The 72089-nt window shown below is 40.6% G+C and overlaps 3 protein-coding genes and 1 long non-coding RNA gene across 7 annotated transcripts in view; 1 reads left to right on the top strand and 3 right to left on the bottom strand.

Annotated features, from left to right (window-relative positions):
- On the bottom strand, positions 4149–23506 carry LOC102167109. Its single transcript, XR_002341932.1, has 4 exons — positions 21345–23506; positions 10245–10372; positions 5612–5704; positions 4149–4976 (listed from the first exon to the last, which is right to left on the bottom strand). It is a non-coding gene; the product is annotated as an uncharacterized LOC102167109 (long non-coding RNA).
- Positions 4998–15358, top strand: WNT8A (Wnt family member 8A). The gene is made up of 6 exons (XM_003480918.4): positions 4998–5535; positions 5630–5663; positions 5845–5983; positions 7398–7523; positions 8220–8362; positions 9989–15358. Exons 1-6 carry the CDS (start codon positions 5468–5470, stop codon positions 10535–10537), a joined length of 1059 nt encoding a protein of 352 aa, XP_003480966.1. The 5' UTR covers positions 4998–5467; the 3' UTR covers positions 10538–15358.
- Positions 34547–70331, bottom strand: NME5 (NME/NM23 family member 5). Of its 4 annotated transcripts, XM_003354289.4 has the most exons (6): positions 69588–70331; positions 69016–69190; positions 60767–60972; positions 60016–60116; positions 48941–49059; positions 34547–34751 (listed from the first exon to the last, which is right to left on the bottom strand). In XM_003354289.4, the coding sequence occupies exons 2-6, from the start codon at positions 69142–69144 to the stop codon at positions 34668–34670; spliced, it is 639 nt and encodes a 212-aa protein (XP_003354337.1). In that variant the 5' UTR covers positions 69145–69190; positions 69588–70331; the 3' UTR covers positions 34547–34667. The 4 variants fall into 4 exon arrangements, with proteins under 4 accessions (XP_003354337.1, XP_020940495.1, XP_013850612.1 ...); XM_021084836.1 differs by lacking the exon at positions 69016–69190 and having other exon boundaries at positions 49008–49059; XM_013995158.2 differs by lacking the exon at positions 69016–69190.
- Positions 71230–72089, bottom strand: part of LOC110255186 (bromodomain-containing protein 8-like) — a 12486-nt gene continuing 11626 nt past the window's right edge. The window contains exon 6 of the mRNA XM_021085160.1: positions 71230–71416. Coding sequence (XP_020940819.1) covers positions 71230–71416 — 187 coding nt within the window. The remainder of the gene's footprint in view (positions 71417–72089) is intronic.

The raw sequence follows: 72089 nt of genomic DNA on the forward strand, positions 1-72089 counted from the left end.
ATAGCTGCCAGCCTACCACAGCCACAGCAACCCAGATCTGAGCCGCATCTTCGACCTAATACCACAGCTCACGGAAACACCGGATCCTTAACCTAGTGAGCAAGACTAGGGATGGAACCCGCAACCTCATGGTTCCTAGTCAGATTCGTTAATCCATGACAGAAACTCCCCCCAGGCTAGGATTGAATCGGAACTGCAGCAGCAGGCCACAGCCACAGCAACCCTGTATTCAAGCTGCGTCTGAGACCTACACCACAGCTTATAGCAATGGTGGATCCTTAATCCATTGAGCAAGGTCCGAGATCAAACCCACATCCTCACGGAGACTATGTTGGGTTCTTAACCCACTAAGCCTCAACAAGAACTCCCTCCACTATTATCTTCTACTTGGTCTTCAGTTCCAGATTTCTATTCCTGGAAGAGAGAAACCAAGAGTTGGATCAATCACCTAAAAACTGAGATAACTAATGGAACATGATGGAGGATAATGTGAAAAAAAGAATATATATATATGACTGGATTAATTTGCTATACAGTAGAAATTGACAGAACACTGTAAATCAACTATAACGGAAAAAATAAAAATCATTAACAACAACAACAAAAAACTAAGGCGATAATAGAGCTGAGGTTAAGTAAATGGATGCACAATTTTCCTGTAAATGATTTATAGACTTCAGTGTGGTCTGCCTGTCTCTGGCTCTTCTCCCCTTCCAAGAGACCCTCTGCCCATAGTGAATGACTATCAGGAGTCTTATGTAGACAGAGTCCCAAAGCACTCTGAAGAAGGCTTTGGTTGTCCTCCAGGTACCCATCTTACAGGTTTATGCAGATGGCCACCTGAAGAATTTAAAGATACGTAGAATGACAGCTAGGGAAGAAAAGACTTCCATCTCTGGCCTACAATCACCCCCAGGATTAATACAGTTTACAGATCTTAAAATTAGGCTCATAGCTGGAAGAGAGCTGATAAAATCCTTTTAAGTCATTCAACATTCAGTATCTTCCAAACTTTCTCATTTTACAGATGAAAAACTGAATCTACATGATAGTTAATAGAGTGCCTAAGGTCATATAAACTAATAGACAATGTCCATGTCTCCTAATACCTGGAGCAGAGGCCTGACTTTAACATCCTAAATTCCTTTTATCTTTTTTTAAATTTTTTATTTTTTAGGGTCAACGAAACATATGGAGGTTCCCAGGCTAGGGCCTGAATCAGAGCTACAGCTGCAGACCTACACCACAGCTGCAGCAACGCAGGATCTGAGCTGCATCTGCGACCTACAGCACAGCTCATGGCAATGACAGATCCATAACCCACCAAGTGAGGCCAGGGATTGAACCTGTAACCTCATGGTCACCAGTCGGATTCATTTCTGCTGAATCACAAGGGGAACTCCCCCTTTTATCTTTTTAATTAATTTATTTATTCAATTCAATTTAATTTATTTAATTTATTTGGTTTATTTAATTTATTTTTAAATTTATTATTTATTTAATTTATTTTTATTTTTATTTTAATTAATTTAATTAAATTATTTAATTTGATTTGATTATTTGATTTAATTAATTTGATTTAATTATTAAATTTATTTAATTTATTTTTTTAAGGCTGCACTTGCAGTACATGAAAGCTCCCAGGTTAGGAGTCAATTCAGAGCTGTAGCTGCAGCCTACACCACAGCCACAGAAACACCAGATGTGAGCTGTGTTTGTGACCTAAACCACAGCTCATGGCAATGCGGGATCCTTCACCCACTGAGTGAGGCCAGGGATCGAACCCACATTCTCATGGATACTAGTCAGGTTCTTAATCTGCTGAGCCACAACAAGAACTCCCCTAACCTCCTTTGAGAGAAATTATATGATGTTTAGAGAATGTGAATAGAAGCAAACACAAAGTGTGCACAGAAAAAGCTAACTATCCTCCCCCCTCCTTTCCAGAAAAGAGAAAGGGATATGTGTGTGTGTGTGTGTGTGTGTGTTTTGGCCACACCTGCGACATATGGAATTTCCTGGGCCAGAGATTAAATCCAAGTCATGGCTTTGACCTAATACTGAAACTGCAGCAATCCTTAACCCACTCACTACACCACAGCAGCTCCAAAGGATTTTTTTTTGGTCTTTCAAGGCCGCACCCGCAGCATATGGAGGTTCCCAGGCTAGGGGGTGAGTCGGAGCTGTAGGTGCCGGCTACAGCCACAGCCACAGCAATGCTAGATCTGAGCCACGTCTGTGACCTACATCACAGCTCACGGCAACGCAGGATCCTTAACCCACTGAGCAAGGCCAGGGATGGAACCCACAACCTCATGGTTCCCAGTCGATTCGTTTCCGCTGCGTCACAATGGGAACTCCCAAAGGATATTTTTAAAGAGTACCAACTAAATGCCAAGTGCTATGGCACAGAAGAATAAGGCACATCATCATTTGCAGGAAGTGAATGTGCAATTGCTTCTAAAACTCTTTCAAGGGGCTGGGGGGTGGCCAGAATTCCTGGGTTCTAATTCGACCCCTTTCTGACCACACAGTGAGTGGCATGTCAATCAACCCTGCTGCCTTAAGAAGTGAAAGCTAACCATTAGATTGTTTTTTAAAAAGTATCTTTTTTAGACAACTTACAGAATGGGAGAAAATAGTTTAAAATGATGCAACCGACAAGGGCTTAATCTCTAGAATATATAAACAATTTATACAACCCAACAGCAAAAAAGCCAATCAATCAATGGAAAAATGGGCCAAAGACCTGAATAGACATTTCTCCAAAGAAGATATACAGATGGCCAGCAAACACATGAAAAAATGCTCAACATCGCTGATTATAAGAGAAATGCAAATTGAAACTACCATGAGATACCACCTCACACCAGTCAGAATGGCCATCAATAAATCCACAAATAACAAGTGCAGGAGGGGCTGTGGAGAAAAGGGAACCCTCCTGCACTGTTGGTGGCAATGTAAACTGGTACAGCCACTATGGAGAACAGTTTGGAGATACCTTAGAAATCTATACATAGAACTTCCATATGACGCCACAATCCCACTCTTGGGCATCTATCCGGACAAAACTCTACTTAAAAGAGACACGTGCACCCGCATGTTCATTGCAGCACTATTCACAATAGCTAGGACATGGAAACAACCCAAATGTCCATTGACAGAGGATTGGATTCGGAAGAGGTGGTATATATACACAATGGAATACTACTCAGCCATAAAAAAGAATGACATAATGCCATTTGCAGCAACATGGATGGAACTAGAGACTCTCATACTGAGTGAAACGAGTCAGAAAGACAAAGACAAATACCATATGATATCACTTATAATTGGAATCTAATATCCAGCACAAATGAACATCTCCTCAGAAAAGAAAATCATGGACTTGGAGAAGAGACTTGTGGCTGCCTGATGGGAAGGGGAAGGAGTAGGAGGGATCGGGAGCTTGGGCTTATCAGACACAACTTAGAATAGATTTACAAGGAGATCCTGCTGAATAGCATTGAGAACTTTGTCTAGATACTCATGTTGCAACAGAACAAAGGGTGGGGAAAAAAATGTAATTGCAATGTATACATGTAAGGATAACCTGATCCCCTTGCTGTACAGTGGGAAAATAAAAAAAATTTTTTTTAAAGTATCTTTTTTTTTGGTCCTTTGGTTTATATTATTACAGCACTTTCATGTGTAAACATTAGATTATTGATTGGGAAGGTAGAAAACAGAGAAAAGGCCACTGAGGCAAATTCAGTGGGCTTTTAGCAAGTGACTAAGTCTGGGACACTTCTGTTTCCCAAGGAGAAATCTCACAAGCAAGAAGAGGAAGAGAACTTGCTGGGCTGAGAGTCAGAGCTTTAGTCTATTAAGGACATTTTGCATTTGAGACAGTCACACCCATTCTTCTAGAAAAATGAAACAGGAAAAAAAAAAAAAAAAAAAAAAGACACAGAATAGGAGCCCAGATTACTTATTATTAGATTTCAGTATATCTAAAAATCATTCTGTTAAACTGCTATAAAAATTTCTAAACATTTTTGGGGTTCTTTTATGGCCCAGTGGATTAAAGATCTGGTATTGTCACTGCAGCTGCTTGGGTCGCTGCTGTGGCCCAGGTTCACTCCCCCTGGCCTGGGAGCTTCCACATGCCATGTGTGTGGCAAAAAAAAAAAAAAGAATAAAAACATTTCTAAACATTTTCATTTCTGTACTTATCTTCTCACATAAAGACAACAGTTGGCAGGCACCAATTCCAGTCCATATTTTGAGTGCACTGCTCTTAAAAGGCCTGGGGACTCTTTGGCCCCTAGAACTCCTTTAGTGGAGGGACATAGGAGCTCCCTTCTTCATCCGAATCAGGTACAGGGTGGCGTGAGGTGATCTGGACAGTGACGGTCACCAGGGTAATGAGTTAGGATTGTAACAGCCTATCTGTACTTTCTTGTTCATCTCTTCAATCTGCTTTCCCCAGTCCTAGAAAAGTTTCGCCAACCCGAGGAAGATCTCCAACCCTTCCCTGTAGTCCCCAGTCTACCAAATGGTCCTTGGGTTCCTTCTAGGGGCCACAAGTTCCTTCATTCATTCATTTATTCACCATTGTTCATTCATTGAGGCATCTTCTTTGGCACTAATACAGAGTGAATCTAAAAGACAGAGTCCTGCTGAAGCAGCTAAGTCCCAGCAACAAAGTGGTGTCAGAAAGGCATCAGTCTTTTCAAATACAGCCCTGGGTGGCGGTGAGCAAACTAAAGCTCTAACAAATATAAAATGTAGACCTACTAGGAATGAAAGACATTTACCAGAACTTACTCAGGTAGAGTGTGGTGGAAGGGACTGTTGCAGGGGTGTCCTCTGAAGTGTTTCTGCTCCAGGGTCCCTCATGACTTTACAGAGACCAAGGAAGGAGGGAGGAGGGGTGCCCTTGCTTACTGGTATAGGAGAAGGCCCAGATAGAGTTCCTTTATAATCATGAACACCTTGGGAAGGAAGACAGGACAAGGAGGGAGGTGTTATTAACAGATGAGGACACTGCAGCTTGGAGGGGTGGGTGACCTGTCCTCAGAATGAGCAGTTAGGAAGGTTGCCTGCTCCAGGCGGCAAGATTCTGAGAAATAAGCCCTCGAACAGGAAGAGACAAAAGTCTGACTTATAGAGGACAGAGACCTCCTGGTTAAGAAAAGGCTGCAGGCCCTCTGGCAGCCTGGGAGGGAAGAAGGGCTGCAGGGCGGGGCAGGGCGGGGCTTTCCTTAGAGGCCTTGGGCTGAGTCCCTCCTCCCTGGTCCCCCATTGGGTCAGTAGCTCCTGCAGCCCTGCCAGTGAGGGACAAATGAGAAGAGCTGTTGATTTTTCCCCCCCTTGGCCACTCAGCCTTTCCCCACATAAATACTGAGGAAGACCCTGCCCTCTCCTCACTTCTCTGGACTTGGCCCTGGGCTAGAACTGATCCCCTGGGGGTGGGGATCAGGCCATGGGGGACCTGCTTATGCTCAGGGTAGCTGTGGGCATATGCTATGCCACTTTCAGTGCCTCTGCCTGGTAAGTCTTTTCCCCCACCCCTCACTCCTCACCAAGGAAGCTCCCATTATCTCATCCCCATTCACCAGTGCCTCACTTTTTCTCTTTTTGGTAGGTCAGTGAATAATTTCCTGATAACAGGTCCCAAGGTAGGATAGTCTCCTGCATCCGGGTTCCTAAGGGAACTCCTCTGGGGAAGGAAAAGAGGGGAGGGGAGACAGGGCCATAAGTTACCCACTCAGAGGAACCCATTGAGTCCTGCCTGCACCCTCTACCCCAAACACCCTGCCCTGAGTCAGGGCTGAAGCTTATACCCTTTCCCTTTGCCAGGCCTATCTGACCTACACTGCCAGTGTGGCCCTAGGTGCCCAGAGTGGCATCGAGGAGTGTAAATTCCAGTTTGCTTGGGAACGCTGGAACTGTCCTGAAAATGCTCTCCAGCTCTCCACCCACAACAGGCTGAGAAGTGGTAAGTTTGTGCACCTGTACAAGAGGATGTATGTCCACGGAGGTGGGCTTGCGGTATGTGTGTGTGTGTAACATATATGTGTACAGTGAAATGAAGAAGCTCTCAGTGATCTACCACTTCCTTGTTGTGTGACTTTTAACTGAGTTACTTCCCCTCTCTCCACTTCAGTGTTGTCATTGGAGCCAATAAGGTCAGCTGTTTAGCTCCCCGGGAGTATTGTAAGGTTGAATGAGGTGAATACAAAGGTATCTCTATACAAATGTAATTACTCTGTTTTTTAAATACAAGCCTGTATTTGTGTATGTACACACTTGCACTGATTTGCATGAAATAAAAATGGGGGAAAATGTAGCCCTTGAGGAAGTTTCAGCTGGCATAAAATCCCAACAATAGAGAAACTGAGAGTTTACCTTGAGCTAGCCTCAGATGGAAAGAGAGAGTGTGTGTGTGTGCGCGCGCGCATTTGTGTGCGTGTGCATCTGTACACCTGCGCATCTGCTTGTCGTTTTGTATAGCTATTTGCACGAAAATCATTTATGTAGAAACTGCTAATAAAGAGTTGCCTAAGAAGAGCTGGGGGAAGGGAAAAAAGATGGGGACAAAAAGAAGTGTCTTCCTGTGGCTTATACAAATAGGATGGACAGTGTGTGGAAATGAAATGGGACAATGTTTGTAAAGAGGTGGTGAGTTTCGAGCTGAGTAAATGGTGGGGACGATCATCATGGTTATTACATGGCTCCAGCTCCATGTCCGGAAGAAAAAACATCCCTCTCTCTTTCCTAAGCAAGTCTCGTGGCCCTGAGTCCTCACTGCCTGAGTGCCAGATATAGTGGCTAATGGACAGAGGCCTAGGCTGGATACCAGGGGGACAGGGTCCTGGTCCCAGCACCGTAACTGGTAAGGAGAGTGGCCTTGGTCTCATCACTTTACCTCTGGGTTTTCTTTCCCCGTCTGTAGCATGGGGTGTTCACTCCTACCTGGATGAAGTACGAATGCTGCAAAGGCATGCACTGTTCTCTCAAGTAGAAGAGCATCCTCTTTTTTTTTTTTTTTTTTTTTTTTTTGTCTTTTGTCTCTTTAGGGCCGAACCTGCAGCATATGGAGGTTGCCAGGCTAGGAGTCTTATCAGAGCTGCAGCTGTGACCTATACCATAGCTCACGGCAACACCGGATCCTTAACCCACTAAGCGAGGCCAGGGGTTGAACCTGCAACCTCATGGTTCCTAGTCGGATTCGTTTCTGCTGCACCACGATGGGAACTCCTTTTTTTTTTTTTTTTTTTTTTTTAAAGAGCACCCTCTTAATAAACCCGAAGAGAGAGGGGGACTGGGAAGAGAAATGAAATGGCATGGCTTTTCCAAAGCCTCTGCTTTAGGTCATCTGGGTTCTAGTTTCCGGTCCTCTCTTTCCAAAGCCACCAGGGAGACTTCTTTCATTCATGCTATCAGCTCTGCTGGAGTCATGTACACCATCACCAAGAACTGTAGCATGGGCGACTTTGAAAACTGTGGCTGTGATGAGTCAAAAAATGGAAAAACAGGTAATTTATGCTCCCTGACGGGGGTGGGGAGAGGTGAGGGGTACAGGCTAAAATCTTCCAGGGGAAAGGCTGGGGGACAGAGCTTCCTCAAAGCCCTAGACTCCAGCAGCTACTTCATTGGTGGGTGCTCCTAGGTCTAGACCCTCATAAGAGTTGAGCTGAGTCCATTATTTCAGGATCAGCACGTAGCGCCAAGCTCTAACACCAACAAAGTAGCTAGGAAGGAAGAGGCCAAAGAGTTTAAAGCTAGGCTTCATATTTTAGACTTAGAATGACTTATCCATAATCTAGAGCTCCTCAATTATTTGTGTAAACCTAAGAGAATTACTCAGATTTGTCAACTAATGAGGGAAGATGTGTCTCTAATAAGGCTATTGTAGGATAATGGGGCAGAATTCTAGAATGTCTGAGCTGCAATGAACCTTTGAAATCATCTAGGCCAGCCCAAGTGTACCTACTTTTACTTGAATTGCCTGGAGCTGGGGAGAGCCTGAAGGAGGGGCAGTTGGCTTTGAGAACAGCACTTCCCCCTGCCCACTCCGAACACCTCCATTTCCCTGTTTCACCTTTAACTATAGCTCTACTTGCTTCTAGGACTCTTGGGAGTGGTTTGACTATGTCAGCTAAAATGACCATGACTTCTCCGGGGGCTGAGCAGGAAGCTATATGCAGAACTTATACTTTCCTTATGTGTAGGAGGCCATGGCTGGATCTGGGGAGGCTGCAGTGACAATGTAGAATTTGGGGAAAGAATCTCCAAACTCTTTGTGGACAGCCTGGAGAAGGGGAAGGATGCCAGAGCTCTGATGAATCTTCACAACAACAGGGCAGGCAGGCTGGTATGTATGAGCATTGACAAGTGAGCCATCAGGTTCAGTGTTTACAACAGTCTCACGTCAGTACAGACCTTTACAGCTTACCAAGAGCTGCCTCATACGTGTTTTCTTCTCACACCACCCAGCAGGACTGGGATAGCTACTACCCCTATTCTCTGGATGACAAAGCCAGTTAAGGCAGAGCCAAGTGGCAATATAACTTATAAGCATTAGAACCAGGCAATGAATGTAAATCTTCTAGTCTAGTCCTTTTATCACTAAATCGTATGTGCTAGCTCCTTTTGCATGCAGGTTTCTGAGAACACAGAACAATACAGAACCAAGGTCTTGATTCCAAGACAATTTTTTTTTTCTTTTTTCGGTTTTTAGGGCCACATTTGTAGCATATGGAAGTTCCCAGGCTAGAGGCTGGCCACAGCCATAGCCACAGCCACAGCAATGTCAGATCTGAGCCTCTGCAACCTACGCTGCAGCTTGCAGCAACGCCAGACCCATGACCCACTGAGAGAGGTCAGGGATTGAACCCATATTCTCATGGGTACTAGCTGGTACTTAACCTGCTGAGCCACAATGGGAACTCCAATGACTTAAAATTTTAAGTTAAAATTTCAACTGCATGTTCTAGGAAATAACATGGGTTTATTATCCAAACTTAGAGGGGTTGGGAGTGACCTAGGTTTCTCTGGAAGGTCTATTCTCCCTAAGACTTGGTGGGCTAGCAGTCCTTGGAGTGTTCTGAACACAAATCTGGAAACTAATTATATTTAGAGATAAGAGCATAGAAATTTCCCATTTGAATCTATACCTAGATGTCTTGTTGCCCAGGGCAAAGGAAAAAGGTTTTCAAGGCAATTACACCCACAGGTAATTGCCTTTGGGGCAGGGGTTCAGACTCCAGAGCTTCCTTCCCTCTGGGAGAGGGCCCGAAAGACAAATCCAAACACCCACAAATACTCTAGCCCCCAGCTGCGAGACAGTAACTGTGTCAATGATTATATTTTTTCCTTTTTAATTTACAAACTACTTCCTTGATCATTCTTATTCTAATTGGGCAGAAAGAGAAACAAGCTCACAAGTGCAGTTGGGTCTTGAGTCTAGGTTTCCTGATTCCAGTAACCCTTTTTTTTTTTCCTTCTAGGGCCACACCTGTGGCACATGGAAATTCCCAGGCTAGGGGTCGAATTGGAGCTGCAATTGCCAGCCTACACCACAGCCACAGCAACAGGGGATCCAAGCTTTGTCTGTGACCTCATGGCAACACCAGATCCTTAACCCACTGAGCAAGGCCAGGGATCGAACCTGCATCCTCATGGATACTAGTCGGGTTTAACTGCTGGGCCACGAAGGTTACTCTTTCAGTAACCTTCTTAACACTTGCCTAGCTTTCCATAAGAATCACCCAAGGGAGCTTTAAAATCATTTAACACCAAGGCTTTTAAACCCTTGAAATTCCTAATTGAGAAGCTGGGAGGTAGGGCCCAGGAATAAATATTTTTTCACAGACCGCTCCTGTAATTCTGATGTACTCTAAAGTTAAGAAGCACACCTCTAAAATATTCCATGAATTGCTAGCCTTTGGTCTTCCCTACCCTGAGCCATTTTCCTTTTGTCCTTTCTTTCTCTCTGAAGGCAGTGAGAGCCACCATGAAAAGGACCTGCAAATGTCATGGCATCTCTGGGAGCTGTAGCATCCAGACATGCTGGCTGCAGCTAGCTAACTTCCGGGAGATGGGCAACTACCTTAAGGCCAAGTATGACCAGGCACTAAAAATTGAGATGGATAAGCGGCGGCTAAGGGCTGGGAACAGTGCCGAGGGCCACTGGGTACCTGCTGAGGCCTTCCTTCCTAGTGCAGAAGCCGAGTTGATCTTTTTAGAGGAATCACCTGATTACTGTATCCACAATTCCAGCCTGGGTGTCTATGGCACAGAGGGTCGGGAGTGTCTGCAGAACAGCCACAACACATCCAGGTGGGAGCAACGTAGCTGCGGGCGCTTGTGCACCGAATGTGGCCTGCAGGTGGAAAAAAGGAGAACTGAGACTATCAGCAGCTGTAACTGCAAATTCCAGTGGTGCTGTACAGTCAAGTGTGACCAGTGTAGGCATGTGGTGAACAAGTACTATTGCACACGCACCCCAGGCAATGCTTGGTCTCAGGGCCAAGGCAGCATGCCATAGCACCCCGTAGCAACTTACTTGCTCAGTTGCATGACAATGGAGGGGAATACAGCTTCTTTCTTGGAGAAAAAGAGAAGAAAACAATTGGAAAGTCACAGGGTTGATTTGTAGTCTTCTTGATATCTGCTGTGCACTGGGAAATGGAGGCCCAAGATTATACAGCATATTCTTGACAGAGCTGTAATAAGAATCTGGGTCTCCTAACTTGAGTAGACCCTATTTCATCTTTCCTGCAAATTAGTTCCTAGTCTTTGTGCATGTAGTTTTACAGCTTGCTAAAGGGGGAGTTTGGTTTGGGGTCCATATCCAAAAGGACCTTCAAAGTTTCAGACCATGTCCAATCCAGCTGTATGGCTGAGAATCAGAGGGAATGGAAGCAAAAAAAAAAAAAAAAGAAAAGAAAAGAAAGAGAGAAGGAAAGAGTTCTGTTTAGACTCCTAAAGGAGCAACTTTGCTAACTCCAGAAAGATAAGTGGGGCAGAGACTACATACCGGCCTAGAGGGAGGTATTTAAGATGGAGTTTCCCCTTCAGATGCACTTTTAAAATACTCTCCCCACCAACCCTGGGGAAACCAGGACCCAGCATATCCTGAGGACTTTTCCAGTTCAGAAACCATCTCTGGAGTCAGGGAAAAGGGATGGTCACTGCTAAGTGGACAGGTGACGACAGCTTATCCAGTCAGGGCCCCCAAGAGGGATTTTCCCATAGAGAGCTATAAAAGGACTCTTGTTTTGTTATTTTTCCCTGAGTGGGAACTCAACTTCATTTTGCCATAAATGCTTCTAGAAGAGATATTCAACTGAGACCTTTTCTCTCTTTGGAAACGTCAGAATCAGAAAGGGAATGAGAAACCCTGCTTTCATATCCCAGTGATGCACAAGGCTAAAGGAGAAACCAGAACTATCCAACCCCCTTGAGAGCAATGTTTGACAGGTGATAAAATTGAGACCAAGAACTGGCCTATAGGAAAACAATCTAGACTTATGGATTTAGAAGATATTTTAATGCAACCTAAGCAACTTGAGGAATAAGAAAGCCCTTTGAACTTGAATTATATTCAAAGTGTGTTTGCTCTCCTAACTTGGGCTTCCCAGGGTATCTACACATCAAGAAACTGAGCCCCAGGGCAAGATACTAGGAAAGTTGTGGATTCTACCTTCCTCATTTGCACTTCTACATACTCTACTGCTAATCTTTGAGGGAGGAGGAGTTTCCCATAAAGAGAGCCCTGGGGCTTAGCCACTGGTCTCCTAAATCTGAGCATCTCAGCCTTAGGAGTCTCCCCTCTCTGCAAAGGTCAAGCACCCTGCTGGGAGGAGATATTTCAAATATGTTGAATAAACAAGTAAAATGACTGATCACCAAGAGTGGGGAAACACACTTAGCTTAATGTTTTAAATTAAAAAACAATTTAACTGTTTAACATCAGGACAAACTAGTTAAATCATGGCTGCACAATGGAATATTAGCCATTAAAATAATATTCTGGAGAAATATTTAGTAACATGAAAAATGTGTGTGATATTATTAAGTAAGTTAATTACAGAACAGCATGTTCAGGATGAACTCAATTTTGTTTCAAAAATATGAAAATATTAGCTATCATGTCATACCAAAATAGAGTGATTGGCTTTCCTTTTTGTGTTTTTCTGTTCTTTTATATTTGCCTACAATAAACAAATATTTTTGACATCAAAAGAATTAATGGTAAGTTATTTTTTTAATGCCAATAGGGAATAACCAATCCATTTTCATGTTTGAGTGAAAAGGAAGGTGAAATGTTCATTAAGGAAGTTGGCATCTTAGGAGAAACCATAAGCAGGTGCCTTCAAAGTCCACCCTGGTCTCTATTACTTCTGGTACATTTAAAACTACCATAGATGCTAGACACTAGAGACAAGGAGAAATCCATTAAAATGCAGCCTATGTCAAGGAAATGGAAGATTTCCTCTACCTCCCTCCTGCTAAGGAAAGTAAAAAAAAAACACATGATAGCTAGCAATAGAGGGAAACGTGTGCACGTGTGTGTGTGTGTGTGTGTGTGTGTGTGTGAGAGAGAGAGAGAGAGAGAGAGGGTGTGGTAGTGGGAGGGGGAATGGAAGAGATACCATCTAAGCAAAGACTGTTATGAAGTAATAGACAACCAAAAGAAAAGATTATTTCCCTGGGACTCAGAGGAAAAAACAACAACAACATAAAATTATCTGTCTTTGAGGTTAAATCCTCAATAAACATAGATGCCAAAGGACGCATCATGACACTGCTAAGAAACTGAACAAACTAGACTTTATTCCTAACTGGATCTCCATCCAAAGACCTCATCGTGTATCTGACGCCTTGTCATTTTCCCCAGGACCTTGCTGACTTTCCCAAATAATCTTATGGGGGATTTTCAGAAACTAAACCATTCTTGCTGCCCTATACAAACTGTCATTCATGGAGAAAATCCCTTGTGGGTTTATGTCTGAGGTTTTCACTAATGAAACCAAGAACAATTGGGAATTCCATGAAAAGTTTGTCCACTCCCCCAGAAAGCTCATAGTCCCACTCCTTCCAAGCCTCTTCCAGCCTCATTCATCTTAGCCTCATGGCAATCAATCACATCAACCAATCTTCCCACATGGACCCTGGGCCAAAAACTAAAGGAATTTGGATTTCTCTGCATCCATCACCTTCCTGTCAGGGATTCATTCCAAAGCATTACAGCGGCATTCAGATTCATTAGTTACAACCCTACACTCCTTCCCTTTTGGCTCATCCCTAACAAGCTGGCTCTCATTAAGGTGACAGAACACTAAATCCCCATGTTCATTAGGTTCAGGGCCCAAGACAGGCAGATTGGCAGCCACAATTTGAAAATTGGTCTTGAAAACCCACTGAAAAAGGAACTAATTCAGTAAGGGAAACCTGTCCATGAGCCTATTCACATATTTCAGTAAATCTAGGCACTGTTTCACATTGCCTGGAGAAGAGAAGCCTGTATTTTCTCAGTCTAGATCTAAAAGGAATATGCTTATGCTTGCCAGGCCCCAGCAAAGCTTTTTCTCCTCCTCTTCCCCCTCCTCCACCTCCTCTTCTTCCATTTGATATCTGCCATGGGTAGAATCAGGGACTCCTAAGAAAACCCTAAGAACTTTTTCTGGAATCTCGCATGGTCCCCTGCCTCTCTCCTCAGGACTTGCTGGTGGGTGATCATAAGGGTGGAAAGGAAGTAACTGAGACCTACTAAGCATCAGATGCTCCTTCAATCCTCAGAACAATCCAGTTAAAGGGTCGCAATTATCCCGCTGCTACCACTGAGGAAACTGTGGCTCAGAGAAGTTAAGTGCTCAACCTGAAATTAAACAGGAGGTGGTGAATTTGAATTCAGACCCGCTACCTGTTAATCTGCACTCCTCTTTACACCACTTCCACTCTGGGACCCCAGGGATCTCTGGAGACATTCTTAACCGTCAGGACAACTTTGTAGAAAGACTCCATTTATATGCAGTGAAAGGTGTCCTTTCCTCCCTCTTCTACAAGTAGGAGCCCTTCTCCAGAAAGAAGAAACCTAACTTTTGACTTGCAAAGGCCTTCCTTAGAATGATAAAGCAGATAGCCTGGCTCCTGCTGACTTGGGAAGGCAGAATCCTGGTTCTCCAGGGGGTACTCAATGAAATAAACTAACTATTGTGGTCTATATTAGAGGTCAAAGTTTCAAAGGAATGTCAAAAGTGGGTCATTAATTTTAAAGGTTAGAGGAAGAAAATGTAGGATCCAAAAAAGGACAAATTTCTAGCCCCAAATCACAAACTACTCATATCATTGCTCACAAAAGACAGTGACCAAGGGCCTAGATGAAGCTGCTTGAGTTCAGGAAAATGAAATGAAAACAAAGACCAGAACAAAGACTTCTAGAAGAAGTTGAAGATCTTTGGGTAGGCCTGGTGCTCTAAACCACCGAATTCTGTGGCATTCTCTACCACGGGAGGAAAGCTAGGTTTAAAGGAGGAAAGCGCCACCCTCCCCTCACCCCGAGTATCACCAAGTGAGACAGCTGTACATTAGACTCCAGGGCCCTGAACATCCATGGCTGGTGATGCACACCTGTCAGGCTGCCCTTTTTATCAGGAAATGGATGTATGATGATCAATGAAAGCGCTGAGAAAATTAGGCCAAGGCTCCGGGAAGCCTCACTTGGTCAGTGGAGGAGGAGGGAGGTTGTGAGCAAGGGAAGCGGAATCTGGGTAGGGATGGGTGGGATGTAGGTGGGTAAGGGAAAGGAGGTGCACAATCCTCAGAGTCTCAGGTACCTGCATTACACTTATGATGGGACTGGGATCTTGAGACAGTCCTTTGCCATTTTTTCAATCTATAAGCTTCTTGCAGTTTATAAGAGGTCACTTGATTCAGCAACTTCCTTCTTAGCAGGAGAAGTCCTAATCCAAGGCCTAAGCACATTATACACTCTGTGTTGAAAGACCACCAGGGAAATTATCACAGCCTTATTAATTAACTAATAAAAGAAAAATTTTTTTTAAATTTACAATTGATGACAAAAGAAAGAAAGAAGGACCACCAGGGACGGAGAAGCTAGTATTTCCTTATGTGAGATAAAGTGTCTGTTAGGACATTTGCTGCATGACTGACCTGAATCACCACTGTTATATTTTAAGTCTACCAAATCTTCTAGAACCTTTCATGATGGATTCAGGCCTTCAAACACTCTTTTTCTCCAACCTGAATAACCTAATTACTCCAGTTTTTCACTAGTTCTCTCTCACAGTCTTTTTCCTAGACTGTCTTCAAAAGCACCAGCTTTTGGAGTTCCCGTCGTGGCACAGTGGTTAACGAATCCGACTAGGAACCATGAGGTTGCGGGATCGGTCCCTGCCCTTGCTCAGTGGGTTAACGATCCGGTGTTGCCCTGAGCTGTGGTGTAGGTTGCAGACGCGGCTTGGATCCCAAGTTGCTGTGGCTCTGGTGTAGGCCGGTGGCTACAGCTCCAATTCAACCCCTAGCCTGGGAATCTCCATATGCCGCGGGATCGGCCCAGGAAATAGCAACAACAACAACAACAACAAAAAAGACAAAAGACCAAAAAAAAAAAAAAAAAAGCACCAGCTTTGGATTTCTGTGAGGAGTTAGGTGGGGCGTAAGACTGACATACTTCTAAAGCTTCAACTGCCATCACCTCTTTGCCCTCAAGTGTCGGAAGAATCTACCCATTCTTGGCTATCACAGAGCTTTGACTGCCTCATCAGGCCCCACTTGCAATTCTTCATGGCCCAAGTTCATTTCTCATTCCTTCATTGCAACCAAGCAAATCTATTTGCTTCCCAGCTGCATCAGCTGGAACCTCAATCATTAAGGTCCTCCTGTGCTAAGGGCTTGCACTGGTTTAGGGGCAAGGACATGCAAGTGATAATCAGGACACATTTCCTGCTCTGCTTCAGCTACTTTATTTATTTTCTTTCTAGGGCCACACCTGTTGCATATAGAAGTTCTCAGGCTAAGGAACTATAGCTGCCAGCCTACGCCACAGCCACAGCAATGAGGGATCTGAGCTCTACTGAGACCTACACCACAGCTCAGAGCAACACCGGATCCTTGGATCCTTAACCCATTGATCGAGGCCAGGAATCCAGCCTGCATCCTCATGGACATTAGTTGGGTTCTTAATCTGCTGAGCCACATGGGAACTCCTGCTTCAGCTACTTTAAAATTCCAGTTTTGTTTCTATGCTGAGGACTCCCAAATCCCCTGTGCAAGCTCTAAGTAGCACAGGTCTAGTATTTCATGGGAATTTTTTACTTGGGTGACAGAATTGGTTTTCTCTTATGATTCCTCTGCTTCCATCAGTAATCTAATGAAATTTTTTTTCTTTCTTTTTTTTTTTTTTGGTTTTTAGGGCAACATCTGTGGCAAGTGGATGTTCCCAGGCCATGGGTTTTGAATTGGAGCTGCAGCTGGTGGCCTATACCACAGTCACAGCCACAGCCACACAGGATCCAAGCGGTGTCTGTGACCTACAGCCACAGCTCACCACAATGCCAGATCCTTAACCCACTAAGCAAGGCCAGGGATCCAACCCACATCCTCATGGATACTAGTTGAGTTCCACCCACTGAGCCACAACAGAAACTCCTAATGAAACCTTGAGTGACTGAGGCTTACTCCTGAGTTATCTCTGACTTCTCTCAATATTCAACTTTTCATATTGTACCTGAATTTTGCAGTGACTCATTAACTAATATTTTGTCCCTTAACTCTCCACCTAACACAATGCTACCATTTTTATCTTACTAATACACAACAATTTGTCACTACCTGATTTAAAAAAAAAAAAAAAAAAGCCTGCCTTGTCCTAGAGAATAAAATTCCAATTCTTTGGCCTGACATTCTGAGTCTCCTAAACTTGACACTATCTTACTGTAAACACTAAAAAAGGTTTTCTATGAATATAATCTCAAAAATTCAAATAAATTTAGAAGTAAATTAACATAAAGTGAATAATACCTTCACTCCTTCTTCGCCCAGCTCACTGCCCTTCCCAGAGATAACTGTCTTGCTTTTCCAATTTTATCCCTTTCTTCCTTAGTTCCAGCCAGACGAGGTTATGACAGTTCCCTGCATACACCATTCTCATGGAACTTCTATATGTCAGGTGAGACCATTTCCCTGCTAAAATGCTTTTAACTCCCCAACTTCGAATGCTCCCTTCTTAAGTTCTGTCTGCTCTTTGAAACTGCTTGCCTTTTATTTGATAGAATCTAGATTTCACCACCTATGACATCTAGGCATTATGTATTTTCTATGCCTCAACGATAGCGCTGACAATCTCTTTAGAGGTAGTACCCCTCTTGGTGCTTCTGCAAGCCTGTGACAACACTCTACATTTGGTGGGTGATTCGTGCTCTCCAGACAATCACCAGTCTTACCCAAGGTGGTGTAGTGTACAAGTCACAGAATTTCAGAGATGGATGAGACCTTAGAATTCATCCTCCTCTCACTTTGCAGAAGAGGAAATAAATTTGCCCAAGGTCATTTGCCTAGTTAAAGGTCAAGTCGAGGATAGACCTGAGGTACCCAGGTCTCTAATTCCACATTTGAGCAACTGCTAGGTCCTCTACTTTTGAGGGTATGGAGAGTGGTCCAAACTACTCACAGGACCAATCAACTGAGCAGTAACTCAGACAGATAACTGATGGGGGGCAGGCTTGGATATATGATAGTAAATTTTGTTTTTAACTTAAAGAGAAGAAAGGCAAACATTTGAGTTTCACATATACATCATTGTCACGTAAGCCCAAGGCAAAGGAAAAGGTCAGCCCATTCTCCCCCATACACTACCCAGCCTGGCATATACCCCTTCTTCTCTTTCTGGGTATCTGCCTTAATTTGGCTTCACCTGAATATGAATGTTGAAAGGCACAGAATCAGAGTTATCTTGAATGTTAATATCTCTAGAAACCCAGTGCTCTTTCTATTGCTTTGTGGTTTATGCCTTTCACTCCAAAAAGCATCCTGTTTGATCATAACTATATACTCCTACTATTTATAACCTACTTCAGAGTTCCCGTTGCGGCTCAGTGGTTAACGAATCCAACTAGGAACCATGAGGGTGCAGTTGATTCCTGGCCTCGCTCAGTGGGTTAAGGATTTGGCATTGCCATGATCTCTAGTATAGGTCACAGACGTGGCTCGGATCCTGCGTTGCTATGGCTGTGTCGTAGGCTGGTGGCTACAGCTCCAATTAGACCCCTAGCTTGGAAACCTCCATATGCCACAGGTGCGGCCCTAGAAAAAAGACAAAAAATAATAAAATAAAGTAAAAATATAACCCACTTCGTCCATTTAATAATTTTTTTTTTTCGTCTTTTGTTTTTTCAGGGCCGCACCTGTGGCATATGAAGGGTCAGGCTAGGGGTCCAATTGGAGCTACAGCTGCCAGGCTACACCACAGCCACAGCAACACTAGATCTGAGCCATGTCTGCAACCTATGCCGAAGCTCACGGCAACACCAGATCCTTAACCCACTGAGCAAGGCCAGGGATGGAACCTGTGTCCTCATAGATACTAGTCAGATTTGTTTCCGCTGAACCACAACAGGAACTCCAGTAAATATTTCTTGATCACCTATTCTGTTATAGGCAGAGCACTAATCTGAAGGATGCAGAAGTTCATGACATTGAAAAGGTCTCTGCCCTCATAGAACTAGCATTTTCATGGAGGATATATACAATGAACAAGTTAAAAAAATTATCATAAATTGAGTTGTCATGATGGAAATAATAGGGTTCTTATACCAAGGTGGCAACATCTTAAGAAAAAGTGATCAGAAAAGGCTCTCTGTGAAACTGACATTTAAACTTTTACCCGAAGGAATCAGTTATAAGGCTTTAAGAAAGCTTATTCCAGAGAGAAGCATTAACAAGCAATAAGGCCCAAAGCAGAAAACACTTGGAAAATTCCAGGAACTGATAAAAGTTTGATAGAGCTGGAGAATGCTTTGCATGTGGTAGCATGAGATGAACTTAAAGAAGTAAGCAGGGCCAGATCATCCAAGAACTAGTGGGTCACAGTAAAATCTGAATTTCGTTCCTGAGCAATGGAAAGCTATTAAAGGATTTTAAGCTAGGAAGTGTTAGGATACTATTTACCTTATAACAAAAATCATACTGGGAGTTCCCACCATGGCGCAGCGGAAAGGAATCCGACTAGGAACCATGAGGTTGCAGGTTCAATCCCTAGCCATGCTCAGTGGGTTATGGATCTGGCATTGCCACAAGCTGTGGTGTAGGTTGCAGATGTGGCTCAGATCCTGCATTGCTGTGGCTGTGGTGTAGGCCGGCAGCTACAGCTCCAATTCACCCTCAGCCTGGGAACCTCCATATGCCATGGGTGCAGCCCTAAAAAGCAAAAAAAAAAAAGAAGAAGAAAACTCATGCTTGCTGCTATATGGAAAATGGACTAGAGAGAGTAGAGTATGGAAGCCTGAAGACAAGGAGGCACCTGTATTAAGGCAGGCAAGAGCTAAGAGTAACTTGCTAAGGTAGGGATAAAGTAAACAGAGGAAAGAAGGAAGATAAGCAGTATGTATAAAAGAGATAGAACCAGCACAATTTACCAGTAGATTGGATGTGATGGGTGAGAGCAAGGGAAGGATCTAGGATAACTTCCAGCTTTCTTATTTTAATAACTGAGTGGCAGGTGGTTCTGTTTATGGACACAGGCCAAAATGAGAGGACCAGGTTAGGGGTAATGGGAAGATGAGGATCAAGAGTTTCATTTCAAGGGAGTTCCCATCTTGGCACAGTAGAAACGAATCTGACTAGGAGCCATGAGGTTTCAGGTTCCATCCCTGGCCTTGCTCAGTGGGTTAAGGATCTGGCGTTGCCGTGAGCTGTGGTGTAGGATCCCTTGTTGCTGTGGCTGTGACGTAGGCCAGCAGCTGTAGCTCTAATTGGACCCCTAGCCTTGGAAACTCCATATGTCGTGGTTGCAGCCCTAAAAACGGCAAAAGACAAAAAAAAAGGAGTTTCATCTCAAGCAAATTAACTGAAATTTTTCTGAGACATTCAAGTGGAAATATCAAGCAGGCAACTGGGTATTAAGTCTGGTAAAGATGGCTAAATAAATTAGAGGAGAAATTTTTCATAGAGATGCAAATTTAGGAGTCACCAATACAGAGACAGTTTCTGAAGCCATGGAGATTTCTTAAGCAGGGTAGGAAGTGAAGGGAAGAGGGCACGGGTCCAAGGCCAAAGAAACACTATGCCTCTCCCATTGATGTCCACAAGTGCCCAATGGAAGAAGCTGAGCAACTGAACCTCTTTTTTATCCTAGGAATAGATAGGTACAGACTCTGGCAGATAGGGAAATAGATGAGCTAATCTTTGTAGGGGCAGGGAGGCTCCATCCATCTCTTCATTCGGTAAATGCCTTCTATGGGTCATGGATTGTGCTTGGTGCCTATCTGGGATGTAACGATGAAAGGATTCGGTTCCACCCAATTAAGAGATGAAGACAGAAAGCTCACCTGTGCCCATAACAATGTGGTGTGATAAATATTCTAATAAAAGTGTGCTGGAGGGGCAGTAGGAACATAGGGATGAAAGCAACCCATGTCTGACCCAGAACGGAAGAAAGCACATTTAAGCTGTGAGAGGAGTTGAACATTACAAGGCCCTAAAGCCAGAATGGCTGTCCTGCATCCTGTTTGTTTGTTTGTTTCTGTTTTGCTTTAAAACAAATCTCATGCTCCATAGAATAAAGGCAAAATCATGACAGGCTGATGGGGATAAAAAGGGAGGTTTTAGTTCTCTGTCGTTTAACCATAGAGAAAAGCCCTTTCCAATGAGCCTTAATCAGGTGTGGGGTGGGGGTAGGAGTTTGAGGAAAAAGTGGAAGAAGAGAGTAGTTTATGGCTGTTCACAAAAAAAAGCAATAAAATACTTTGCCCTGAGTTGCATAAGGGTCATAATCAGTATGATAAACTATCATTTAACATGAGGAGGAAATTGAAGTTTCATTTCCTTGCTTTTGTGGCACCCCTTGAATTGGGTTGATGACACCATTCAGTCAGTCAGCATGAGGCCTGCCTTACCAATTTTGTTTTGCAAAACAAAGCCAGTCACGGTCAAACTCAGTTGGTCAATTCCATAGATTAACATGGGAGACCCCAGGAAAGCAAGACAGCTGGGTTAGCTCTGGCTGGGAAACGACGGGTTAATCCTAGGCCAGCTTAGCAGGGAGCTTCATAAGATCTTTCAGGCTCCTGGCATTCCCACTCCTCACCCCTCCAAGAGTTTCTCACACTCACCAGGGTCCTGGGGTTGACTCTAATCTTGAGTTTGAAAGACAGGGCTGAGCTGAAGGTGTAGATACATTTCCCTACTGTGTCATATGTGGATTGTCATCTTCTCATTCTGCTTTCTTTGGACTCAGACTGGGCAGTATGGAGTGACAGAAAAAAATCTGGCTGGAATCTGTAGAAACAAACTGGGAAGAATGAAATTTTCTTTAAAAATTGACAATAATATAAAATTTCTCTCAAATTGTGGGTTCTAATAGGTGTATCTACACAATTTACAACCTAAAAAAGAAACAGCAAGGATGAAAATATTGTTAAAGTTCTACTGAATGGCGAGACATTTTTATTGTCTCTGTGGCTAGACATAGAAAATAGAGGTCCATTTTTATTGTCTCTATGGACATTAGAAAATAATTGTTGGATTTCTCTTAGAAAAAGGTATGAAGCCCATTCTGATTTCACTCCATGTCCAGAAGTTGCTGAAAAATTGAGGCTGGTTTAGAATAAATCACAATATAGAGCTTTTCAAAGTTCCCATTTACCTGAAATAATTACATTTTTCTCTCTTTCTGAATTCTGATGTTTCTGGTGAAAAAACAATTCTGCCAGTAACACATAAGGACTATAAAAAAGCCAAGAAAATCTGCACATGCAAAGAAGTGGCCTGAATAATGGGGTTTGTGTTCCAAAAGGAGATTAAAGTAATGTTTAATTTTAGTTCCCTGAAGGTTGTCTTACATTTTTCCGACAGGATTTATTCCTGCAATCTTCTTCAACAATCAACATAATTTAATTTTGAGGTAATCAAGAGAGGCAATTTAGTGTTGTGGGAAAAGTGCTGCTGATTTTGCCACAATTTTACTGTAATGCCATGCAAATCACTTTCTCAGCTTCAAAATCCTTACTATAAAAAAGAAGGAAATTTGATTAGATTGCATTAGATATTCACAAAATTTTTGTTCAAATTCTAAAATTCTATTCTAAGCCTCTAAGTTTCTCTATGCTGACATTTCTGGCCTTCATGAGATGTCTATGCCAACTGTCATACAGAATAAATTAGAACCACTTCTTGGAGTTCTCTTGTGGTGAAGTGGGTTAAGGATTCAGTGATTGCCACTGTAGCAGCTTTGGTCACTGCTGTAGCATGGGTTTGATCCCTGGCCTATGACCACATGCTGCAGGTGTGGCCAAAAAAAAAAGTACCACTTCTGGTTTCTAGAAACATGTAGTCTGTAAAACAGCAATAGTCAGATGCTCTTCAGGTATATAGTGTTATGATTAGATTTCACTAATTTGAATTTTGTGCTGAAGGAAGATTATTTGCACATTATATTCAAAAAGGATTTACTATTAAATTACCACCACAAATAAGATAGCAGGTGGAAGTTTTTAATTGATTTTTTCAATAATATTTTTAAGTGCTTCTTCTTCAAGGGGATCCTGACATAATGAATAGCACTCTAGGTCTAAGCCAGGAACATAGATCATCAGCCATTAACTTCACTCGTGACCTTGGGCATGTCTCTTAACTACCCTAAGCCTCTTTCTTCAACTATAAATAAAGGGGTTGGATTAGGTGGTTTAAAATTAATTAGAAAAACTTTGTTTTAAGCAGATGAGTAAGAACATCCAGTGGTTAAATGTAAATAAAGATATTAGTGCCTTTAGTAAAATGGAGAATGAAAAGGGATTTGGAAGTACTTTCTGAGTGAAGAAGGAAGAGAACCTATGATTGTAGGTCACAAAAAAGCAAACACATAAACTGGGTAAAGCCCCAAGTTATTTATACACAATAAATCTATTAAATGAATGAACTTGGTTTGCATACAACACTTAGTTGGCCCTAAGAGGAAAACAAGAAGTTTCCTATGTTTATGAAAAAGCACAGTGAAGTAACGGAAGGGCTTTAGAGCCAAATATAATTAAGTTCAAAACTCTGGCTCTAATAATTCCCAGATTATGAACTCTAAAATCAATCACCTTAACCTCATGATTGCTGTGAGAATTAAATAAGTTAAAGTGCTTAGCACAGTACTTGGCATATAATAGGTAACAAAAGACAGTAATCCTTCCGTTAATGATGGGAACATAATCCATATATAAATAAGTTTTTTTTTTAAAAAAGACATGAGGGAGTTCCCATCGTGGCTCAGTGGTAACAAACGCAATCAGCATCTATGAAGACGCAGGTTCAATCCCTGGCCTCACTCAATGAGTGGGTTAAGAATCTGGCATTGCCGTGAGCTGTGGGGTAGGTCACAGATGAGACTCAGATGTGGTGTTGCTGTGGTTGTGGTGTAGGCTGGCAGCTATGGCTCCAACTGGCCCCCTAGACTGGGAACTTTCAGATGCCACAGATGCGGCCCTATAAAGACAAAAAATAAATAAGTAAAATAAAAATTTAAAAAGACATGAGGTAAATATTAACAGCTAACATTAACTGAGTGCTTACTCTGCGTCACCAGGCACTGTTAGGTACTTAAACATATATTATCACATTTAATCCTTACAACAACCCTGTAAGGTAGTTACTATCATTATCCCCAGTTTAGAGATGAGGAAACAGACTCCAAGAGGTTAAGCAATTTTTCCCCGGTCACAAAGCTAGGAGGTCATGGAGTTATAATACAAAACTCTTTTGCTATTGCCAAAGGCCAAATCCTAAACCATTTCACTACATTGTCTAGTACATTAAAGGAGTATATTAAGTGCCAGAGAAGTCAGAAATTAAGCATGAGTAGTTCATAGGCACAAGAGACAAGTGTATATTACAGCAAAATATTAAGAAATTGGCTCCTAGGCTAGGAATTGTATAAGCATAAAAAAGTTAGGAGATGTTTGTCATGTGTGAGAGCAGAGTAAAGGAAGATCAAATATAGAGTTAAGAATGAGCAAGGTGAGCAAACAGATTGCTCTAGCTAGAGCAGACAAGGTTCTGGGGAGATAGGTTTTGAAAGATAAGCATTGACCAGTCTGTGAGAGCCCTGAATGCTGGAGGAACAAACATGAAATATTTTTCCAGCATCTTACATATATATACAAGACACTCAGCAATTATTTGTTGATTGTCACAATGCAGTGAAAATTAATTTCAAACCTAGCTGTCCATGGAAGAAAGAAACCTGTTTTTTGATAAGGACAATGTCTATTCAACTTGAATCCCCTGATGCACTAGAACAGGAAGAAAACATATCAGCACACTGCTTTTTTTTTTCTTCTTTCTTTCTGTCTTGACTGCCACACAGCATATTGAGTTCCCTGGTTAGGGATCTGATCCAGGCCACATCTGTGACCTATGCTGCAGCTGCGGTGATGCAGTTTGGATCTGGTGTTGCTGTGGCTGTTGTGTAGGCCGGCAGCTGCAATTCCAATTCCACCCCTACCCAGGGAACTTCCATATGCCACAGTTGTGGACCTAAAAAGAAAAGAAAAGAAAAAAAAAAAAAAAAAAAGATGAAGTGACTTCTAAAATAACAGCTGTGAAAAGGAAGAAAAATATCCTAAGAAGATGCAAGAGCATGGAAGCCAGTGAAAAGCCAACTCAAAGGGCGAAGGGTCAGGCCTCAGACCAAGGTAAACGCTCAAGAGCTGAGGACTGAAGAGTTGAGGGCACCCAGACCTACAGGAAGCTAGACAAAGGGTCTGGCTTCCTACACACAATAGTGTGTTCAGGCTGGGTCCTACGTATTAGCAAAAGAAAAGGGAATGTTGACAATGTGATTTCATCAGTTGGCCTAACAATATTACATTTTGACTTAATTTAGTGTATTGTGCTTCTCACCACAAAGATAAAGATGGTTTCAAATATTCCATTTTCTCAAACCATCCCTGAGAGGCAAGAAGGAACTCATAGTGGTTTGCTACTTATGTATTGAACTTGTATCTCTGAAAGGAGCAAACAAGTCATTCTAAAATTTGGGGATCCTAGTAGAGATAGCATTTTAATTGAACTTTTAAAGATTGAAGCTGAAAAGTCTAAAAATTTTCATCTGGGGTGTTTAGTCTGTAGCCAGTCATCAGATGGTCAGAAGTTGGGCATGACTAATTCTTCACAGTCCATTTGCTAAATGACACATTATAAAAAAGCAAGCACTACTGAAAAGGATGTGCTTGTTTCCAAAGCTTCAACCTCATTGTATACTGATTGTTTTATATTTGTCCGTGTCTAATCATTTTATGGTGCAAGAGGCTCTAACCACATATATATGTTAAAGGCTCTTTGAAAAGTTCTCACATTGGCAAGGACTAGGAACACTAGATAAAGACCAGAGAGGCTGTCTTTCTGGCCCCAACATAAAGGCCACCCAGAAGGATTAGGATTTTATAACCTGATTAAAATAAGACCAGATAAGATTTACTAACCCCCAAGATGCTTATTCTTATAAAATAGCTTAACCTCCTCTATCCCAGCATTAGAAAACATGTGCAGATCTTTTTTTAAAAATGATTTTTATTTTTTCCACTATAGTTGATTTACAGAGTTCTGTCAAGTAGTAACCAGATCTTAATAGAATGGTTGAGAATGCTAAGTAAGTTCAGTAGCGCTGCTTCAAAATTAAAAAGCTGGACACTGAGAGATGCAAATAATGATATTAGGAAGATCATGTTGTTAAGAAGATATTAAGAAATTGTTAAAAATAATGTTAAGATCATGTTAAGAACAATGATGTTTAAAGAAGAATCCAGAAATTGTGGTTTATGTTGACACATTGTTCGCAGTTGTGTCTTTAAAGAACTCTATTTCATCTAATTTGTCACAATTTATTAGCATAAAGTCGTTCATAACATTCCCTTAATGTGCTTTTACTGTCTGTAAGGTCTGTAGTGATTTAACAATATTGGGCTAACTAAGCAGAATTGTTTTGAGAAAGGAAAAAAGGGTGGGGAGAAATGTGAGGTTACCTTGATAGACCATGTGAAGCCATAACTTTTCCAAGGAGCATTCCATCGGCACCTCAGCCAAGAAATGCAGATGAGGCAAGTGGCGGGGGGAGGAGGAATTTTTTATGGTTCTAGTGATGGGCTGTTGTTCGGATTAGCTGCCCATTTGTCTGCAAGCTGCTTTCTCCTCCCATTCCAAGCTCCCTGCCATCACAGTGCAGCTGCTGGTCAGGAAGCCTGAGGAAGGGGCTCCCTCTGGAGCTGATGGCAGTGGCACTTTGGAAAGTGCTGGCAGGGGGTGAGCTATAAAAAACAATTTGGTCTGGGAACAAAAGGCATCAATCACAGCAGTGTCATCAGCCCTTGACTTGGATGGGGGGAAGAGAACTTTCTGGGTCACTTTGGAAGTAAACAGGAAAGAAACAGAACATTATATTATTTAGTCGTCTCCCCTTTCCGATGGAATAAAGGGTCTAATTAATTTAATAGGAAAGCTATGTTTGACTCTTCTACAACGATTTTTTTTTTGGTCATGTCTTTCTGTGAGGTGGGAGAAAGCTATTTCCCTTGCAATCTTTATCTGCAATTGCCAGAAATCACTGGACTCTACTTTAGAAGTCAACTTCCCTGTTAAAGGCTCATACGCCAAGCAGTTTTTGAGATGGAATTAACTTTGGAAAGTAATTATGGATCTTAAATTAAAGGTGTAAAGTTAGCAAAGTGAATGTTATGAGTCAGGGGACTCACAAAATGAAGGACCCAAGAAAAGCACCTGAAAACAAAGAAGTAGCAGACAAAGAAGAACCGAGCCACCTCTGAACAAAAAATCTAAACTTAGTTTTTTATTTGTTTTTTGGCCATGCCCACAGCATGAGGGAAATTCCTGGGCCAGGGATTGAACCCACACCATAGCAGTGACCAGAGCTGTTGCAGTGACAATGCCGGATCCCCAAACCGCCTTGCCGCAAGAGAATTCCTAAATAGTTCTCTTTTTCTCTTTTCTTTTTTGGCCTTTTAGGGCCACACCCAGGGCATGTGGAAGTTCCCGGGCTAGGGGTCTAATTGGAGCTGCAGCTGCTGGCCTGCACCACAGCCACAGCAACACCAGATCTGAGGTATGTCTGTGACCTACACTGTAGCTCGTGGGGCAATGCCGGATCCCTTAACCCACCGAGCAAGGCCAGGGATCGAATCGGCATCCTCCTGCCATCACAGTGCAGCTGCTGGTCAGGAAGCCTGAGGAAGGGGCTCCCTCTGGAGCTGATGGCAGTGGCACTTTGGAAAGTGCTGGCAGGGGGTGAGCTATAAAAAACAATTTGGTCTGGGAACAAAAGGCATCAATCACAGCAGTGTCATCAGCCCTTGACTTGGATGGGGGGAAGAGAACTTTCTGGGTCACTTTGGAAGTAAACAGGAAAGAAACAGAACATTATATTATTTAGTCGTCTCCCCTTTCCGATGGAATAAAGGGTCTAATTAATTTAATAGGAAAGCTATGTTTGACTCTTCTACAACGATTTTTTTTTTTGGTCATGTCTTTCTGTGAGGTGGGAGAAAGCTATTTCCCTTGCAATCTTTATCTGCAATTGCCAGAAATCACTGGACTCTACTTTAGAAGTCAACTTCCCTGTTAAAGGCTCATACGCCAAGCACTTTTTGAGATGGAATTAACTTTGGAAAGTAATTATGGATCTTAAATTAAAGGTGTAAAGTTAGCAAAGTGAATGTTATGAGTCAGGGGACTCACAAAATGAAGGACCCAAGAAAAGCACCTGAAAACAAAGAAGTAGCAGACAAAGAAGAACCGAGCCACCTCTGAACAAAAAATCTAAACTTAGTTTTTTATTTGTTTTTTGGCCATGCCCACAGCATGAGGGAAATTCCTGGGCCGGGGATTGAACCCACACCATAGCAGTGACCAGAGCTGTTGCAGTGACAATGCCGGATCCCCAAACCGCCTTGCCGCAAGAGAATTCCTAAATAGTTCTCTTTTTCTCTTTTCTTTTTTGGCCTTTTAGGGCCACACCCAGGGCATGTGGAAGTTCCCGGGCTAGGGGTCTAATTGGAGCTGCAGCTGCTGGCCTGCACCACAGCCACAGCAACACCAGATCTGAGGTATGTCTGTGACCTACACTGTAGCTCGTGGGGCAATGCCGGATCCCTTAACCCACCGAGCAAGGCCAGGGATCGAATCGGCATCCTCGTAGATACTAGAAGATTTTTAACCCACTGACCCACAACAGGAAATCCTCTAAATAGTACTTACATAGAGTTAACTACAAGAGAGAAGTGGTAGTATTTCTGAGATGGGAAAGTGCTTCACAAAAGTATCTTTTTGTGTGTGTGCGCACGTGTTTTCTTGAGCAGCTCCTGCGGCATATGGAGGTTCCCAGGCTAGGGGTCTAATCAGAGCTGTAGCCACTGGTCCACCAGATCCAAGCCATGTATGCAACCCACACCACAGCTCACAGCAACACCAGCTCCTTGACCCACTGAGCAAGACCAGAGATCGAACCAGCAACCTCATGGTTCCTAGTCGGATTCGTTAACCACTGCACCACGACAGGAACTGCAACACAAAAGTATCTATGACACTTTCAAAGCATAGCAGTGACCCAAAAGCAACAGCAGTGAAAATGCCAGATCCTTAAACCCTAGGCCACCAGGGAATTCCTCCTCCATTTTTTTTTTTTTTTTTTTTTTAATGGCTATACCTGCAGCATATGGAAGTTCCAGGGTCAGGGACTGAATCTGAGCAGAAGCTGTGACCTAGGTTGCAGCTGTGGCAACACCAGATCCTTTAATCCACTGCTGGGCAGGAGGTTGAACCCACAACTCCACAGTGACTTGACCACTTTGCAGTAGGATTCCTACCCCACTACACCACAGTGGGAACTCCTCTCTTCCACTTAAAAAAAAATCAAATGTCAGGTCTGGAGACTGAAGCTGACTTCCAGTATAGACCTTCTCTGCATGCACAATGCTACCTCTTTTCTACATAAGAGGCGGCTCTTGTGCTGGAAATAACAAAAACATTGTCGTTTCCTGTATGTTCTTGGCCATTCCTCAAAATATGGTCATCCATTATTTCTTTGTTTTTAAGATTTTACATTTTCCAACACTGATGCTGAAGGTGTTTTGAAACAGAGTGAGCTGGAGTTCCCATGGTGGCTCAGTGGTAACGAACCCAACTAGTATCCATGAGGACTCAGGTTCAATCCCTGGCCTTACTCAGTGGATTAAGGACCCAGCATTGCTGTGAGCTGTGGTGTAGGTTGCAAATGTGGCTTGAATCCCTTGTTGCTGTGGCTGTGGTGTAGGCTGGCAGCTGTGGCTCCAATTTGACCCCTAGCTTATGAACTTCCGTATGCTGTGAGTGCAGCCGTAAAAGGCAAAAAAGAAGAAAGGAAGGAAGGAAGGAAGGAAGACTGTGAGCACACCAGTTCCAGGAGGAATATGTCCAAAAACTTAGATAAACACCAGGACTGAGAACTTGCAAAACATCTTGATCTAGAGAGTTTAAAGATAGTCTATTAATAAGGAAGTGTTAGAATTCTCTTGTGGTACAGCAGGTTAAGGATCTAGCCTTGTCACTGCAATGGCTCAGGTGGCTGCTGGCAAGGGTTTAGTCCCTGGCTCAGGAATTTCTTTTCTTTTTTGTTTTTGTCTTTTTAGGGCTGCATCCATAGCATGTGGAAGTTCCCAGGCTAGGGGTCGAATTGGAGCTGTAGCTACAGCCTATGCCAGAGGCACAGCAATGTTGGATCCAAGCCGCATCTGCGATCTACACCACATCTGACGGCAAAGCTGGATCCTCATCCCACTGAGCGAGGCCAGGGATCGAACCTGTGTCCCCATGGATACTAGTCAGATTCGTTTCCACTGAGCCATGACAGAACTCCTGGCCGAGGAATTTCTGCATGCTGTGGGTGCAGCCACAGGAAGGGAAAAAAAAAAAGAGAGAGAAAGAAGTGTTGCCAACCCTTTTAATATTGACGACCATTAAGATATTTATCTTTTTAAAAGTTAAAAAAAAAAGACAAAAGCAGTAACATGCACACTGTAAAAAAGTGTAAATACAGCTATACGAAAATTAAAAAACAACAGATACACCAAAAAAAAAAAAAAAACCAACAAAAAACCAAGCTGTACAAAAATTAAAAGCGTATTCCACCATTCAGCCATCCAGAGATTATATAATAACACTTGAGCAGGCATCCTTCTGCATCTCATTCCACACATACAGGTACTTTCTGCTATCACTATGATCAGCTGTACAGCAGTATCACCATCTCTTATACAAAGTAAACGCAGACGAACTCCAGGTACTTCTTTATCAAAGTGAGATCACACTTTACATATTGCTTTGTAACATTTTTTTCAGTTAATCTTTACCTTCCAAGATATTATGTTTTCATCTCATCTAATACTCAGTCTAGATTCCAATCTTCTCAGGTGTCTCAAAAATGTCCGTTGCAGTTTGTCTGCCTAAATGAGGGCTCAATCTAGAAACAAGTATTGATTCTGATTACGTATCTTACATCTCTTTTAATCTAAAACAGTCCATTTTCTCATGAAACCAATTTGAAGAAAGGCTGGGGCAGCTGTCCCACAGAACATCACATCTTGTAAATTTTTGTTGATTTATGGTGTCCTTTACATGATCACATTATCCTGTAACTACAAGCTAGAAATTTGACCTAACAGCTTGATAATTTTAAGGTACACATTTGGCGAGAACACATCATAGGTGATTAGTATATTTCATTTTGTATCAGATCGAGAGCTATATAAGATATGAATGTTTCCCTATCAATGATGTGAAAAATTGACCACCAGATTATGATGATAACAGATCTTTTTTCTTTTTTCCCCAATTTCATTTGTGAAAAGTTTTAAAGCATAGAAAAGTTGACTAGTTCAGTGAACTCTTGGGTGTCCACCACCTTAACAATTTGTTAATATTTTTCTAACTTTATCTACACATGTATAAAATATTTCCTTCTTGCTTAACCATTTGAAACTAAGTTGGAAACATCAAAAAATTCACCCTTAAATATTTTATAATGTATCACCTAAACATAACGACATTCCCTCTAACAGCCATATCATTTTGACCCTTTGTAATTTAGCAATTATTCCCTAATACCATTTAATATGTAGTTAATATCTAAATCTCCTTAATTGGCCCCCAAAGGTCTTTTACAGATTTTTTTAAAACTAGTATCCAGTCAAGATCTACTCTTTGCTTTTGGCTAAATTATCTTAGTCTCTTTCAGACACTAGAAAGTTCTTCCCCATTTCCACTTTTTTTTTGAGGGGGGGCTGCACCTGCTACATGAAGAAGTTCCAGGGCCAGGGAAGTGCTGAGAAGAATTTCCTGGTGGCTCAGTGGGTTAAGGACCTGGCATTGTCCCTGCTGTAGCTCTGGTCACTGCAGTGGTGTGAGTTCAATCCCTGGCCTGGGAACTTCTGCATGCCATAGGTGTGGCCAAAAACAAGGTGGTTTATAATTGTATATATTTTTTAAATTAAGATTTAATAACTGAGAATTTTTCAGTTTTTGGAAACTAGTAATTCATCACAAAAACATAACCAGGAAATATAACCTAAGGACTTTGGTAGAGTGACCAATCATTCCATTTTGCCCAAGACTAAGGAGCCTCCCAGGATGTAGGACTTTCAGAGATAAAACCAGTAATGAGTTGTCACCCTACTGTCTGGTCACCCTTCGAGGGCACTTATTTATGCTGAAGAAAATAGTTATATATATGACTGGTTGAAAGTATAACCCAGTTCTAACCATTTTTATTATACTAAACATAGGTATCCCCTTTTGTGAAAGTTGACTTGATGTCACTTTGCTTTTACAGAAGATCTACATTCATATATGTTTTCACTAACCAAAAGAAATACAAAGAGATTTTTGCTTTTATGAAAAAAGGCAAAAAGGGAAAATAGAACTCAGCCTTTGTTTTGCCAATTCAGAGGCAGTGTGCACACCAAGCTACAAGAATAGCAGCACTAACATCCTTCCTAGGAAATTATACTCAGCATCCTAAAATCAGGCCACCATAGTTTTGAATTGTATCTGTATCCGGGCCTTATCTCAATGTACTTTTTGCATCTGTTACCAAGACGTGTACTAAGCTAACTATGTCTATACTTTACACCCTTTCAGCTTATGAAATTTCACAGGAATGTTCTACAATTGGAAAGCATAGGAAACCAGTATGTATATACTTACACTTTTTAAACTGTCTGAACTATGCATTAATCATGCATTTAGATACAGAATACAGGCTAGGGAAAATATCACAACTAAAATTCCATGTCTTGGAGATACTGCTATGGTGCAGTAGGTTAAGAACTCAGCATTGCTCCAGCTGTGGTGTAGGTCTCAGCTGCAGCTTGGGTTGGATCCCTGGCCCAGGAACTTCCATATGTTGCAGGTGTGGCCAAAATACATAAAACAAAACAAAACAAAATAGGAGTTCCTGTTGTGGAGCAGTGGAAATGAATCCGACTAGTAACCATGAGGTGGCAGGTTTGATCCCTGGCCTTGCTCAGTAGGTTAAGGATCCGGCGTTGCCGTGAGCTGTGGTGTAGGTCGCAGATGTGGCTCAGATCTGGCATTTCTGTGGCCCTGGCGTAGGCTGGTGGCTACAGCTCTGATTCAACCCCTAGCCTGGGAACTTCTATTTGTCCCTAGTGTGACCCTAAAAAGCAATAATAATAATAATAATAAATTAAAAAATAAAATACAATTCCACATCTTACCTCTCAAAAAATAATAAGCAATATCTTACATTAGATATTACTTAATGCTATATCTCAACATTACTTCTTCTATTCTATGACTTAATGTTCCATCACTGTTAAAATCATATCCTAAATCAATAACCATTCCAATACATTGAGCTCCACAGAAATAGCACCAGGGCAAGTGAGAACCAGATGGGCAATTTATGACTCTGTGACTCACAGAGCAAAAAAAAAAAACTAAAAATAACTAAACATGAGAAAGGATATTCTAAGAGACTGAGAAGTATCATCATATGCATTCTTTGTACAAACTTGCCAGGAGGAGCACAAGTAGTACCCAGATGCTTCAGTCACCTTCTCGGAGTTCTCTAAAAAGTGCTCAGAGAGATGGAAGACAGTGTCAATTAAAGAAAAAGAAAACTTCCAAGACATAGCAAAGGCAGACAAGACCCTTATAAAAGAGAAATACAAAACTATGGTCCTCCTAAAGAAACAAAAAAGAAAGTCAAGGACCCCACTGGACCCAAGAGGTAGCCTTCAGTCTTTTTCTTGTTCTGCCCTCAAATCAAAGGAGAACATCCCTGCCCACCCATTGGCGTTGTGGAAGGAAGAAAAAAAAAAAAAAAAAAAAAAAAAAAAACTGGGATAGGAGTTTCCTGGTGGCTCAGTGGGTTAAGAACATGGCATCGTCACTGTTGTAGCTCAGGTCGCTTCTGTGGCACAGATTCATCCCCTGGCCAGGGAACTTCATGTCACAGGTGTGGCCAAAAAAACAAAAACTGGGAGAAATGTGGAACAACACTGCTGCAGATGACAATCAGCCTCATGAAAAGAAGAGTGCCGAGTTGAACAAAAAATATGTGGCAAAAAAGGGAGTCATCAAGGCTGAAAAAGAAGGAAAAGAAGAAAGATGAAGAGGATGATGACAAATCAATTTGTTCTAGTTTTTCCTTGTCCAAAAGCATTTAACCTGCCTATACACAATTCACTCTTTTAAAGAAAAAAAAAAGAAAGAAATGTAAAGCTATGCAAGACTTGTTTTTAAATTCTGTAGTGTGTTTTTTTGTATAGTTAACATACTACCAAATACTTCTTTAGCTAGCCCTGGCCTGGTGGTATTTTCAATAGCTACTAACCTTGCCTAGTACATTTTGGGGGTTGTAAATTGGCAGACAAATTTAAAGAAGGTTCTTGTTGATGCACAGTTATGTATGGGAATGGTAGTTTAATTATCTTCGGTTGTTTCTGATGCATCTTACATGAATTAATTGTTCTCTTAACTGAATAACTCTCTGCAGTCACAAAAATAAAAAGTTGCAGTTGTTTCGTTGACATTTTAAATGCTTCTAATATAATGTTCTTATTAGAAAAAAACACAGGAGTTTCCTAGTGGTCTAGTGCTTAAAGATCTGGTGCTGTCACTGCTGTGGCACAAGTTTGACCCCTGGTCCAGGAACTTCAGCCCGCCACAGGTGTGGCTGAAAAATAAAAAATGAAATCATACCCTAAGCCTCTATTTTACCTTAGTGTGATCTGCTTCACAAAATACATTTGTTCTTATAAAATTTATTTTTAAGAAATAATTTATTTCACATGCAGTTACTTAAACCCTTAGGAATTACTTTTTTCTTAAGTAGAAGCATGCCTTTTATAGTAAGAGAGTTCGTGAATTGTTCTTCAAGGGCTTTAATGAGATTCTTCTACAATTGGATGATGACAAAGTTTAGGTTTGTTGGGATTATTTTTCAGCAGCCAATCAGCTAGCCAAATCTATGGGAAAAAAAACTTAAGTTAATAAACATATAAATATTTTCTTCAATATAAACTATTAATTTAAAACCTAAACAGTTTCCAAAATCACTTTAACAATAATAAGAAAATGACCAACAAAAACTGAAACAGTAAGTTTACATTACTGTTGACAAGACTATCAACTATAGATCCAAATTTGAAAGGAAAGTAAAACTGTCCATTCAAAGATGACATGACCTTATATACAGACATACCTTGGTTGAGTGCACTTGGAAGAAGCTGCATTTTTTTTTTTTTTTTAACGAATTGAAAGTTTTTGGCAACTCTACATTGAGCAAGGTTATCAGCACCACTTTTCCAAGAGTATTTGCTCACTTCATGTCTTCTTGTCATATTTTGGTAATTCTCACAATATTTCAAGCCTTTTCTTTATTATATTTGTTATGATGGTCTATGATCAGTGATCTTTGATGTTACTATTGCAAAGAAATCGATTTGCAGTTCCTGTTGTGGTTCAGTGGAAACAAATCTGACTACTAGCCACGAGAAAGCAGGTTAGATCCAAGGCTTCACTCAGTGGGTTAAGGATCTGGCATTGCTGGGTGCTGTGGTGAGGTCACAGACAAGGTTCGGATCTGGCATTGCTCTGACTGTGGCTTAGGCCAGTAGCTACAGCTCCAATTTGCCCCTAGCCTAAGAACCTCCATATGCTGCAGGTGTGGCCCTAAAAAGAAAAAAAAAATTATGACTTATTGAAGGCTCAGATGATGGTTAGCATTTTTTTAGCAATAAAGTTTTTTGTTTGTTTCTTTTTATAGCCACACCTGCAGCATATGGAAGTTCCTGGGCCAGGGTCAAATGAGAGCTGCAGATGCAGCCTAAGCAACACCAGATCTGAGCTGGATATGCAACCTATGCTGCAGCTTTGTGGCAACACTGGATCCTTAACATACTGAGTGAGGCCAGGGATCAAACCTGCATCCTCACAGAGACTATATCAGGTTCTTAACCCATTGAGCCATAATGGGAAGTCCAGGAACAAAGTATCTTAAAATTAAGGTATAACAGTACTATATATAAAAGAGATAACTAACAGCAGCCTACTGTATAGCACAGGGAACTATGCTCAATATTTTGTAATAACTTACAAGGGGAAAAGAATCTGGAAAAGAATATATATGTGTCTACATGTATACATGTATGTGTGTATACTCAATCATTTTGCTGTACACCTGAAACGAACACAACATTGAACATTATAAATCAACTATATGTCAATTAAAAACAAATAAAATTAAGGTATATTCACTGTTTTTAAAGATATAACATTATTGTACACTTAATAGACTACAGTATAGTATAAACATAATTTTTTTTTTTTGTCTTTTTGTCTTTTTGCCATTTCTTGGGCCGCTCCTGAGGCATATGGAGGTTCCCAGGCTAGGGGTCGAATCGGAGCTGTAGCCACCGGCCCACGCCAGAGCCACAGCAATGAGGGATCCGAGCCGCGTCTGCAACCTACACCACAGCTCACGGCAACGCCGGATCGTTAACCCACTGAGCAAGGGCAGGGACCGAACCCGCAACCTCACGGTTCCTAGTCGGATTTGTCAACCACTGCGCCACGACGGGAACTCCCATAATTTTTTTTTTAATAGCCATACCTGTGGCATATGGAAGTTTGCAGGCTAGAAGGTGAATCAGAGCTGCAGCTGCCAGCCTACACCAGAGCCACAGCAATGCCAGATCCGAGCTGCATCTATGACCTATACGGCAGCTTGTGGCAACATTGGATCCTTAACCCACTGAGTGAGGCCAGGGATCAAACACACATCCTCACAGACAGTATGTCAGGTTCTTAATCTGCTGAGCCACAATGGGAACTCCTCATAACATTTTTATTTTTGTAATGGTCACACATGAAGCATATGGAAGTTACTGGGCCAGGGATTGAATCTGAGCCACAGCTGCGACCTACACCACAGCCATGGCAGCACCAGATCTTTAACCCACTGTGCCAGACCAGGGATTAAACCCGTGCCTCTGCAGCAACATGAGCTGCTGCAGTTGGATTTTTATTTATTTATTTATTTTGCTTTTTAGGGCTGCACTTGCAGCATACGAAGTTTCTCAGGCTAGGGGTCTAATTGGAGCTACAGCTGCTGGCCACAGCCACAGCCACAGCCACATCAGATCTGAGCTACGTCTGCAACCTACACCACAGCTCACAGCAACACCAGATCCTTAACTCACCAAGTGAGGTCAGGGATCAAAACTGAAACCTCATGGCTCCTAGTTGGACTTGTTTCTGCTGCGCCACGACGGGAACTCTGGCAGTTGGATTTTTAACCCAATGTGCCACAGCAGGAATGCCAACATAACTTTTTTCAAAGAATTTTTTTTTTCAGCCACCCTTCGGCAAATGGTGTTCCTGGGCCAGGGATCAGATCTGAGCCGCACTTGCAACCTAGGCTACAGCTCCGGAAATGCCTGCATCCCGGCACTCCAGAGATGCCACTGATCCCATTGCACCACAGCAGGAACTCCATTCAACATACCTTTTTTGTGTATGTGCTTTTTAGGTCTGCACCCGTGGCAGATGGAGGTTCCCAGGCTAGGGGTTGAATTGGAGCTGCAGCTGCTGGCCTGTGTCGCAGCCACAGCAACACCAGATCCAAGCTGCGTCTGTGATCTACGCCACAGCTCACGGCAATGCCGGATCCTTAACCCACTGAGCAAGGCCAGCGATTGGATCCTAGTTGGGTTTGTTAACCACTGAGCCATGAAGGGAACTCCCCAACATAACTTTTATATAAATTGGGAAACCAAAAAATGTTTGTAACTTGCTTTAATGCAATACTTGCTAAGTTGTGGTGGTCTGGAACCTAGCCTGCAATATTTCCATGATATACCTATATAGTAAAATCCCGAAGAATCTAAGAAAGCTACTAGAGCTATTAAATGAGTATGGCGGGAGTTACCACTGTGGCATAGTGGGTTAATGATCCAGCCTGTCTCTATGGAGGCACCAATTTGATCCCTGCCCCAGTGCAGTGGGTTAAGGATCCACTGAAAAGAAAAAAATAAATATGAATATAGCAAAATTATAGTTTATAAGATCAATATACAAAAATCATTTATGTATCTTTATATCAGCAATGAATGATTCAAAAAGAAAATTAAATCACTTTCATTTATAGTAGCCTTGGAAAAAAATCTAGGAATAAATTTAATTAACTTATGTACCAAAATTTTTAAAATATTGCTGTAAGTCCTAGGAAGCACATGAAAAGATGTTCAACATGTCACTAGGGAAATGCAAATCAAAACTACAATGATAGGCCATTTCACAACTAAAAGGATGGTTATCATCAGCAATACAAAGACAAAAAAAAGAGTTCCCTGGCAGCCTAGCAGTTAAGAATCTAGCATTGTCACTGCTGTGGCTCAGCGGTTAAGGATCTAGCACTGTCACTACTATGGCTGAAGTCGCTGCTATGGCATGGGTTTGATCCATGGTCCAGGAACGTCTGTATACCACAGAAGCAGCCAAAAAAACAAAGCCAAACACAACAGAAAAGAACAAGTGTTAGCCAGGACACAGAGAAATTGAAACACTCATACATAGCTAGCAGGAATGTAAAATGGTGTAACTGCTATGAAAAACAGTTTAGTGGTTACTCAAAAAGCTAAACTTAGAGTTACTTAGAAAATCCATTCTTAGGTATATAGCCCTAAGAAATGAAAACAGATACTCAAAGAGATGCTTATACACCAGTGTTCACTGCAACATTATGTACAATAGCCAGAAGGTAGAAACAACCCAAGGAGTTCCTGCTGTGGCGCAGCAGAAACAATCTGACTGGCATCCATGAGGATGCAGGTTCAATCCCTGGAGGCGCTCAGTGGGTTGGCAATCTAGCGTTGCTGTGAGCTGTGGTATAGGTTGCAGATACAGCTCGGATCCCAAGTTGCTGTGGCTGTGGTGCAGGCAGGCAGCTGCAGCTCCAATTTGACCCTAGCCTGGGAACTTCCGTATGACGCAGGTGCTGCCCTAAAAAGCAAAAAAAAAAGAAGGAAAGAAACCCAAGTATCTATCAAGAGATGAATGGGTAAAAAAATTTGATATATACATATAATCGAATATTATTAAATCCTAAAAAGAAATGAAATTCTAATGCAAATGCTACTACATGGGTAAACTTTGAAAATGTTATGCTAAGTGGCATAAGCCAGGCATGAAATGAACAAATATTACATGATTCCACTTACATGATATATATCTAGAATAGGCAAATTCATGGAAACAGAAAGTGGACTAGAGGTTACTGAAGACTGGGGGAAGGTGGTAATGGGGAGTTATTGGTTACTGGTTACAAAGTTTCTGTTAAGGATGATGAAAAAAATTGGAAATAGGTAGTAATGATGACTATGCAACATTTGTGATTATAAAATGGCAAAGCTTATTAATATTTACCACCAAAAACCTAAAAAAACTGTTAAGTATATATGAAAGTACTGAAAGTAATGTTAAAAGCAATTGTTTATTGTGGTACTGTTAGAATATGCAGACCCATGTAAAGGAATACATGCCCAGATATATACTTGAATGTGTGATAAATGAGGCTTCATAAATTAATGTACGAGGACAACTAGTCAGAAAAAAAAATCAATTTAGATCTTCTTATGATATATACAAAAGTAAATTCCAGGAGTTCCCGTCGTGGCGCAGTGGTTAACGAATCCGACTAGGAACCATGAGGTTGCGGGTTGGGTCCCTGCCCTTGCTCACTGGGTTAACGATCCGGCGTTGCCCTGAGCTGTGGTGTAGGTTGCAGACGCAGCTCGGATCACGCGTTGCTGTGGCTCTGGCGTAGGCCGGAGGCTACAGCTCCGATTCAACCCCTAGCCTGGGAACCTCCATATGCTGCGGGGAGCGGCCCAAGAAATAGCAACAACAACAACAAAAGACAAAAAGACCAAAAAAAAAAAAGTAAATTCCAAATGCAGAGCAAAATTAAATACAAAATAACTAGAAAAAACAGAAGTGAATATTTAGCAAAACTTTCCATAAGATAGAACTTTCTAAACTTGGTAAAGTAAAACAATAAGAAAAAAAATCAAAGTTTGACTTATTAAATATTACTTAAAAGGTAAAACAAAAAGTTAAACAAAAAAGGAAATATTTTTGCAGCAAATAAGACAAAGGTTGATGTAACTAATATATAAAGAATTCTTACACCTTTCCTTCTCAAACTATTACAAAAAAATGCTTCCAAACTCATTCTTTGAGGCCAGCATTACCCTGACACCAAAACCAAACAAAAACACCACCTAAAAAGAAGAGTATATAGCCTGGGAACCTCCAAATGCTGTGGGAGTGGCCCTAGAAAAGGCAAAAAAGACAAAATAATAATAATAATAATAATAATAATAATAATAATTGGAGTTCCCGTTGTGGCTCAGTGGTTAATGAATCTGACTAGGAACCATGAGGTCGCGGGTTCAGTCACTGGCCTTGCTCACTGGGTTAAGGATCTGGCGTTGCTGTGAGCTGTGGTGTAGGTTGCAGAGGCGGCTTGGATCCCGTGTTGCTGTGGCTGTGGCATAGGCCAGTGGCTACAGCTCTGATTCGACCCCTAGCCTGGGAACCTCCATGTGCTGTGGGAGCAGCCCAAGAAATGGTGAAAAGACAAAAAAAAACAAAAACAAAAGAAGAGTATAGGCCAGTATCACTAATGAATATAAATGCAAAAATCCTCAACAAAACATTAGAGAAATCAGAGGTGCCTAATGGCTCAGCAGGTTAAGGATCTGGTGCTGTCACTGCTGTGGTCTGGGTTTGAACCCTATCCTGGGAATTTCTGTATGCCACAGGTGCAGCCAAAAAAAAAAAAGGAAGAAAGAAAGAAAACCATTAGAAAACTGAGTTCAATAATATCTTTTAAAAAATCATGCACCATGATCAAATGGGATTTATCCCAGGGATGCAAACAATGGTTCAATATCTGCAAATCAATGTGATATACCACATTAACAAAGTGAAGATAAAAATAATATGGTCATCTCAATAGATGGAGAAAAAGCTGTTCACAAAATTCAACACAGATTTACAATAAAATACTCAACCAAGTGGGTATAGAGGGAATATACCTAAACTAATAAAAACCTATTTGACAAGCCCATAGCTAATATCATACAAGATTACCCACTTAAAAAAAAAAGAATGTCCACTTTTACCACTTTCATTCAGCATAGTGTTAAAAGTCCTAGCCACAGCAATCAGGCAAAAAAGAAAAAAGGAAAAAAAGAAATAGAAGTTCCTGTTGTGGCTCAGCAGGTTAAGAACCTGACACAAGGGTCCATGAAGATGCAGGTTCAATGTGTGGACTCGCAAAGTGGGTTGGGGATCCAGCATTGCCACAGGCTGTGGCATGGGTCACAGAAGTGGCTTGGATCAGGCAGGGCTATGGCTGTGGCATAGGGCAGTGGCTATGGCTCTGATTCAACCCCTGGCCTAGGAGCTTCCATATGCTACAGGGTCAGCTGTAAAAAGAAAAAATGAACAAACAAATAAATAAAAGGAACCCAAATAGGAAAGGGGAAGTAAAACTGTCACTGTTTGAAGATGACATGATACTATATAGAGAAAATCCTAAAGACACCACCTAAAAAACATTAGAAGTAATAAATGAATTCAGTGAAAATACATAACACAAATTTAATACAAAAATTTGTTGTGTTTCTACATACTAACAATGAACTAGTAAAAAGAGAATTTAAAACAAAAAACCCAAACAACCTAATTGAAAAATGGGCAGAAAAACTAAATAGACATTTCTCAAAAGACATACAGATGGCCAACAAGCACATGAAAAGATGCTCAACATTGTTAATTATTAGAAAAATGAAAATCAAAACTACTAGGCAGTACTATTACCTTACACCACTCAGAATGGACATCATTAGAAAGTCTGCAAATAACAAATGCTGGAAAGAGTGTAGAGAAAAGGGAACCCTCCTACAGTGTTGGTGGGAATGTAAACTTGTACAGTCACTATGGAAAATAGTATAGAGAGTCCTCAGAAAACTAAAAATAGAGTTACTATTATGAGCCAGCAATCCCACTCCTGGGCATATATCTCAACAAAACTATAATGCAAAGATACATGCACCCCAATGTTCATAGCAGCACTATTCACAATAGCCAAGACATGGAAACAATGGAAATGTCCATCAAGAGATGATGGATAAAAAAATGTGGTACAAGAGTTCCTGTTGTGGCACAGCAGAAACGAATAGTACCTGAGGACGCGGGTTCAATCCCTGGCCTTGCTCAGTGCATCGGGGATGTGGCAGTGAGCTGTGGTATAGGTCACAGCTCGGATCTGGCATTGCTGTAGCGTACGCCAGCAGCTATAGCTCTGATTCAACTCCTTGCCTGGGAACCTCCATATGCTGCGGGTGCGGCCCTAAAAAGCAATAAATAAATAAATAAATAAATAAGGTACAAATATATACAATAGAATACTACTCCACCATAACAAAAATGCCATTTGCAGCAACATGGATGCAACTACAGATTATAGTACTAGGTGAAGTAAGTCAGAGAAAGACAAATACCATGTGATATCACTTATATGTGGAATCTAAAAAACGACACAAACGAACCTATCTACGAAACAGAAAGAGATACAAAGAAGTAGAGAACAAACTTGTAGTTGCCGGGGGTAAGGGGTTGGGAAAGAGATGGAGTGGGATAGCACAGGGAACTATATTCAATATCCTATCATGGAAAAGAATCTTAACTTTAAAAACTGAATTACTTTGCTGTACAGCAGAAACTAATACAACATTCTAAATTATGCTTCAATAAAAAAGAGAGAAATTAAGAAATCAATCATGTTTATGAATGCATAACATACAAACAAAAAACTTAAGAATATACCTAATTAAGAACATTGTAAGTCAACTATAACAAGACAAAGTCTAATTAAGGAAGTAAAAGACCTGTAGTCAGAAAGATATAACCCACTGACGAAAGAAATAGAAGACATAAACAAATGGAAAGATATGCCACGCTCATGGATTAGAAGAATTATTATTGGAGTTCCCATTGTGGCTCAGTGGTAATGAACCAGACTAGTATCCATAAGGATGCAGGTTTGATTCCTGGACCTGCTCAATGGGTTAAGGGTCTGGCATTGCTGTGAACTGTGATGCAGGTTGAAGACAGGGCTCAGATCCTACACTGATGTGGTGTAGGCTAGCAGCTGTAGCTCCAATTAGAGCCCTAGCCTGGGTACTTCCACATGCTGCAGGTGCAGCCCTAAAAAAGCCAAAAAAAAAAAAAAAAAAATTATTGTTTAAAATGACCACACCATTGCAGACAGTCTAATGATTAAATGCAATTCCTATCAAAATAACCACAGCATTTCTCACAGAACTAGGAAAAAACCATTCTAAAATTTGGAAACACAAAAGACCCTGAATAACCAAAACAATTTTGAGATAGAACAACAAAGCTGGAGGCATCACAGGCCCTGATTTCAAATGTACAGTAATCAAAACAGTATGGTACTTGCACAAAAAAAGACATATAGATCAATGAAACAGAATAGAAAGCCCAGAAATGAACCCACACTTAAATGGTCAATTAATATATGTAAAAAGAGCAAACAATATGATAGGGAAAAGGCAATCTCTTCAGTAAATGGTTCTGTGAAAACTGAATAGCTACATGCAAAAAAATCAAACTAGACTACTCCATCACACCATATACAAAAATAAACTAAAAACAGATTAGACTTAAATGTAGACAGGAAACTATAAAACTCTTAGAAGAGAATACAAGCAGTATGTGCTTTGACATTGGTCTTTGCTATATGTTTTTGCATACCTACTCAGGAAAGGAAAACAAGTGAAAAAAAAAAAAAACCCAAAAAACAAAAGGACCACATAAAACAAAGGAAAACTATTCGCAGAAATAAAAGGCAGCCTACTTAATGGGAAAATATATTTCCAAATGATATATCTGATGAGGTTAATATTCAAAATATACAAGGAAGTCATACAACTCAACATCAAAAAAAAAATTTTTTTTTTTTTTTCTTTTTGCTATTTCTTGGGCTGCTCCCACGGCATATGGAGGTTCCCAGGCTAGGGGTCGAATTGGAGCTGTAGCCACAGGCCTATGCCAGAGCCACAGCAACGCGGGATCCGAGCCGCATCTGCAACCTACACCACAGTTCACGGCCACGCCGGATCGTTAACCCACTGAGCAAGGGCAGGGACCGAACCCGCAACCTCATGGTTCCTAGTCGGATTCGTTAACCACTGCGCCATGACGGGAACTCCAAAAAAAATTTTTAAAGTGAATTTAAAAATGGGCAGAGGACCTGAATAGACATTTTTCCAAAGAAGATAGATAACAGACATATGCAAAGATGCACAAAATCACTAATCATCAGGGAAATGCCAAGCAAAACCACAATGAGATATTACCTCACATCAATCAGAACGGCTAGGAAGTTCCCGTGTGGCACAGAGGGTTAAGGACTTGGTGGTGCCACAGTTGTGGCACAGGCCACAACTGTGACTCCAGTTTGACCTCTGGGCCTGGGAACTTCCACATGCCATGGGTGCAGCCAAAAAACAATAACAAAAAATCAGAATGCCTATTATCAAGAAGACAACTAGTAACAAGTGTTGGCAAAGATATGGTGAAAAGGCAATTCTGGTGCACTGTTGGTGGGAATACAAACCGTTACAGTCACCGTAGAAAGCAATATGTAGGTTTGTCAAAAAATTTCAAACTACCACATGATCCATCAATTATACTTTTGGGTATTTCTCTGAAGAAAACAAAAACATTAATTTGAAAAGATATATGCACCCCTGTGTTCACTTCAGCATTATTTACAACAGCCAAGATGTGGAAGCAATCTGAGTGTTTGTCAGAAGATGAATAGCTTTAAAAAATATGAAAAAAAAATATATACACATACATACATATATATATATATATATATATATACACACACACTGGAATATTAGTCATAAAAAAGAAATTTTGTCATTTGCAATAACATGGATGAACATAGAAGGTGTTATGCTAAGTAAAATAAGGTAAAGAAAATAGCATATGATTTTACTTATATGTGGAATCTAAAAATAAACAAATAAACAAATACAACAAAACAGTACAGAGTAAACAAATACAACAAAACAGAAACAGAGTCACAAAGAACAAACAGGAGGATGCCAGAGAGGAGGGGGTAGGAGATGAGGGAAAGAGGTGAGGGATATTAAGAAGTAACAAATTTTGAAGTTCCCGTGGTGGTGCAGCATCAGAAAAGAATCCAACTAGGAACCATAAATTGCAGATTCCATCCCTAATCTCGCTCATTGGGTTAAGGATTCAGTGTTGCTGTGAGCTGTGGTGTAGGTTGCAGACGTGGCTTTAATCTGATGTTGCTGTGGCTGTGGCATAGGCCAGCGGCTGTAGCTCCAATTAGACCCCTAGCCTGGGAACCTCCACATGCTGCAGGTGCAGCCCTAAAAAAAAAAAAGTAGCAAATTTTCAGTTACAAAACAAATGAGTCATGAAGACGAAATGCATAGCAAGGGGAATATAGTCAATAATATAATAATTTTTGATTGGAATACAAAATGGTTTAACCACTACAAAAAGTAATTTGGCAATATTTATCCAAATTAAAAATGCACATATCAAAAATATCAAAATAACATTCTTTTGGGGAGTTCTTATGTGGCACAGCAGGTTAAAGATCCAGTATTGTCACTGCAGAGGTTTGGGTTGCTGCTGTGGCACGAATTTGACCTCTGACCCATGTGTGATGGGTGGGGCCAAAAGAAGTAACATTCTTTTGACTCAGTATTTCCATTTGGAGTAATTTATTCTACAGATATATTGCATACTGCCAAATGAATGAAGATAGGGTAATAATCTGTGGTAACAAAAGAGTGGAAACAACCTAAATGACCATCTATATGTGACTAATTAATAAATTGTAGAAGATTCATAATACAGAATGCCATAAGCTGTTCTTTTAAAATGGGGCAATTTTGTTTGTTATGCTATTTAATAATTTATAATATATATTAAGTAAATAAGGCAAAAAAGTGTCAAATAATGTGCATAATAACTAGCATTTGTATTTGTCTGTTTTTTTTCCTTTTGGCCCTGCCCATGGCATGCAGAAGTTCCCAGGCCAGGCGGGGATCATTCCTGGGCCAGGGTTCCAACCCGTGCCATAGTAGTAACCCAAGTCACAGCAGTGATAATGCTGTATCCTTAACCCACTGAACCACCAGGAAACTCCTGTATGTGTTTTTAAGTTCATACAAATATATATGCTTATTTATGTATAGATTTTCCCTGCAAGGTTATACTAGAGACTGATAACAGTAATTGACTCCAAAGAGTATAACTGGGTGGCTGAGGAACAGGAATGAAAAAGAGAGTTACTTTTCACTATATATTATTTTAGAAATTTTAGATTTTATACCATATTCAAACACTGTTTATTCAAAAAATTAAACAGTTAAAAAATAAAGTCAATCCTTTAAGGGTCAAAATAATTTTAATTTCATGTTTTGAAATATAATTTGACTTGTGATCTCTTTCCAAATAAAATAATTGTAATGTGCGTAAAATTTCATATCAAAGATATTTATTGTTACAGTATTTATAACTGCAAGCAGCAAAAGTATGGTAAAGGTAACAAAAGAAATATCATGTAATTATTAAAATAATCTTTATAAAATATATACTTAAACACAGCAATATTAACTTTCCCTCATGGCCTAGCATGTTAAGGATCTGGCATTGTCACAGCTATGGCTCAAGTCACTGCTGTAGTGTGGGTTTAATCCCTACCTTGGCCTGGGAACTTGGGCATGCCATGGGCACAGACCAAAAAAAAAAAAAAAAGTGTATGTGTGTGTAGCAGTATTTATGGGATGTGTTTATATACAGTCATATAAAAAATACAACCTGAAGAAAGAAAAAAAAAAAAAAACACAAGACTGGATTAGCTTCATTGGAGACACAGGCTTTAAAAAACCAAACAAACCAGGAGTTCCCTCTGTGGCACAGTGGGTTGAGAACCTGACTGCAGCAGTTCGGGCTGCTGCAGAGTCAGGGTTCAATCCTTGTCCCAGAGTAGTGGGTTAAAGGATCTCGTGTTGCCTCAGGGTGCAGCACAGGTCGAAGCTATGGCTCAGATTCAATCTCTGGCCTTGGAACTTCATACACAGTGGATGTGGCCGTTAAAAAACAAAACAAAAAACAGTAACAGCAGCAGATAATGTATAAGGACTTAATGCACAGGCACTTTGACTAAGAATTTCACATGCATTTATACTTTTAATCACAATGTCTCTGCTAGGTAGGTATATACTCATAAATATATCTACATCTTACTGATAAGAATAAAGAGACTTAGAGAAAAGTTAGGTGTCTGGAGTCAGAATTGAATCCAGGCAAGATGACTTAAATGGAATGAGGGCTATTTCTTTTTCTTCTTTACATTTTTCAGTAGTTTCAGGTTTTTCACTAAATAAAAATATATTATTTTCACAATGAGAGAGTGTTATTAAAGAAATCTGTCAATATTTTTATTTTTGGTAAAAGTGATAATGTTAGTGGGAAAGATTAAATCTTTTGTCTTCAAAGGGGATTCCCTTCCACAATGCTAACAAAGGCTAGAGACACTGTTTTGGTAGGGCTGGTACTAAAATAACCTTCCCTGACTACATATGAGGCTCTTCAAATAGGTGAAAGCATATGTCAAGAGGGATCCAGGCTGACATTTGGCCTTGGACAATCATTCTAGGTCCCCATACACAACGATTCTTCCACCTGAATGAGCACCATTGAGGCATCTAGGGATGTGAATGTGTTTTCTAGTTTAAAAAATATTAAACATGATTCAAGTATATATGGAATTTTATCATTTGATTATATAAATTATACACAAAAACAATGTTCAGCAATTACAGGATGCAGTGATTGAAAATGCACTTAGGAAGAATGTTTTGTTTTGTTTCTTTTTTGGTCACCCCATGGCATATGGAGTTCCTGGGCTAAGGATCAGATCCAAGCCATAGCTGCGACCTAAGGCACAGCTGTGGCAATGCCAGATGCTTAACCCAGTATGCCAGGCTGGGGACTGTGGGGACTGAACATACCTTCCAGTGCTCCCAAGACTCTACCAATCCCATTGCACCACAGCAGGAACTCCAGGAAGAATGTTTTTTAAGAGTTAAAACAGCAAGAAGGGAGTGGGACGGACTGGGAGTTTGGGGTTAGTAGATGCAAACTACTGCATTTAAAGTGGATAAGCAATGAGATCCTGCTGTATAGCACAGGGAAATATATCTAATCACTTGTGATGGAACTTGATGGAGGATAATGTGAGAAAGAGAATGCAGGAGTTCCCATCGTGGAGCAGCAGAAACGAATTCAACTAGGAACCGTGAGGTAGCAGGTTCAGTCCCTGGCCTTGCCCAGTGGGTTAAGGATTCGGCATTGCCGTGAGCTGTGATGTAGGTTAAGATGCGGCTCCGATCTGGCATTGCTGTGGCTGTGGCGGAGGCCAGCAGCTATAGCTCCGATGAGACCCCTAGCATGGGAACCTCCATATGCTGAGGGTGCAGGCCTAAAAAGACAAAAAGCCAAAAAAAAAATAAAGAGAATGCATACATAGGTATAACTGGGTTACTTTGCTGTACAGCAGAAACTGACAGAACATTGTAAATCAACTATAGTTTAAAAATTAAAAAAAAAAAATCAAGAAAATAAGTACAGTTAATCCTTGAGCAAGATAGGTTTGAACTGCAGGGGTCTACTTACATGCGGATGTTTTTCAATAGTAAATACTGCAGTACTACACAATCTACAAATGGCTGAACCCAGGATGAAGAATTGCACATACAGGAGAACAGATGTTGCAAGGACCTACTGTAAATTACATGTCAGATTTTTGACTGTGCAGAGGGTCAGTGCCCCTAGCCCTGACTTTTACTCGAGGCTCAACTGTAATAAAAAATTATACTTAAGGAAGTATCTAAAATGTACATAAAATAGTTTAAGTGACTCTCAATATGTTTCCAAGAATACAACACTTTAATTATGAAAATTATAGACAATATTCTTCAGTATGAATAAAAAGATTTCTTACTAAAGGATCTGCTGGTTTTTGCTTACAAAGCTCTGTAAGTCCTTCAAGCAGAGTTGGTATTACGTACAAATTTAAATAGTCCTTTGCAGCTTGTCCAACTGGAATGGGCTCAGTGATCACTGCAAATACAAATGCATTCCCATTAAGCCAACATAAATGATGGCATATTATGCAGTCATTAAAAAGGACACCTTTAAAGAAATTTTAGTAGCATGAGAAATACTTAGTTTTTCTTTCTTAAGGAAATAGAACTAGACACAGTTTAATAGCTTGTTCAAAAACATACAAACAGGAGTTCCCGCTGTGGCGCAGTGGTTAACAAATCCGACTAGGAACCATGAGGTTGCAGGTTCGATCCCTGGCCTTGCTCAGTGGGTTGAGGATCTGGCGTTGCTGTGAGCTGTGGTGTGGGTTGAGATGTGGTTTGGATCCCTCGTTGCTGTGGCTGTGGCATAGGCCGGAGGCTGCAGCTCCAATTGGACCCCTAGCCTGGGAATCTCCATATGCTGTGGGAAGTGGCCCTAGAAAAAGGCAAAAACAAAACAAAACAAAAACCATAAAAAACACACTCGTAAGATTGGCAAAATGCATCAAAATGCTAATGGTGCTCCTACATAGGATTTTGATTATGTTTTCAACAATATCCATTTCTGCATTTCCATGGTTTTTTTTTTTACAGTAAACATTACAACAGAAATGTTATAAAAATATGAATTATGTTAAAATCTCGGAGATTAATTCCTTACAAAAACCCATCAACAAATTTGGTAGGCACTTTTCAAAATGGTACAGGCTCAACAGTGAATAATAGGTGGTTCTTGCTCTTATAGTCTATAGTTAGACTACTGAATACACACATAAAACATATTTCAATTATATAGTATGCATTAATATTCCTGCTCTTGGAGTTCCCCTCGTGGCGCAGTGGTTAACAAATCTGACTAGGAACCATGAGGTTGCAGGTTTGATCCCTGGCCTTGCTCAATGGGTTAAGGATCTGGCGTTGCAGTGAGCTGTGGTGTAGGTTGCAGATGCGGCTCGGATCCCTCATTGCTGTGGCCCTGGCGTAGGCTGGTGGCTACAGTCTGATTAAACCCCTAGCCTGGGAACCTCCATATGCCGAGGGAGCAGCCCTAGAAAAGGCGAAAAGACAAAAAAAAAAAAAAAAAAAAAAAAAAAATCCTGCTCTTATTTTTCAGGTTTTAAAATAAACTATGTAAGTTTTAGGAAACTTTAGTCTTTTTAGTATTGTTTGAATACCATGTAGGTGAATAAGACTTGGAGTACAAAAAAAATGCATATTTCTACTAGAAAGAATTGTATAAATCTTTATAGGTCTTTCAAGGTTGATGTCCAGCAGTATGCTACTTTTGATAAAGATGAGAAAGTAAGGCTACTAATCTCATATGTTCAGATTTAAATCCTCATTGGAAAAACTGGCCCAAGGGAAAGGAGGGCAGGAGGATAGGTTTCTATATAACTGCATGTGTATGTGTATAGGATCAGTCTCAGTGAGACAAAGACTACCAGTGGGAATCATCTGCCAGGATGCCAGGAAAAGTTGGCAGAAGTCTTACAGGTCTTAGGTAAGAGGTTCATTTCCTATTAGTCTCATTATAGTACTTTTCATTACACTAATCACTGTAATAATTTTATTTTGATTATATAAACATTTCTGTCATTTGTCTCTTCTGCTCTGTAAGTTCCATGTTTTTTTAAAAATTTTTATTTTTTTGGAGGGAGTTCCCATCATGGCTCAGTGGTTAACGAATCCGACTAGGAACCATGAGGTTGCGGGTTCGGTCCCTGCCCTCGCTCAGTGGGTTAAGGATCCAGCATTGCCGTGAGCTGTGGTGTAGGTTGCAGATGTGACTCGGATCCCGTGTTGCTGTGGCCTTGGCGTAGGCCAGCAGCTACAGCTCTGATTAGACCCCTAGCCCGGGAACCTCCATATGCCGCAGGAGCAGCCCAAGAAATGGCAAAAAAAAAGACCAAAAAAAACCCAATTTTTTTTTTTTTTAATTTTTTTGCTTTTTATGGCCACACTCACAGCATATCGAAGTTCCCAGGCTAAGGGTCCAATCACAGTTACAGCCACAGTAACATGGGATCCGAGCCATGTCTGTGACCTACACCACAGCTCACAGCAACGCCGGATCCTTAAACCACCGAGCGAGGCCAGGAATCGAACCTGCATCATCATGGATACTAGACAGATTTGTTTCTGCCGCACCACAATGGGAACTCCTCTGTACATTCCATATTAAAACCGTATTTGTCATTGTTCAATCTTCTCAGATCCTTTATAGCATTTTAAAAATGAAAATCCGGGAGTTCCTGTTGTGCTGCAGTGGAAACGAATCTGACTAGGAACCATGAGGTTGTGGGTTCAATCCCTGGTCTCTTTCAGTGGGTTAAGGATCCAGTGTTGCTCTGAGCTGTGGTGTAGGTCACAGACACGGCTTGGATCTGGCGTTGCTGTGGCTGTGGCGTAGGCTGGTGGCTGTAGCTCTGATTAGACCCCTAGCCTGGGAACCTCCATATGCTGCCGGTGCAGCCCTAAAAAAAGAAAAAAAAAAAAAAAAAAAAAAAAAAGAAAAAAAGAAAATCCCATTAGGTCACTCCCATCCTTAAAATGCTTTATCAATTCCTCATTGCCCTTCTAGTCAAGACAAAATCCCACACAATTGCCCAGAGATTATACTATGTGCTGTCTATTTACCTCTCCAGACTTAGTTTCTCATTCAAATCTTTCAGTTTACAGGATACGCTACGACTATGCACTTGCGCTTCCTTCTGCTAGAATGCTCTTCCCTTTCTCAGGTTAACCACGACTTAATTCTTGGTTCTTAGCTACAATGTCACTTCCTCAGTCAGGGCTATCTTATAGTCTCTCAAGATACCTTCTTTTTTTTTTTAAATCCAGTTACCTTAAAAATTTTTTGTTATAGTTGATTTATAATGTTCTGTCAATTTCTGCTGTACAGCAAAGTGACCCATTTATCCATTTATATACATTCCTTTTTTTCACATTATCCTCCATCATGTTCCATCACAAGTGATTAGATCTAGTTGCCTGTGGTGTATTGCAGGGTCTCATTGCTTTTCCACTCCAAAGCAAACTCCCAACCCATTGCACTATCCCCTCCACCCCCTGGCAACCATAAGTCTGTTCTCCAGTTCCATAAGTTTCTTTTCTATAGATAGGTTCATTTGTGCCATATATTAGATTCCAGATATAAGTGATATCGTATGGTATTTTTCTTTCTCTTTCTGACTTAACTTCACTTAGTATGAGAGTCTCTAGTTCCATTCATGTTGCTGCAAATGGCATTATTTTGTTCTTTTTAATGGCTGAGTAGTATTTCATTGTGTATATGTACCACATCTTTTTAATCCATTCATCTGTTGTTGGACACTTGGTTTGTTTCCATGTCTTGGCTATTGTGAATAGTGCTGCAATGACCATAGGGGTGCATGTACTTTTTCAATGAAAGTTTTGTCTGGATATATGCCCAAGAGTGGAATTGCTGGATCATATGGTAGTTCTATATTTAATTTTCTGAGGCACCTCCATACTGTTTTCCATAGTGGTTGTACAGTTTACATTCCCACCAACAGTGAAGGCAGGACCCTTTTCTCCACACCTTCTCTAGCATTTGCTATTTGTAGATTTACTAATGATAACCATTCTGACCAGTGTGAGACGGGACTTCATTGTAGTTTTGATTCGCATTTCTCTAAGAATCAGTGATGTTGAGCATTTTTTCATGTGCCTGTTGGCCATCCATATGTCTTCTTTGGAGAAATGTCTATTTAGGTCTTCTGCCCATTTTTCACTGGATTGTTTGGGGTTTTTTTGCTGTTGAGTTGTGTAAGTTGTTTGTGTATTTTGGAGATTAAGCCCTTGTCAGTTGCATCATTTGAAACTACTTTCTCCCATTCTGTAGGTTGTCTTTCTGCTTTTTTTTGTGGTTTCCTCTGGCGTGCAAAAGCTTTTAAGTTTGATTAGGTCCCATTGGTACATTATTGTTTTTATTTCTATTGCTTTGGGAGACTGATTTAAGAAAACATTTGTACAGCTGATGTCAGACAATGTTTTGTCCATGTTCTCTTCTAGAAGTTGGGTGGTGTCTTATGTTTAATTAAGTCTTTAAGCTATTTTGAGTTTATTTTTGCGCATTGTGGTAAGAGTGTGTTCTAGTTACAGTGATTTACATGCAACTGTCCAGTTTTCCCAGTACCTCTTGCTGAAGAGACTGTCTTTTCTCCATTTTATATTCTTGCCTCCTTTGTCAAAAGATCAATCGACCATAGGTGTCTGGGTTTATTTCTGGGTTCTCTATTCTGTTTCATTGGTCTGTGAGTCTGTTTTTGTACCAGTATCACAGTGCTTGATGCCTGTAGCTTTGTAATATTGTCTGAAGTCTGGGAGAGTTATGCCCCCTGCTTGGTTTTTGTTCCTCAGGATTGCTTTGGCAATTCTGGGTCTTTTATGGTTCCATGTAAACTTTTGGGCAATTCTAGTTCTGTGAAAAATGTCATGGGTAATTTGATAGAAATTTCATTCAATCTACAGATTGCTTTGGGTAGTATGGTCATTTTAACAATATTAATTCTTCCAATCCAGGAGCATGGAGTATCTTTCCATTTCTTTGAATCCTCTTTAATTTCCTTGATTAAATGTTTTATAGTTCTCTGCATATAAGTCTTTCATCTCCTTGGTTAGGTTTAATCCTAGGTATTTCATTTTTAGGAGGGAAATTTTAAAAGGTATTGTATTTTTACATTCCTTTTCGAATATTTCATTGTTAGTTTATGGAAATACAACCGATGAATGTTAATCTTATATCCTGCTACTTTGCTGAATTCGTTGATCACTTCAAGTAGTTTTCATGTGGAGTCCTATCATGTCATCTGCACAGAGTGACAATTTTACATCTTCGCTTCCAATTTGGATACTTTTTTTTTTGGTCTGATTGCTGAGTCTAGGATTTCCGATGCTATGTTGAATAAAAGTAGTGAAAAGTGATCTTGTTCCAGATTTTAGCAGGAAGGCTTTCAGCTTATCTCCATTGAGTACTACATTGGCTGTGAGTTTGTCATAAATGTCTATTATGTTAAGGTATGTTTCCTCCTTTACTTTTTGTTAACTAAAGAAGTTTCATTGAGATATAATTCATACCTCAATAAACTTATCATAAAATCCACCCACTGAAGTATACAATTGAATTTTAATAAATGTAATTTTGTAATCATCACAATCTAGTTTTAGAAAATTTCTATCACCCAAAAAGTGTTTCCTTATACTAATTTGTAATTCCCCACTACCACTACTACTCCCAGCCCTTGCCAACCACTGAGCTTCTGTTTCCAAAAATTTGTCTTTTCTGGACATTTCAGATAAATGGATCTTATAATGTGTGGTCTTTCCTTTATGTGCCTGTGTTCTTCTAGTTTGCATAACTTTTTTTTTTTTTTTTTTTTTAAAGGGATGCACCAGCAGCATATGGAAGTTCCCAGGCTAGGGGGTGAATCAGAACTACAGCTGCCAGCCTATGCCACAGCCACAGCCACATGGCATCCGAGCTGCATCTTTGACCTACATACACCACAGCTCACAGCAACACCAGATCCTCAACCCACTGAGTGAGGCCAGGAATTGAACCCATATCCTCATGGATACTAGTTGGATTTATTTCTACTCTGCCACAATGGGAACTCCCTTAGCATAATGTTTTGAGATTCATCCATGTTGTAGCATGTATTAGCAGTTTGCTCTTTGTAATTACTGAGTAGTATTCTACTGTATGGCTAAATGGCTATATTAAATTTTATTTATCCAGTGGTGAACAGCTGGATTGTTTCCAGTTTGGGGCTATATTAAATAATGCTGCAATGAATATTCACATGCATCTTTAAGTACATTTATGGCTTCATTTCTCTTGGGTGTGTAGATTCTGCTAGAAGTGGAACTGCTAGTAGATTTACATGTTACATATATGTTTTAACATCTTAAAATATCATCAGGAGATCCCTGGGGGCTCCGCAGATTAAGGAACCAGTGTTGTCACTGCTATGGCCTGGGAACTTCTGCATGCTATGGGCATGGCTGTACCATCTTACAATAAGGTATGAGGATTTTAGTATCTCTACATCCTTGCCATTGATTACAGCCCTTCTAGTGGGTAAACAGTTTGAACAGTTTAGATTTGCATTACCCCAGCGATTAATCATGTTGAGCACTTTTTCATGTGCTTATTAGCCACTGATCTTCTTTTACAAAATGCCTAATCAAATTTTTGCCTGGTTTTAAATTCGGTTGTTTGTCTTATTATAGAATTGTAAAAGTTCTTTATATATTCTGGATACACGTCTTTTTCTAATATATGATTTGCAGGTATTTTCTCCCAGTCTATAGTTTATCTTTTCATACTTTTTTTTTTCTTTTTAGGGCTGCACCAACAACATATGGAAGTTCCCAGGCTAGGGGTTGAAGTGGAGCTACAGCTGCCAGCCTACACCACAGTCACAGCAATGTAAGATCTAAGCCATGACTGTGACCTAAACCATAGCTCATGGCAATGCCAGATCCTTAACCCACTGAGCGAGGTCAGGCATCAAACCTGCATTCTCATGCACCCTGGTCGGGCTCATTACTGCTGAGCCACGAGGGAACTCCTCTTTTCATACCCTTAATGATGACTTTTGAAGAAAAACTTTTGACATAGCCCAATTTATTCATATTTTCTTTTATAGATTGTACTTTTCTTTTTGTCTTTTTGCATTTTCTTGAGCCACTCCTGCAGCATATGGAGGTTCCCAGGCTAGGGGTCGAATCGGAGCTGTAGCCGCCGGCCTACGCCAGAGCCAAAGCAACGCGGGATCCGAGCTGCGTCTGCAACCTACACCACAGCTCACAGCAACGCCGGATCCTTAACCTACTGAGCAAGGCCAGGGATCCAACCTGCAACCTCATGGCTCCCAGTCGGATTCATTAACCACTGCGCCATGACGGGAACTCCTATAGATTGTACTTTTGATGTCATATGAAAGAACTCTTTGTCCAATGCAAGGTACTGAAGACTTTCTATATTTTCTTCTAGATATTTTTAGCTCTTATGTTTAGGTTTATAATCCATGTTGAGTTAAATGTTGTGTATAGTGTGAACCAAGAGTCTAAGGTGCTCTGTTTTTGCATGTGGATATTCAGTTGTCTCTGCACCATTTGTTGAAAAGACCACCTTCTCCCCATCAACAGTCTAGGCACTTTTGTCAAAAATCAATTGGCTGCAAATGTAAGAATTTATTTCTAAATCTTTGTGTTTATCCTTATGTCAGTACCATATTGCCTTATTTATTGTGGTTTCACAACAGGTTTTGAAATCAAGTTGTGGAAGTTCTCTGACTTTTTTCTATGTTTTCAAAATTGTTTTAGCTCTTCTAGATCCTTTGCAATTCCACATAAATTTTAGAATCAGCTGTCAATTTCTACATGAAAGCATGCATGGACTTTTTTTAGGGGTTGCATTAAATTTATTGATCAATTTGGAGAGAAGTGTCATCTTAACAATATTAACCCTTCTGATCCAGGAATGCGGTATGTTTACTTATTTAGATATTGTTTCATATCTCTCAGCAACATTTTGTGCTTCTCAGTACACAAGAACTGCACTTCTTTTGTTAAAACTATTCCTAAATATGCTGTTTTTGATGGTATGGTGAATAAAATTGTTTCCTTAACCTAAAACTGTTGCTGATTGTTTTTGGTTTTTTGGCCTCACTCTTGGCTTATGGGAATTCCTGGCCAGGGACTGAATCTGAGGCGCAGTTGCAACCTACACCACAGCTGCAGCAATATCGAATCCTTAACCTACTGTGTCAGGCTAGGGATCCAACCTGCGCTGCCGCAGAGACAACACTAGATCCTTAATGGGCTATGCCACAGAGAACTCAACTTAATTTTTGGATTATTTCTATCTTGTCTATTTTTGTCAGCCATTTATTATTTGTTTCTAGCAACTAAGGCTGAATGAATTGAGAACCTAAAGAGTGTTTTCATGTTTCTTATATAAACTTTCACTGCACTTTTTAAAGCTTTTTCATGACATAATTTATACACTGCATTTATATTTATTTTTATACCTTTACAGACTTTTAAAATATGATCATCTTGAGAGAGCATGAATATCTTATTCATTTTTGTATTTCTGGCATGTGGTAGGTAACTCAATACATTTGTTGAATGAATAGAACATAGCAAAGCTTTGAATCAGCCATCCCTATTAAAAGGGAAGGAAAGAACACTAGCTTTTTCAAGGATTATAAGTATGTCTTTGATTATCTTTTTTTTTTTTTTGTCTTTTTTGTCTTTTTGTCTTTTGTTGTTGTTGTTGTTGCTATTTCCTGGGCCGCTCCGGCGGCATATGGAGGTTCCCAGGCTAGGGGTTGAATCGGAGCTGTAGCCACCGGCCTACGCCAGAGCCACTGCAACGCAGGATCCGAGCCGCGTCTGCAACCTACACCACAGCTCACGGCAACGCCGGATCGTTAACCCACTGAGCAAGGGCAGGGACCGAACCCGCAACCTCATGGTTCCTAGTCGGATTCGTTAACCACTGCGCCACGACGGGAACTCCTGTCTTTGATTATCTTAATAACTTGCTTTAGCAAATCATCATATAGGGTTTTGCATGTAGTTCTTGACTGACTGCTAAGCCAGAAAGCTCATATCACAAACTTTGAGAACTTACTTCGAAGTCTATATTCCCACAGCAAAAGATCTGCAATCAGAGTTCCCGTCGTGGCTCAGTGGTTAATGAATCCGACTAGGAACCATGAGGTTTCGGGTTTGATCCCTAGCCTTGCTCAGTGGGTTAAGGATCCAGCATTGCCATGAGCTGTGGTGTAGGTCGCAGAGGCGGCTCGGATCTTGAGTTGCTGTAGCTCTGGCGCAGGTCAGCGGCTATAGCTCCAATTAGACCCCTAGCCTGGGAACCTCCATAGGCCACGGAAGTGGCCATAGAAAAGGCAAAAAGACACAAAGACACACACACACACACACACACACACACACACACACAAGATCTGCAATCATTTTTTATCCTACAACTGCTGCTTCTCAAATAGCTACCTAGAGGATTAATTAATAGGTAAAATCAAAGGCAATCTAAAATAACTGTTTAGGGATATAACCCTATGAGCAAGAAGAGCTTCCAAATGTATCTTCTACTTAAAAGTGAGTTTGAACGTTATTTTAGTTAAAAGCTAAAGAGGAGAAGTCTAAATTCACCAGTAGGACTAAATCTAAAAATCTACCACATTAAAAAGACATCTCAGATTTCCCATCATGGCGCAGCGGAAACAAATCTGGCTAGGAACCATGAGGTGTCGGTTCGATCCCTGGCCTCGCTCAGTGGGTTAAGGATCTGGCATTGCCATGAGCTGTGATGTGGGTTGCAGATGCGGCTTGGATCTAGTGTTGCTGTGGCTGTGCCTGGGGCCAGCAGCAACAGCTCCAATTAGACCCCTAGCCTGGGAACCTCCATATGCTGTGGGTGTGGCCCTAAAAAGACAAAAAAAAGACAAAATAAATTAAATATTATAAAAAAAAAAATCTCAAGTTTAAGATGTGGTTCAATATAAATGGAAACAGGAGAAGTAGAAGCAAGGGTTATAAATGAAGTAAGACTGACCTAAATCAACTATACTTCAATTTTTAAAAAAAGACTGATCAAATATCATTGAAGCTGAGTGATGGGCTCATTAGGGATTTATTATTCTATTCTGTCTACTTTTGTGTAAATATTCCACAATAAACATTTGCAAAGAAAATTATATCTTAGTGGAATGTATAAGACAGAAATTAGATCAATAAGAATAAAGTATATAGTAGGCAAATCCTTTTGCGTACAAATTTTTTTTATGGCTGTGCCTGCGACATGCAGAACTTCCTAGGCCAGGGATCGAACCCACACCACAGCACTGACAATGCAGAATCTTTAACTGTGAGGCCACCAAGGAACATCTACAAAAAAATCTTTAAAAGAGTTTTTGTTTGTTCAAAAATCAGTACTTTTAAATAGCCAAGATAATTTTCAGTTTTTTGTTTTTTTGTTTTTGTTTTTGTTTTTTTTGTCTTTTGTCTTTTTTGTTGTTGTTGTTGCTATTTCTTGGGCCGCTCCCGCGGCATATGGAGGTTCCCAGGCTAGGGGTTGAATCGGAGCTGTAGCCACCGGCCTACGCCAGAGCCACAGCAACGCGGGATCCGAGCCGCGTCTGCGACCTACACCACAGCTCACGGCAACGCCGGATCGTTAACCCACTGAGCAAGGGCAGGGACAGAACCCACAACCTCATGGTTCCTAGTCGGATTCGTTAACCACTGCGCCACGACGGGAACTCCAATTTTCAGTTTTCTTTGAATAAATCTTTACCAGAAAATACTGCGGCAGAGATCTAAATTACTAAGAGGGAAAAAAATGCAAAAAAATTCAAAGTTGCCCAACACTTTGAATTTTTCTCTTTATAATAAAAAAAATCACCAAATTCTTTCTGCTCTAACAATATTATTCAAAACAAACTGAAAACCTCATTACGATACCCACTTCTAAAAGGTTAACAGCTTCCATAACAGGATGGAAACAAAAAAGGGGCCTAAGAACTACTAATTTCATAAATGCATGAGTCTTGTTAAACAGCAAACTGTTAAAGAAAATGGCAAGTCAACCAAAATTTCCAAAGAAGATTCTTTTCATGTGTAAAAAACTTGGCTAATACATTTAGGGATAACTAAAAGGAATTACAATACAGAAGAAAAACCCCAGATATGTTCAGTCCAAGAGAAAAGAAAAGAAAAAAAGTTAACCCTTCTCAAAAGATTCTAGAGGACACAATTTAGTTCTGAGAAAAATGCTGAGTTCTCTATTCTTGGCTTAAGCTGTTAAGTAATTACAACTTGAAAACATGACAATATATTGGAGAAAAATCCTGTTATCTTCCCTCCCAGCTATGTCTCCAAAATAAAAGAAAAAGTAAACCATAGGTAGATGCAATGAACTAATTATGTAACTCACCTGCCGGAAACATAAATCGAATTTCTCTTTCTGCTGCAGCAAAATCATTACTCCCATGAAGTGCATTCCTTAGCTCGTCTGTGCCATAAATTGCCCTTAGACTAAAAGCAAGTTAAGAGATGATGACCATTTAATCTGCTGTTTTTTCCTTACTTGTTATATTAGGAATTTTACAAAAGCATCACCACTTCTCACATAAGGGGTTTTAATCTATTTTGAATTTAAACATAAATCTATCTAGACGAGGGTCAAATATATTTAAATCTACAGGAGAAATATACTTGGAAGAATAGTTCTCTAGGTGAAAAAGAGGTATTGTTTTGTGAGAAGTGAATTAAAAAGCAATATATTTTCAAAAGTGCAAGAACTCAGTGTCCTCTGGTTTTGAGACATTAATGATAATGCTGAAAATCTGAGTTTTCTAGTCCTATATTACCAATATTCTATAAAACATTATACCAGTTTTCCATGAAAAATCCTACACCAGTAGCAGTTTAATTTAAGGATGAGAAGGCTAGTCAACCATACATCAAACATTCTTTGAGATCTTTTCTAGTATTTGATGTTAAACATTTAAGTAGTTAAAACACAAAATGGACTACTACCCCCACTTATTCCACCCCCACCCCCCCAACACACACAAAAACCCAGGTTATTTAGGAAAACTTTCAAATAAAATTCCAACGAAATCAAATTTTTTTTTTTTTTCATTTTCATAGTTGGATCCCATTTCTCCCTCTAGGAAAGTTACCTGTCTGGGTGTGTCTCCTTAGCTATTAAGCTATTACTTGGTCCCAAAAGTTCTTTCCAGTAAGAGATGGCTTTATGTCTAGCTAATACCATGGCAACAAGTGGTCCAGAACTCATGTAGGCTGTTAAATTGGGGAAAAACATTTTCCCATACTGTTCTACATAAAAGTTACTACAGTGCTCAGGGCTGAGATGAAGTTTTCTTCTCTATAAGAGAAAAAAAGGCAAAGCATTTAAAATGATATTTCAATAGTACCTAAGTCATTAATAACTTGAAATTAGTACTAATCTGATTACAAATTTGAGATTTGTTTTTGTATCACAAACAAAGGGCAATACAAAAAGTTAAATGTAGAATATAATAGGAATTAACTTAACCTACTTAAGAAAAACTACTTCTGTTTGGTAGCCTCCTCAATATATGGTTTGTTAATGACAAATTCATCATATATCCTTCTTAAAGTAAAAGCACATCAATCATCAATATGGATATATTAAAGTAACAAAATTGTTCTTTAGAATATTCCAAATTTGGAGTTCCCATTGTTGCTCAGCGGAAAGGAATCCAACAAATCCAATGAATCGATATCCATGAGGATGCCGATTCAATTCCTGGCCTTGCTCCGTGGACTAAGGATCTCGAGTTGCCGTGAGCTGTGATGTAGGTCGCAGACACAGTTCGGAGCCCGAATTGCTGTGGCTGTGGTTTCGGTTGGGAGCTATAGCTCTTATTTGACCCCTAGCCTGGGAACTTCCATATGTCATGGGTGTGGCTCTAAAAAGACAAAAAAAAAAAAAGAATACTCCAAATTCACCTTTCCCTATCTACCTGTGATATTCTATTCATTGTGAAAATTTTCTACATTATTTTAGGGAGCAGGTATCATTATGGTACTTATATGTAGTATGAAGTATAATGATGCAGTAAAATTTTTCACTCGAACATGAAAGTTGTATATTCTTTATTATGTTTTGCCATACATACGTTGATTCACTGATTTTAAGAATAGTTGGCATTTAAGTTTCTTAATTTGAAAGAATATAAAATGTTTGAAGAAAATGTTAATTTGCTTCACAAATGAGAGTATATGAATGAATCATTAAACTTTAAAAAAAACCCAAAAAAGAAAAAAAAAACCCCAAAAAACAAAAAAAGGAGTTCCTGTCATGGCACAGCAGAAACGAATCCGACCAGGAACCATGATGTTGTGGGTTCAATCCCTGGCCTTGCTCAGTGTGTTAAGGATCCAGCAATACTGTGAGCTGTGGTGTAGGTCGCAGGTATGGCTGGGATCTGGCGTTGCTGGGGTTGTGGCGTAGGCTGGTGGCAACAGCTCTGAATGGATCCCTAGCCTGAGAACCTCCATATGCCTCGGGTGCGGCCCTAAAAAGACAAAAAAAGATAAAAACAAATAAAAAACATAAAAAATCACAGAAGCTGAGTCAGTCCTTCTTCCAGTTAGAAAGCATCATGCTTTCCCTAAAAGTGCTTTTTTTTTTTTTTTTTTTTTCGTCTTTTTGCCTTTTCTAGGGCCACTCCTGTGGCATATGGAGGTTCCTAGGCTAGGGGTCCAATCGGAGCTGTAGCCGCCGGCCTACGCCAGAGCCACAGCAACGCGGGATCCAAGTCGCGTCTGCAACCTACACCACACCTCATGGCAACACCGGATCCTTAACCCACTGAGCAAGGCCAGGGACTGACCCTGCAACCTCATGGTTCCTAGTTGGATAGTTAACCACTGAGCCACGACAGGAACTCCAAAAGTGCATTTAAAAAAAAAATCACTTCATTACTACTGGTTTTCAGGGCCACTAAAGGAGGATCATGAGGTAAAAGGCTCAAATGTAATAGAGGGACTTAAAGTAGACATCAAGGAAGACTTTTGGCTGGAGCAAGAATGATGAGACACAGAGATAAGTTACTAGGTGAAAGCGAAAATCCTCCGAGATTAAAGCTGATATCCATCTTTCTAAAATGGGATACATTTTCCTGAGAGTTCAGTGTGAATTTTACAAAGTGATTAAACTCTTTAAGTCCTTTCCAAAACTATCATGTGCACTCAGGTTTCAAAAGCTTAATAAAATTGCTTGGTTGGGGAGTTCCTGCAGTTGTGCACTGGGTTAAGATCTGCATTGTCTCGGAGTTCCTGTCATGGCTCGGTGGTAACAAACCTGACTAGTACCCATGAGGACTCAGGTTTGATCCCTGGCCTTGCTCAGTGGGTTAAAGATCCCACATTGCTGTGGCTGCAGTGCAGCCTGGCAGCTACAGCTCTGATTAGACCCCTAGCCTGGGAACTTCCACATGCTGTGGGTGGTGCCCTAAAAAGACAAGAAAAAAACAAAGATCTGGCATTCTCTGTGGCAGCGTGACTTCAATCCCTGGCCCAGCAGAATGGGTTAGTATTCAGCACTGTTGCAGCTGTGGTGTAAACTGCAGCTGCAGATACGAGTCAGTCCCTGGCTGGGGAACATGCTGTGGGTGCAGCCAAAAGGAAAAAAAAAAAAAAAAAAAAAGAACTGTGTGGTTCGTAGTGAGGAATCTTGCCCAGGGCAAGAAGCTCAGAAAGAAGCTTATTAGGCAGGTCAGCAATGCTATGAACAGGCTCTACTAGGCAAACATAACATTCTCACTAGTTAAGGATAAGTTACTATGAGAAAAGGTGCTGACATCTGTTCTCACATTAAAATTAATATGGTCAAGAAATAGAAGAATTCTTTTTTTCCTGGCTGCACCCACAGGCACCACCTGAACTACCACAGTGATGGCACTGGGTTCTTCACCCACTGAGCCACAAGAGAACTTCAAAAAATAGAAGAAATTTGAGAAGTTATAACAGTACCTGATTTATAACTTTTTTTTTTTTTTTTTTTTTTTTTGTCTTTTTGCCATTTCTTGGGATGCTCCTGTGGCATTGGAGGTTCCCAGGCTAGGGGTTGAATTGGAGCTGTAGCCACCAGCCTACACCACATCCACAGCAACGTGGGATACAAGGCACGTCTGCAACCTACACGACAACTCACGGCAATGCCGGATCCCTAACCCACCGAGCAAGGCCAGGGATTGAAGCTGCAACCTCATGGCTCCTAGTCAGATTCGTTAACCACTGCGCCACGACGGGAACTCCTAGAATAATTCTTGATTCTACTATTTAAAATTAAGACATGCCAGTGTTTGTGATTTGTACATATACTGGTTTGAGGGTTTTTTGGTAGCTGGGTTAAAAAATTAAAATCTCATCTGTTGCAGTTTCTGTTGTGGCAAACCTGACTAGTATCCATGTAGATGTGGGACCAAACCTGCGCCCTCATGGATACCAGTTGGATTCGTTACCACTGAGCTACAGGAGGAACTCCCTGGTTAAATATTTTAATACTTAAATCTCATATCTATTTGCAGCTTATCATGGTGCTTGTAGTATAATACATGAATCCAACATTTTTAATTTTTATTTTATTTTCTGCTTTTTAGGGCCACACCCATAGCATATGGAGGTTCCCAGGCGAGGGGCTGAACTGGAGCTACAGCTGCAGGCCTATGACACAGCAACACCAGATCCGAGCCACATCTACGACCTACACTACAGCTCATGGCAATGCTGGCTCCTTAATCCCCTGAGCGAGGCCAGGGATCGAACCCAAAACCTCAAGGTTCCTAGGTGGATTCGTTTCCACTGCACCACGATGGGAACTCCCAACATTTTCTTAAAAATGGCTTCCCAGTTTTCCTAACATTTATAAATTGTGGCACAGTGGAAATGAATCCGACTAGGGACCATGAGGTTGCAGGTTTGATCCCTGGCCTTGATCAGTGGGTTAAGGATCCGGCATTGTCGTGAGCTGTGGTGTAGGTCACAGATGTGACTTGGATCTGGCATGGCTGTGGCTCTGATTCATCCCCTAGCAGGGGAACCTCCATATGCCACAGGTGTGGCCCTAAAAAGCAAAAAATGAATAAATGAAAATTAAAAAAATTAAAAGTTCATCTTTACCTCAGTCTTTTAATTATATTAAATATTTCCTTAGGCTTCCTTGCATTACTATTCCTTTATACTTTTCTGTATACCATCTCTACCCTCGGCCTCCACCTGTCCCTCTAAGTTCATCCAAAAACCCGTATCTTTGCTGAAGACTGAGGTTTTCTTCTTTATATACATATTTTTTTCTTCTTTTTATGGCTGCTCCTGCAGCTGTTTTTTAAAAAGATTCAATATGCACTACGATACCATAAAAATATAAAAGAATAAAAAGCTGGAATTTCAAATGAAGACGGTACAAAAAGGAAGATAAACATTATTCAATTCTGTGCGGAAAAAGCATTTGACAAATCCCAACACCCATTTCTGATAAAAACCCTTCAGAAAGTGGGCATAGCGGGAACCTACCTCAACAGGATAAAGGCCATATATGACAAACCCACAGCTAACATCATTCTCAATGGTGAAGAGCTGAAAGAATTCCCGCTGAGATCAGAAACAAGACAAGGATATCTGCTCTCACCACTACTCTTCAACATAGCTTTGGAAGTCCTAGCCACAGCAATCAGAGAAGTAAAAGAAATAAAAGGAATCCAAACTGGAAAGGAAGAAGTAAAACTATCACTATTTGCAGATGACATGATGCTATACCTAGAGAATCCTAAAGACTCTACCAGAAAACTGTTAGACCTCATCCGTGAATTTGGCAAAGTCACAGGATACAAAATTAATACACAAAAATCGACGGCATTTCTATGCACTAACAATGAAAGATCAGAAAGAAAAATTAGGGAAGCAATCCCGTTTACCATCATATCCAAAAGAATAAAATACCTAGGAGTAGACCTACCTAAAGAGACAAAAGAACTGTACTCTGAAAACTATAAGACACTGATGAAAGAAATCAAAGATGATACAAACAGATGGAAAGACATACCATGCTCTTGGATTGGAAGAGTTAATATTATCAAAATGATCATACTACCTAAGGCAATCCACAGATTCAATGCAATCCCTATTAAATTACCAAGGACATTTGTCACAGAACTCGAACAAAATATTTTAAAGTTTGTTTGGAAGCACAAAAGACCCAGAATAGCCAAAGACATCCTGAAAAAGAAAAATGGAGCTAGAGGAATCAGTCTCCCAGACTTCAGACTATACTACAAAGCAACAATCATCAAAACCGTATGGTACTGGCACAAAGACAGAAATATAGATCAGTGGAACAGGATAGAAAGCCCAGAATTAAACCCACATACCTACAGCCAACTAATCTATGACAAAGGAGGCAACGATATACAATGGAGAAAAGACAGCTTGTTCAATAAGTGGTGCTGGGAAAACTGGACAGCCACATGGAAAAGAATGAAATTAGAACACTCTCTAACACCATACACAAAAATAAACTCCAAATGGATTAAAGACCTAGCTATAAGACCAGATACTATAAAACTCTTAGAGGAAAACAGGCCAAAAACTCTCTGACATAAACAACAGCAACATCTCAGATCCACCAATTTTTTTTTTTTTTTTTTTTTTTTTGTCTTTTTGCCTTTTCTAGGGCTGCTTCCCGCGGCATATGGAGGTTCCTAGGCTAGGGGTCTAATCGGAGCCACAGCCACTGGCCTACACCACAGCTCATGGCAACGCTGGATTCCCTAACCCACTGAGCAAGGCCAGGGATCGAACCCGCAACCTCATGGTTCCTAGTCGGATTTGTTAACCACTGCGCCATGACAGGGAACTCCTCAGATGCACCTCTTAGAGTAATGACAGTAAAAACAAAATTAAACAAATGGGACCTAATCAAACTTAAAAGTTTCTGCATAGCAAAGTTAACCCTAAACAAAACAAAAAGACAACCCACAGAATGGGGGAAAATCCTTGCAAATGAATCAACTGACAAGTGATTAATCTCCAAAATTTATACAACCATAAATTTTATAAATTTCCATACCAAAAAAACAAACAACCTCATCAAAAAAAGGGCAGAAGATATAAACAGACAGTTCTCCAAAAAAGACATACAGATGGCCGAGAAACACATGAAAAGATGGTCAACATCACTCATGATTAGAAAGATGCAAATCAAAACCACTATGAGGTACCACCTCACACCAGCCAGAAGGGCCATCATCCAAAAGTCTACAAACAGTAAGTGCTGGAGAGGGTGTGGAGAAAAAGGAACACTAGTACACTGTTGGTGGGATTGTAAATTGGTGCAACCACTGTGGAAAACAGGATGGAGAGTCCTCAGAAAATGAAAAATAGAACTACCATTTGATCCAGCAATCCCACTCCTGGGCATCTATCCAGAGAAAACCATGACTCACAAAGACGCATGTACTCCAGTGTTGACTGCACCACTATTTTCAATAGCCAAGACATGGAAACAACCTAAATGTCCATTGAAAGAGGAGTGGATCAAGAAGATGTGGTACATATATACACAATGGAATATTACTCAGCCATTAAAATGAAGGAAATGCTGGCATTTTTAGCAACATGGATGGACCCAGAAATTATTATGCTAAGTGTAGTCAGCCATACAATGAGACACCAACATCAAATGCTTTCACTGACATGTGAATCTCATGTGGAATCTGAAAAAAGGACAGACTGAACTTCTTTGCAGAACAGATGCTGACTCACAGACCTCGAAAAACTTATGGTCTCAAGAGGAGACAGTTTGGGGGATGGGGGAATGTGCTTGGGTTGTGGGATGGAAATCCTGTGAAATTAGACTGTGATGATCATTATACAACTACAGATGTGATAAATTCATTGAGTAATAAAAATAAAATAAAATTAAATTAAATTAAAATTATTCAATTCTGGCATTTCCGTTGTGGTTCAGAGGGTTAAGAATCCAGCTAGTATCCATGAGGATGCGGGTTTGATCCCTGGCCTTGTTCAGTGGATTAAAAGATCTAGCACTGCCATGAGCTGCAGTCACAGATTCAGCTTGGATCTGGTGGTGCTGTGGCTATGGTGCAGGCCGGCAACTACAGCTCCGATTCAACTCCAGCCTTGGAACTTCCATATGCCTCGGGTACGACCCTAAAAAGACCAAAAAAAAAAAAAAAATCTATTCTATTTGATAATCTTTGACAACACTTTTGTTTGTTTTTTTGTCTTGTCTTTTGAGGGCCACACCCAAGGCATATGGAGGTTCCCAGGCTAGGGGTCCAATTGGAGCTGTAGCCACTGGCCTACACCACAGCCACAGGAATGTCAGATTCCAGCCATGTCTGCAACCTACACCACAGCTGATGGCAAAGCCAGATCTTTCACCCACTGAGTGACGTCAGGGATAGAACCTGCATCCTCATGGATACTAGTCAGATTCGGTTCCACTGAGCCCCAAGGGGAACTCCAACAACACTCTTTTAATATTCATTTTCAAAACTACCAACTGCAAACCAAGTATAAGGCTTAAAATAATAAATGTTTGTAAATAACTGAAAAAATATCAATAGTCTAAAAATCCATCAAGATATAGCACAAGGAACTATATCCAATCACTTGTGATGGAAAATGATAGAAGATAATATGAGAAAAAGAATGTATATATATTATGACTGGGTCACTTTGCTGTACAGCAGAAATAGAACATTTTGTAAATCAACTATAATAAAAACATTAAAAACATTTTTAAAACCCATCAAGAAAAGACCAAGTAAATAAACTGTGGTTCATCTGAATAGAGGAGTATTACACAGAAATTAGGAAGAATGAGAGATTCAGATGTAATGATCTGGAATGCTACCTGAGGGAACTTTATGAAGGGGGTCAAGGGAGGGAAGACTGTCCTACTTCATAGGGGAAAAAATGTTTGTAAATGCATAGAAAAATCCTGGAAGATCAGAAGTGTTAAGTGGTTGCCTCTCTCTGGAGATTGGGACTTGAGGTGGGAGAGGAGAGACAGAAGAAAAAGAAATTTACTTCTTACTGTATAGCCCTTTGAAGTATGAAAAAACTTTTGTAAAATGATCACATAGACCTTTTATGCTTAGAAGAATAAGCCTAAATTGAATGCTACTAAGTATCTAAATTGGCTAACATATTTACATAAACATTTAAAAAGGTAAAATCAAAGGCAATCTAAAATAACAATTTAGGGATATAGCTGTATGAGTAAGAAGAGCTTCCAAATACACCTTCTACTTAAGATTAAGCGACTATTTAATTTTATTTTAGTTAAAAGCTAAGGAGGAAAAGCCTAATTCAGTACAAAGAAAAAAACTTGATCATTCTGCTCAGAAGTTACCTGAACAATGGTGAATCCAGATCTGAGAATAATATCTTGTATCTCTTCCTCTTTGTCAACAATATCTGGTTTGATAATGGCCAGAGTTTTTTCTACATAGATCTGAGGTGGGGGCATGGATAGCTCCATTCAGGCTTTTCAGGGTACAATTTAAGAGATTCTTGACAGGTATCAACTGCAATGACATGCACCCCCATCCCACATTTAATATAATTGTAACTAGTATTATCAGGAGCTTCATTTACTAATCTATAAAGTTGAAAACTTATCTTTTTCTACAAGTAGTTTCAATAATACGATTTCTACTCTGCGTCTAAATTCTGCCGTGGGTTTTCCTAAACGCTTTCATCAAGGCGAGAGGGCAAGCGGTAATTCAAAAGCCTGGAACTCAGAGACCCAAGAGGAGGCTAGGTCGACAACACTCCGCACCACTCTGCAGACCGCCCCCCAGGATGACTACACACGTAATCAGGCCCGATTGCAAAGCAGAATCCCTAGGTGCCCTGAGCCCCGCGGACTGCACCCGCAAATTCCTTTCAAATCCGACCCACCATACTCATCAAGGCACTCACCTTTGCCCGGACTCTTCTAGCGTCACCAGAGCTTGTTGCTAGGAGACCGGAAACCCAGTTACGGGATGGTGGCTGCAGAGGGCCAATCCCAGCAGAACGCGTCACAGCCTCTGACCAGTTCCTTTCCGTCAAGAAAGGGAAGCAGCCACTGGCGTTTTGATTCCTCTTGCTAATTTTAAAGCAATAGACATTTTCTAACATTTTCCACCTATCTTATTTTATTTCATCCTCTTAGCCATTTGAAGGATGCTTCAATTACGTTTACTTTATAAATGATGAAACAAATCATTGACACGCTTCCTTCACCTTACCCCAGCCGCTTTTGGATAGCGTATGTAAGAAAACCCATATCAAACACCTTCCCTATTTCACCAGATTGTGCTATCCCCTCTATTCTCAACTTCTATAATCATTGAAAAGCAATCTTTGGCTTGCGAATAACATTTATTTAAAGAGCAGTAATAAAAGGCTTAATCTATTTACCTCTAAATTAAGCCTATAGAACAAAGATGTGGGCAACATTTATGGCAACCCCAAATCTCAGCTTCCCTGTTTTCCTTATATTATGTACACAGGCACCTTTGACTCTTTGGTTGTGAGTTAATGCATTATGCTTATTAGAAAAGACAACAGTGAAGTGGTAAACTAGTACTGAGATCTTCTCTAGGTCCGAGTCTCAATCAGAGGTCCAAAAGGCAGAAAAGTTCAAGGTAGCAACTCCAAGTTAACAAAGTAGGTTTTCCATCATCCACAGGGTTGGTTGGTTCTCATTCCAGACTATTTAAGTCTCTTCTTTGGTCTAACCAAATACTCAGCACCTACAGGGTCAAGGGAGACAGCAAGCTATGAATCTTTATGGAAGTTTGAATATAATTTTATTTCTTTCTCTGCAGAGATCTGACTTTTTTAAAGTAAGATGCTGCCCAGAAAAGAAACCTGCAAATGTCTTCTTCTGGCTATAATGTCTTACCTCCTACAGATGGGACAATGCAAACATATATATATATATATATATATATTTTTTTTTTTTTTTTTGTCTTTTTGCTATTTCTTTGGGCCGCTCCCGTGGCATATGGAGGCTCCCAGGCTAGGGGTCGAATTGGAGCTGTAGCCACTGGCCTACGCCAGAGCCACAGCAACGCGGGATCCGAGCCGCATCTGCAACCTACACCACAGCTCACGGCAACGCCGGATCGTTAACCCACTGAGCAAGGGCAGGGACCAAACCCGCAACCTCATGGTTCCTAGTCGGATTCGTTAACCACTGCGCCACGATGGGAACTCCCAAACATATATTAACACCAATAGGTATAGCAACCAAAAAATGGACAGTGACTCCAGCCTCTGGTTTGCGTGTTTATCCCTCTGACTCGAGGCTCTAGAAGCAGATGTTCCCATTACTTTTCTATCCCCAACTCTCTTAAGAGCTCCTCAGTACTGCCTGCCCTCCCAGATTACTTTACTTCACTATTAACGCTAGTCCTACAGAGGCTCAGAGTTTTCCAAATCAGCAGGTACAATGTCAATCGCTTCTAAACATAAAATCTGGGAACACAAGGTCACTTCAATATCACCCTCATTCTCACAGACCTTCTAAAATCAGATTCCAAAGACTACACTTCCTTGTCTTACAGCTCTCTACCTATAGTACCTGAATCTGCTCCAAGACTTCTCGCTGCATCTCCACAGCCATATGGTACACATGATGATCAGAGTCATTGTACATCACAGCATTTTGGAACATCAGCATCAGGTCCCGCTGGAACTGAGCCATGGTGCGAATCCGTCCCTTAGACAGATTCCTTTTCAGGCTAGTTAAGTCCATGGGTCTACAGGTGGTCAAGAAAAACCAGAGGAAATCAAACCTTCATGTGGAACGAGTGGTGACCTAACATGCTCTCTTGGAGAACAAATCTTAATGAAATCAGTTGTAAAGATAACAATCCCCATCAAATAGTAAAATAGCAATAGCAGCTACACATAACTGCTTACAATAAGCCAAATGCTACGCTAGGTACCTTATGGCAGGTACCATTATCACAACTGGCAATGAAGAAGCTGAGACCTAAAGACGTTAGATACTTGGTCACAGTCACACAGGTTGGATTCCAATTCAGAAGCAACCTGACTCCAGAGCCCACAGGCCCAGCCACTACGCTGTGCGACTGGAGGTATCAAAGCTGTAAAGAGCTCCAATGATCACTTTGTTGTATGGCGGCTAATGACTGATTATTTACAATGTGTAGTTATTATAAATTAGGTAATCAACTTCTTTTACAGTACAATCAAAAGCTCAGAGTTTTTTCTTCTTTCACGGAGATGCAAAGAGTGAGAATCAAGTAAATGTTAAGATAAATAATAATATAATGGGATACAAAGAGTGGGTATATAAGAGAAGGCGGAGCAGTACAGAAAGAGGACTGAGCTGGGAGGTAAGACTCTGGGGTTTAGTTCTGGCTCTGCTATTCACGAACAAGTCATGACCACCTCTGACTCTTTGTC

Source organism: Sus scrofa, chromosome 2, assembly GCF_000003025.6.
Source record: "Sus scrofa isolate TJ Tabasco breed Duroc chromosome 2, Sscrofa11.1, whole genome shotgun sequence".
Lineage (NCBI taxonomy): Eukaryota > Metazoa > Chordata > Mammalia > Artiodactyla > Suidae > Sus > Sus scrofa.

Bases quoted from the DNA above. Each gene is read 5' to 3' on its own strand.
- WNT8A (XM_003480918.4), top strand. From the start codon at position 5,468: ATGGGGGACCTGCTTATGCTCAGGGTAGCTGTGGGCATATGCTATGCC. The intron at 5,664-5,844 runs GTAGGATAGTCT...TCCCTTTGCCAG, and splicing joins TCCTGATAACAGGTCCCAAG to GCCTATCTGACCTACACTGC. The intron at 8,363-9,988 runs GTATGTATGAGC...TTCTCTCTGAAG, and splicing joins ACAACAGGGCAGGCAGGCTG to GCAGTGAGAGCCACCATGAA.
- NME5 (XM_013995158.2), bottom strand. From the start codon at position 69,788: ATGTTAGAAAATGTCTATTGCTTTAAAATTAGCAAGAGGAATCAAAAC. The intron at 60,117-60,766 runs GTAACTTTCCTA...ACTTGCTTTTAG, and splicing joins AAGGAGACACACCCAGACAG to TCTAAGGGCAATTTATGGCA. The intron at 49,060-60,015 runs GTGAGTTACATA...TTGTATTTGCAG, and splicing joins TCGATTTATGTTTCCGGCAG to TGATCACTGAGCCCATTCCA.